Source organism: Primulina tabacum, chromosome 12 (assembly GCF_025594145.1).
Source record: "Primulina tabacum isolate GXHZ01 chromosome 12, ASM2559414v2, whole genome shotgun sequence".
NCBI classification, from domain to species: Eukaryota; Viridiplantae; Streptophyta; class Magnoliopsida; order Lamiales; family Gesneriaceae; genus Primulina; species Primulina tabacum.
Window position 1 is genome coordinate 39,090,809 of NC_134561.1, and position 72,089 is coordinate 39,162,897.

The 72,089-nt window shown below is 33.8% G+C and overlaps 3 protein-coding genes across 4 annotated transcripts; all 3 read right to left on the bottom strand.

The window, feature by feature from the left end:
- Positions 1 to 24,809: 24,809 nt before the first annotated feature.
- LOC142520706 (uncharacterized) lies at positions 24,810 to 28,463 on the bottom strand. Its single transcript, XM_075623810.1, has 5 exons — positions 28,117 to 28,463; positions 26,430 to 27,348; positions 26,073 to 26,168; positions 25,691 to 25,827; positions 24,810 to 25,276 (listed from the first exon to the last, which is right to left on the bottom strand). The coding sequence occupies exons 1-5, from the start codon at positions 28,323 to 28,325 to the stop codon at positions 25,108 to 25,110; spliced, it is 1,530 nt and encodes a 509-aa protein (XP_075479925.1). The 5' UTR covers positions 28,326 to 28,463; the 3' UTR covers positions 24,810 to 25,107.
- A 1,628-nt stretch (positions 28,464 to 30,091) lies between these two features.
- On the bottom strand, positions 30,092 to 32,743 carry LOC142521094 (sm-like protein LSM1B). 2 transcript variants are annotated; one of them, XM_075624285.1, is made up of 5 exons: positions 32,329 to 32,739; positions 31,258 to 31,326; positions 31,053 to 31,168; positions 30,907 to 30,969; positions 30,092 to 30,568 (listed from the first exon to the last, which is right to left on the bottom strand). In XM_075624285.1, exons 1-5 carry the CDS (start codon positions 32,387 to 32,389, stop codon positions 30,491 to 30,493), a joined length of 387 nt encoding a protein of 128 aa, XP_075480400.1. In that variant the 5' UTR covers positions 32,390 to 32,739; the 3' UTR covers positions 30,092 to 30,490. The 2 variants fall into 2 exon arrangements, with proteins under 2 accessions (XP_075480400.1, XP_075480401.1); XM_075624286.1 differs by lacking the exon at positions 31,258 to 31,326 and having other exon boundaries at positions 32,329 to 32,743.
- Positions 32,744 to 35,270: 2,527 nt separating this feature from the next.
- On the bottom strand, positions 35,271 to 39,815 carry LOC142520672 (uncharacterized). Its single transcript, XM_075623759.1, has 13 exons — positions 39,338 to 39,815; positions 38,971 to 39,114; positions 38,684 to 38,896; positions 38,526 to 38,615; positions 38,255 to 38,362; positions 37,656 to 37,925; positions 37,285 to 37,441; positions 37,102 to 37,179; positions 36,899 to 36,999; positions 36,437 to 36,607; positions 36,244 to 36,318; positions 35,926 to 36,033; positions 35,271 to 35,607 (listed from the first exon to the last, which is right to left on the bottom strand). The coding sequence occupies exons 1-13, from the start codon at positions 39,728 to 39,730 to the stop codon at positions 35,320 to 35,322; spliced, it is 2,196 nt and encodes a 731-aa protein (XP_075479874.1). The 5' UTR covers positions 39,731 to 39,815; the 3' UTR covers positions 35,271 to 35,319.
- Positions 39,816 to 72,089: the final 32,274 nt, after the last annotated feature.

Genomic DNA, 72,089 nt, shown 5'->3' on the forward strand with positions numbered 1-72,089 from the left:
ATAATAATAATAATAATTAAACAAGAACATGCATAATAATAATAATAGTTTAAATTATCGTATTTCAGTTATTGAAAATAATTATAACAATTTAATTAATTCTGAGAGTTTTGATAATATTCAAGATATTTCATTTCCTGATCTAAATCAAAAACATTTGCATTATAATACCTCAAAAATGTTATACCAACATTACTATATTAATTGAAAATTCTTATAAGAAAATTTTTATTGCTATGATAGATAGTCGTGCAGATTTAAATGTTATACATGAAGGATTAATTCCTACAAAATATTTTCATAAAACTACTAATTCTCTTTCTCATGCAGGTGGAGAACCTTTATAAATAAATTATAAATTACCAAAAACATATATTTGCAAAGTTAAAACTGTATTCAAACCAGTTTTTTATTAGCAAAGGATATTTCTAGCCAACTTATACTTGGTTTTCCTTTCATTTATCAAATTTATCCTTTAACTTATGTTGATGAAACATGTATTATAGGAACTTTTCAAGGTAACCCTATTTCTTTTCAGTTTATAACTAAACATGTTCATAAAATTTTAAATGAATTACAAGAAAAGATTGAAAGAAAAACTTTTCAAATAAATTCTTTATAAGAAGAAGTAAAAATTCTAACTATAGATGATAAATTACAAAATTCGAAATTACAGGAAAAAATTAAAATTATTTATAAATTTTCATTAGAAATATTTAATGATCTTCCAAATGCTTTTTGGAATCGTAAGAAGCATATTATTTCTCATCCATATGAAGAGAATTTTGATGAAAAGAATATTCCTACCAAGGCTCGTCCCTTTCAGATGAATTTTGAATATTTAGAATTATGTAAAAATGAAATTCATTCTTTACTAGATAAAAGTTTGATAAAGCCTTCTCAATCTCCTTGGTCATGTACTGTTTTTTATGTTAATAAACATTCTGAACAGGAAAGAGGAGTTCCTAGATTAGTAATAAATTATAAACCTCTTAATAAGGTATTAAAATAGATTAGGCATCATATTCCTAATAAAAAAGATTTATTAGATAGACTAGTTAATGCTATTATATTTTCAAATTTTGATTTAAGATCAGGATTTTGGCAAATTCAAATAGAAGAATCTGATAGATATAAAACTGCTTTCAATGTTCCAATAGGACATTATGAATTGACTGTAATGCCATTTGGATTAAAAATGCCCAAATTATGAATGATATTTTTTACAATTACATCAATTTTATAATTGTTTATATTGATGATATTTTAGTCTTTTCAAATGATATTGAAACACATTTTAAACATTTAGATATGTTTAAAAAGCTCAACTTTGCTCAGATCTTTGGATTATCGCATGCCTACAGTTTGACATCTCATTCTTTTGGTAGAACTCTCATCACTTAAAGTGCAACCTCTTTGTTGTTGTGTTCCTTTCCAAGAGCATCTAGCTCGATCGCTATGCTGCTGAATCTTTTATCGAACTCATTCATTGTTTTTTCAGCCTTCATTTTGATATTATGAACTTCTGAACGAACATCAACAGCTTGTTCTCCTTATTCTGGTCATTCACTCACAAAGTTGGGTTAGAAACAGTGAAAAATACCGTACTACAAATAATATTTCATGAACTTGAAAAGAAACATGCACTTCAACATTTCATATCATGGCATAGCGTGTCAAAACATCTCATCATCTCATCATATACTTGTTCATTTTCTTTAATCAAATTCAGTTCGTTAGTTGTGACTTTCGTAACAACTCTATCGTATCAGCTCAGTAACAACTCAATCGTATCAGCTCTATTCAATAGATCCATTTATATAACCGTGGTACCTGGCGGCGGAGACATCAGTGACAGTATTACCCATCCACTGAGACTTGGCCTCATCATCATCCTATACATATACATTGTCAGTCACAACCAACTCTCATCCTTCAAAACATCATCATTTTTCATCATTTAACAAAATCTTTCATATACGATTTTTTTCCTTAAAAACAAGCATGCAACGTATTTTCATATTTACGTAAAAAGTCAAAAACATGACACACAAACATTTAAAAAACATGTTGAATTTGAGATCAGGGCGCTGCTAGATCCACTAGCTTATTAGAGGCATCCCGAAACATAGCTATCATAATTTCCTAGACGTAATCTCGAGCCCACGTCTTAGGTTCTACAGTTCGTTTCAAACTTAGACCGGGGTCTCGCTTAACCCGAATCAACTCAGGACTTGACCTAACTTTATTCATAGTTTGATGGCTCTTAACCATAACACATATGACCCGCCTTATACCTCATATAATCTTGAAACAGACCTAACTTATTGGGAACGACCAAAACGAGACATAATCACAAAATCGCAAATCTCGAAGTTCGGTACCGGTGCCTAGGAGCTAGTAGTACACCAATGGTTAAGCACCAAGAATGGAGCACCGCAGCGGTGCCAGATTCGAAGCCTAAGCGTTGCGGTGCTCAATGAGCAGTGCCGCGGCGCTAACCCTGCGTTCAGAATTCCAATTTTTACCAACGAAGCTACAAGTCGCACCACCCTCAACCAGCCCAGACCACACTCGAACCAACTCTTCCTAGCCCACATTTGAGCCTTCCAGGACCAACCTAGCAACTCCCTCATCCCCATTCACGCGTGAACGTGCAAACTCGAGACTCACCGAAAACGCTCCACCCGCGACCACTCTTCCTTCCTCATGATCAATCGGCTTCATGGCAGGTTCCAGCAGTGGTCGAGCCTTCCTAGGCCATGTCTCAGACCCACCAAGGTCTGGTCCACGGCTTGGATCAGCCCTTGCACTGCCGGCTCAGCCCATCACTCGATCTACACCCAAACGAGCCATCCCTTCGAACATACACCCCTCGGCCCTCAAATTACATGACTAGCCCTAGCCTCCAGCCTCATGACACTACCTTACTGTCGTGTACAGCCCCTTAGCATCAAAACACAACAGCCTCTTGCAAAAATTCATGAAAGCGTGAGTTGCACACAAGATATAGGCATATACGTGTCAAAACCTTTGCAAAAACAATGCTAGAAAAGGGACCAAAAAAATTTCATGCCAAAACTTAAACAAAAGCATATAAAAATGGTGTAAATGATGACAAAAGAGATAAATGGCGTGCCTTAGCGACTAAATAATCAAAAGCTCAAAAATACGCGCGTGGGACGTGAAACAGAGGGGTGAGGGAGAAGCTTTCTTGAAAATATTGAGGGGCTGAAGCTTGTTGCTGCAAGGAGGGGGAAAAGCTCTTGTTTTCACTTGAAGGAGGCTTCTGAAAAATGAGGTGCGCGGCCACTAAGTGTTAAGTATGTTTAGGATTTAGTTTAGGTGATAATTAAATCACTAATGGGCCCAAAGTAAAAGTTTAAAGGGTTAAAAGAGTTTTGAGCCCATTAATCATTAGAATAAACCCATCAAGCCCAATAACACTCTTGAAAAATATTTTGTTTAGGTATGTTTCTGGAAATATTGTCTGAGCCCTCAAAAAGTCCCCCGATTCGCTAAACTTTTCGTATTGATTAAAAATACGACCCGACGAGTAAAAATACCCACCAACACCCAATTTTCGAAAATACACTTAAAAACACTTTATATTGATTAATTAAAATGAATCATTCGATAAAAAATATTTTTCCTGATTATCCCCTAACTCCGTTACTCGTTCGAGCGTGAAATGCAACTTAAAACCCTAATGTGAAACAACGCCTATCAGTGCTTAATAGTAAAATAAAATGCATAAAAATCATTACCCACATTTTTTTATCAAAATCCTGCACTGCATGCATTCAGGTTACATAGTTCGAATTTCCTAGACCTTACATATGACATACCACATGTCATCATCTTAAACTGACAGATGTGTCTGCATTCTGATTTTTCATTTATCATATTCTTCTTTTGAAAACATAGGAATTTTGTTGAAAGAAGCCATCAAAGTATATCAAATATTCAGTAATCGGAATAAACTGCTCTGATACTACTTGTTAAGATCGAAGATAATAGTTTAGAGTAAGGGTAACTATATTGTTATACAAATATGGCAAATAATGAAAATTTTAAATTTTGTTAACAACTCAAGTTAAAATTCTAATCAAACTGAGTAAAATGAGATACTAAAATATTAAGTATGGAAATATTTTAATGTACTAAGTGAATAAGATATACGCAAGTGCAACAAATTAGTTTTCGTGAATAGATGAGTAGTTAAATCAATAACAGATAAGGCACGTAAATTGACTGATATTAAAAAGAGGACAAGAATTTGTTTATGAAAGTTCGAAGACTAGCTTTTTATGCCTCCTCTTCTTTTGTTTCCAGAAAGATTTCACTAGAAGATTTGATCGGTACAACTCTTGTACAAACCCACTTCAGCTCGGTCCATCAATCCTATTGAGCTGAAACTCCTAGTAATTATCTCTTAACTCAATATATTCAGAAACTGGTTTCTGAAATTTTACAATAATTCTCATTAACAGCTAAGTATACACAAATGATAAGTGAGAACAAAGTGTGCAGAAGATGATCTTTAATCGATCTTATAGAACTTTGTGCATTTGCAAATCAGCTTATGAAAAATATGTTTGAGAGATGATGAGTATTTTGAGAATGCTTGATGATGAGTAATTTTTTAGGATCTTGATTTGATGGGTGAAAGTGTTTAGAAGGGAGAGTTGAATAAACACTTCAAGATTTTCAAATCTTTTTCAATGGGGTGAATTAGTTTAGTGATAAATTGAAATCAAGAATGTTGTTGTAAATGTCAATCAGTTAACTAATGTAGTGCGGAAATAAACTGACGGACATATTGAATACTCAAAGAATAATTTAAACAATGAACACGAAGATTTTATGGATGTTTGGAGACTTAAAATGCTCATATGTTACCCATTCTATCACAAGGATAGGATTTCACTAAAAGACTTTGATTGATTACAGAAACTGTAATAACTCACTTCAGTTTGTTTTAAACACTGTCGAACTGAAACTCTTAGTATCTTTACAAATTTATCAGTATACTACTGATTTTCTTATCTTAGCACAACTGATCTTAAAATTCGAATATAACAAAGTGATGTGCTAGTGCTAGTGCTAGTGCTTTTGCTCAGCTTTTGCTCAGATGATAGCCTGAAAGCTATGAATATTTCTATGAGCTTTTCTGTATGAATATCGAGATTTAATTTCTAAGCTTGAATTCAAAATTCACTCAAAAAATTGTGCAAAAGTTTTTGTCTCAGCTGACTCCATGTTTATTTATAAGCATTGCTTCCAACGGTAATTTGAAAAGCGTTTAAATGACTTATATATGTTGGTTTGTCTTTTCTGAACGTGTCAACATTCTTCTGACATTAGTACACTACGACGTTCTGATATGCCGCGTTCCCACTACAAGTTACAGTCTGCTTCTGTACAAATTGTCGGTTGTTGGCTACACTCTTAACTGATGATGTGTCAAACTGCTTATTAGTTGACTATATAACCGATCAATTGAGCTTAATGTATAACTAATCAGTCTTAACTGATAGTTCAGTTAACTATAAAAATTCAGTTAGCTTCGTTCAGTTCGATTGTCTTTGATTATTTAGTGCATTAATTATCAGTTCAGGAAATTTCAGTTAGAATAAGTTCAGTTGAACCAATCAGTTCTACAATCTTCAATCGCTTAATTTGTCAAACTCCGAAATTATGACTCCAAAAATTTTCTCCTTTTTAGTGTTTGACAAAACATAGAGTTCAAGAACTGATAAAATTCATTGTAGATAAAATGAGTTAAACTTCCGTAGGTAAAATAATCTTTCAATGTAGATAATATTTCATTGTACAGATTCGTACAAAAGAATGTAAGAATTGTTTTCTAACTGATCTTTTCTAAAATACTCTTCCACCGTACAGATTTGTACAAATCAAAGAATGAAAGAAGAAAGAATTGTCTTCTAACTGATATTGACTGTTCTTTATTGCTTTCCTCTTTTGTCAGCAGGTTCTTGATCAGTTTGTTGACTTGGTCTTTTCTTTGATTGTTGTTGTTGTTCTTATTCCCCTTTTTTGTCAACACCAGCAATAGCAGAGAGAAGGTGGACTTCCGAACTGACTTGAGATATAGCATTCAACATCTGTTCTTGCAAATCCATCCGCTTTGACATACTTGTGTGCACAAAATCAATTATGTTGATATGCATGTCTTGAGTCTGGAAGAGAGCTGGAACTGTCACTCTGTCCTTCTTCAGCTGATCTACGAGGAGAAATAGTGAAGTGTTATCCTTTGTAACCTGTTGAGGTTCTTCATCATGTTCTAAGATTGTAAGCACCGATGAATTAAATCGAGTTTGATGTTGAAACCAAGCGTAAAATACTCGAAATAGTCCTTCGTTAAGAAAGCTGATTTGTTTAAAATTTTTAGCTTGTGTAAACTGATTAACTGAAATAAGGGGGATCAGTTCTTGCTTGTATCAGTTCAGTTATGGTGAGAACTAAACTGATATTAGCTCGAACTGATCAAGTCAGTTTAAAAGACAAACGTTAAACAGTTAAATACACAATATACGTTTATGGATATTCGGAGACTTCAACTGCTCCTACGTCACCCCTTCTACCAACTCGGGTAGGATCCACTAGAAGACTTTGATTTATACAACACCTTATACAAACTCACTCAACTTAAGACTTACGCTATTGCCTGACTGAACTCCTAGCACTCAAGATTGTAGGTAGCACCTCACAATCAGTATATTGTTTAATGTCTCATATGCATAGAATACATATACAAGTTTATTGTCTTTGTGCAAGACTCACTCAGCTTTTCAATACGCTCTATTCTCTGTGTATATGTGAGTGATGGTGTGTGCGTGTGTGAGAACTGAACAATGAATATAACACGAAAGTGTTCTCACACACTGAGAATTTTGCTTCTAAACTAAGACGATGGCATGCCCTATTTTTCTCTTCTTTACTTATCTTCACACACATTTTGTTGATGATCTTGATCTTGTAGTTATAGAGACTACGTGACCATTCATCAAGACTCATCAAATATGTCTGTTGCATTTTGAATCAGTTCCTCTATATTTGTCTCTTGTCCTTTCTGACAGCCATTCTGAAACGTCTCGATTTAAGTTCTGCTTCAATGTTCATTATTGTCCTTTGATCGGGCATTTGCTTTTATACCTTTGTGCACAGCTGGATTCCACTTAGATAATATTGTCATGTTCTGCAATTTGATTGGCTCCTAACTGATGCTTTGAACTGGTCTTGAACTAATGTGGTGAAATCAGTTGACTCGTCAGCTGGACTGATTTCACTAATTCAGTTGAACTGGTCAGTTGGGCTCTTCATCAGTTGAACTGAGACGTCTGCTTATTCGTTTTCTTAAAAAGTACGAATTTTTTTTTCAAACCTCACATAGCATTCGGCCGAATCATAAAATACATTAGAACCATTTTAAAAGAAAATAACCAACTATTTTATCAACCCAAGAACATTATTTGAAAATTGTAACTCATACTAAACCTCTCAAAAATCTCTCAAAAGCATAAATAAAGTGTCGTAAAAATCTTTAATGAATAATCATAAACTTAAATGCGAAAAATAGAAGCGCTGGTCATCGAGTTATGTGGACCGACAGTCCATCAATCACCCATCAAGACCTCCAATATCATAGCTATTAATATCACCTGCATCATACACACCTAGTGAGTCGAAAGACTCAACACATCATATCTTTGATAAAAAGTAATACGTAATACAGTTAAGATATAACAGTGAAAAATACTTGTACTTAAAATATCGTTTTCATGAAGATGCATAAACTTAAAACATAACATTTTCGTAAACATTTTCGTGATGCATAAAACTTTAAATAAAAACGTTTTCATAATCTTATGCATAAACATCAAGACCTCCAATATCATAGCTATTAATATCACCTGCATCATACACACCTAGTGAGTCTAAAGACTCAACACATCATATCCTTGATAACAAGTGATACGTAATACAGTTAAGATATAACAGTGAAAAATACTTGTACTTAAAATATCATTTTCATGAAGATGCATAAACTTAAAACATAACATTTTCGTAAACATTTTCGTGATGCATAAAACTTTAAATAAAAACGTTTTCATAATCTTATGCATAAACATTTTCATACACATTTACATATAAATTTAAACATATTCATATTCGTATCCATATTCATATCAACATATCCATGTCATCATATTCATAATCATATTAACATATCCATATTCGTATCAACATATTCATATTAGTGTCAACATATTCATATTCATGTTCTTGTTTTGTTGAATTCAGATCGTGATTGTGACTCGTATTCTTGATCGTATTGGGTGATGGATCCATCTAGAGAAATCCACAGTACTGGGCGATGGAGGACACCAGCAACACTCTCACCGGTCAACTGGGCCCTGGCCAATGTATTAACATATTCGTATTGGTATTCGTATCAACGGAAACACGATCGTCGGGCTCCCACTGAGACCATAACCCTCACGATATTTCCAACATGTAGTAGTCACAATCCCTTCACGTCCATCAACATTTCGTATTTCCATCACTTAATAAAAACATGCATATAATATCATTTTATTTTGAAACCAAGCATGCAACATATCTTTTAAATGTCCAATTTAAAACTTAATAATTTATGAACATTTAAAAATCATGATTTAACATATAAAATCCATAAACATCCAAAATCATTGAACATAATCATATTAGCACAGAAAACAGCATTCAGGACACTGCCATGACCTTTACTAATTTCTAGGTGTAAAATGACCGTTTTACCCCTGGACGTAAAATTTCACTTTTTGACATTTTCTTAATTTCTTTGACTCTAACATGTCTCAAATAATTATTTAAGCTTACATAAACTTTCTCATATTTTTATTTAGCATAAAACGAGGACTTTTAATTTATTTTTTAAATAAGACGTATTACTGCGTTTTAATCCCGAATTAAACCAAACCTTAATATAAAATTTCCAAATTAAAAAATTAGACTTTTAATAATTATTTAAGCTTAAACCTAATTTTTCATAATTTTATAAAGCTTAAAACTAGGCTTTTCAATTAACTCGTTAATTAGCGTTTCATGCGGCGATTAAATCCCGAATAAAACTAAAACTCCATATTTTGACCCCAAATTTTAAACATAGCATTTATTAGATTTATTATACCCTTTCAAGTCATGAGCCACATCCGTGGACCCATGGATTCATTTTTAGCCTTTTAATTTTCGAAATAGACATCTTATCGAACACACCGAGCCATCTCCTAATTTACTCAAGCCACGCCCGAGCCACCTCAAGCCAAACCCAAACCAACCCACCTAGAGACCCTACTGTGCAAGCCCAGCCCAAAAAACCAGTCTTGGCCCGCACAAAACACTTCTGAAACTTGGCCCAAAAACCTGCATGTGTGCATGTGTGACTCCTACCCTTCACCAGGACTCCTAGCCAACTAGGACACCCCCAGCTGGTTAACCCTCGACCCAACCTGACCCTAACAACCCTGGAACATGTCCAGACCAAACCCAGGCCAACCCCAAGCCCCAAAACCGAAGCCACCTTTCAGCAGCTGGTCATGGCCGAGAAAACCCACATGCACAAGGACTCTTGTTTTCTTGCTTAGCCACCTAACCCACGGACCAGCCCTTGAACCAGCCCCTCAAGCACCCTTCTAGGAACCTAAAGAGTCGACCTAGCCCAGCCCATAGCCCCCTGACCGAGTTTTTCCTCCCTGCAAAAGCAGCAACGCCCTGCGTATGCTTTCCCTTGGGCTCTCGGGTGGAGTCTTTCTTGGCAAGGACTCCTCCCAGCCCCTGGTTTTCGAGTCCTAGCGTGGCTAGGACTCTTCCCTTGACTCAACCATGTCCGTAGCTAGCCCTGGTCCCAAGCCGAACCCAAGACAAGCCCTCATGACCAAAATCGAACTCCTCCAACCACCATGACAGCAACTTGGTCCCAGCTTTTATTCCCGATCATGTGCAGTGTTTAGTGTGTGTCTAGACCCTTTAAAATGTGTAAAATCATGCCACTTTTTAATCCTATACATGGCAGCCCCTTCAGCACACTTGTATCATGATTTTGGATCAAAACAACATGCTTTAAAATTCATGTTTGCATAAAAACGAAAATACATCCAAGTGCAACTTATTTTTCATGCAATCCAATTTTAAATAAATACTATGGTGTGAATGATGAGTAAAAAGGAGAATATGGCGTGCCTTTGCGTATTAAACGCACGATTTTACATTGACAAATCGAAGAACGACGACGAGGAACGACGGCTTGAAAAACTCTAGCAAACTTGATGCTCTTCCCTTTTAAATTTCGAAACCTTTACTATCAAATTGGGAGGTGTTGTGCCGTGTGAAAATTGTAAGGGAGAGTTTGATTTGTTGAGGTAAAGTGGGGCGTGTGAATCCATAGGTAATTAAACACTAACAAAAGTTTAGGCCCATTAGAAAAAATAATTAGGCCCAAAAATGTTTAATTAAAATGCTAGAAATTATTTTGTTTAGAAAAGTTTGTTAATTTATTCGCCGGGTTGCCAAACGTTCGTATTTTTGTTGAAAAACCAACATCGATAAAAATTATGTCCCGGCGTATAAAATCACATCAAAATCATTTATTTTCAAAAATAAGAAAAATTATTACCCTTAATTTAAATAATTAAAAAAAATTGCTTAATAAAAACATTTCCTATTTTTCAGCCATCGGTCTCCGTTCCTCGATCGCAACTCGAATAACCTTTTAAAAATACATTTTAATGCAACCATGTAGAAAATATATTTTAAACATGCAAATATGCACAACATAATTAATTCATGCAATTAAAATAATTAATTAAAATACAAGAGAATTTAATAAATCGTATGCATGTGGTTCACGTGGACCTTTAAATTTTCGGGACGTTACATGAACTCTTCATCAGTTGGCCGGGCTTCTGAAGCTCTTCTGCTGAACTACCTATCAACTGAACTGGTCTTTGATATTTCAGTTGGACTGGTATAGTTTGGGCAATCAGTTGGTTCTTTGAGTCTCAATACTTTCAGTTTTGGCTCAGTAACTGATCAGTTCGAAGCCTAATCAGTTTCAGCTTTCTGCACACTTAGATAAATTCATTAGAAACAAAATAATAAGTTTTGTTAACATCACAAGCAAGATTACGAACATTAAATGTTCCAACAATTTCTCATTTTTTATTATCACAATACTTGTTAAAATAAAATGATTTAAAAAAATTTAAACTTTTAATAATTCTCCCCCTTTGTGAGAATAAAAAATATTTAAAACATTTAAATGAATAAAAAGAAATTTCTTTAGTTCGAGGGATAAACGGTTAAAAAACAATTAAAAACTCCCCCTCAAGAACTGAATTAAAAATTCCCCCTTAAAAATATAATTGTTTACGCGTTTAATGAAGTTTTGGCATATTTTAACATTCAAGCAGTTTGGGCAACAAATATTAAGACACCAGTTCAGTTACATAGAAACTAACTGAATAAACATGATGATTATTTAATCAAATACGCGTCACTTGTATCATACATTTGACCACACCAAAATGTTTAAGGGAAATGACAAAAAAATTAAACAACGTCAAATATCAGTCAGTTTATACATAATAGAATTTGATATACCAATAACTGGTTACCTTGAATGCTTTGAAATGTTGCATCGATCTTGAGTTTCTTTTCCAGAAGAACAGCTAATTGCCTTGGACTTGATCTCTGTGCTGGCTAACTGGTCTAGCTGACGCAAACTGGACTCAACGGATGTTGAACCGCATTGATAATCTACTTTGATCCGATATAACAATGAAGCGGCGGTAAACTGCTGATGATTAAGCTCCTGGTCATCCAACATTTCAGCTGGTAGTTGGTTTTCGTCTATTGATCAGCTGAACTAGTAGGCTGGCAACTGAAATATTATCCACTGATCATTTTAGCTATTCTGCTGTCAGTCTTGAACTCAAAACCCTGCAAATTGCTAAAACAACAAAAGACGGAGTCGAGAGAATTTGCTACAACTGATATTTGCAGTTGAACATGTTTAGATGCCAAACTTCTTAAGAATTCCTTCGTGTATTTGGTTTGACTGATAAAAGTACTAGTTTCTAGTTGCTTCACTTGCAGACCAAGAAAAAATGTCAGTCCACGCAACATGATCATCTCGAATTATCTTGCATTAACTTAGCAAACTTCTCGCATAATTCGGGTTAGTTGACCCAAAAATAATATCATCAACATAAATTTGTACAAGTAAAATATGATTGTTCTTTGTAAATTTAAACAAGGTTTTATCAACTGTTCCAACGGTGAAATCGTGATCAGTTAAAAAATTTGATAAAGTCTCATACCTAGACATGTCAAAATGGGTTGGCGGGGCGAGCCAGCCCGCCACCCGCCGCAACCCACCATTAGGCGGAGCGTGGCGGGCCTCTAAATGGTCAACCCAGCCCAACCCACCTTGGGCCGCGGGTTAGGCGGACCGACCCGCTTATTTTTTTAAGAAAAAAATCATAAACTTATTTCAGTCAAATAGTTTTATAAAATAATTAAAAAGATTGAAATAAGAAATTAAGAAAGCATACAACATAATCCATAAAAAGTAAAGTGTTTAAATCAAACATGAAGATTGAGACATGGAAGAGAACATAAAGTCGAGGAAAGAGACGGTTGTAAATTTTAAAAAATATTATTTCTTCAACAATATACATAATTAGCAAACCTCCGTCGGGTCCACAAAATTTCACTGCAACTCGTCGGACTTCAAATGAAACCACTATTGGGTTCACAAACAATTGTTATGCTTAAAAATTATTTTAAGATTCTGAATAAAATTTACAGGAATTTCTTCCCTTTTGTTTTCTTTATGTATATCTGTAAATTTTTTTTATTTTCTTTATGTATATTTTTTGTAAGTGTAAATATCAATAAATTTGTTGTAAGAGTAAATTATCAATATATTTGTTCTAAGACATGGAGGCGCATGAAACTTATTTCAATTTTTATATAAAATATAAAATTTTATCCTAATTTGGCGGGCCAGCCCGCCCTGTTTGGGCTCGACCCGTCTTGGCCCGCAACCCAAGCGGGCTCAGCCCATTTGGCCCGCCTCCAAACGGACAGCTATTTTATCAACACAATCCGTTCAATTTTTATAGCGGGGCGGGCCGACCCGACGGGCTTAACCCAATTTGACAAGTCTACTCATACCAAGCTCTGGGAGATTGTTTGGGACCATACAATGCTTTGTTCAAATAATAAACATGATCAGGAAAAGAATGATTACAAAACCTGGTGTTTGTTCAACATAGACTTCTTCCCGCAACTGACCATTTAGGAATGCACTTTTGACATCCATCTGGCCTACATTGAAGTCTTTGAAGGAGGCATAAGCGAGGAATATTCTTATTGCTTCCAGTCGTGCAACTGGTGCGTAAGTTTCATCGTAATCAATTCATTTATCTTGCCTGTATCCTCGTGCCACCAACCTTGCTTTGTTGTGCACAACTGAACCATCTTCATTCAGTTTGTTTCTGTAAACCCATTTTGTATTTATAATTGTTTTTGAAAGTGGTTTTGGAACTAAAGTCCAGACATTATTATGGGTAAACTGATTCAGCTCTTCTTGAATAGCATTTATCCAGTTAGGATCAGCTAGAGCTTCATCAGTTTTCTTTGGTTCAAGTTGAGAAAAAATGCTGAGTGCACAAAAAATTTGAACATTTGATTCCTAGTTCTTATCGGATCAGATGGATTACCTATCACCAAATCTTGTGGATGTGATTTATTTCATCTGTAGTTGGATCAATTTCAGCAACTGTTTCAGTTTGTAACTGAACATTTCTTTCAGTTTCAATTGCAACAGTTTCAGTTGGTATTTGAATAGCATCGCGTTTTTCCACCAACAGATTGTTAGGAACAGCTTCCTGTTCAACTGTTTGATCCATGACTTTTGGTTCTGGTGTTTGAAGGATGTTTCGATTGATGTGAACCTCGTCTTCACATTCATCTTCCAAACTGATTTCTGTAAAGAGATTAGTTAGCTCAACTGAATCAGTTGGCTTATCAATTAGTGCAGATTCATCAAATACAACATGAATTGATTTTTATACATTTAAAAGTACACTTATTAAACACCTTATAAGCCTTGCTAACTGATGAATAACTTAGAAATATTCTTTCAGCAGATTTAGCATCAAATGTTTTCAGATAAATTTTACCACTATTATGAATAAAACATCTGCAGCCAAATATTCTATAGTAGGACACCACACTTTGATGTTAACAAAACTTGTTATTTTATTTTTAATAAATTTACCTAAGTGCCAGAAATTGGAACTGATCAGGATTCGAACTGATCAGTTATCGAGCCAAAAATGAAGCTATCGAAATGCAAATTGAAAGCTTCAACTGAACACCCAAATTGAATCAGTTCAACTGAAATATCATAAGACTAGTTCAACTGATCGTCCAGTTGATAGGTAGTTCAGCAGAAGACCTTCAGAAGCCCGGTCAGCTGATGAAGAGCTCAACTGATGAAGAGCTCAGCTGACCAGTTCAACTGAAGCAGTGAAATCAGTCCAGCTGATGAGCCAACTGATTTCACCAAACCAATTCAAGATCAGTTCAACTGACCAGCTCAAAACATCAGTTAGGAATCAATCAGTTTGCAGAACACGACCAGCTTATCCAATGGGATCTAGTTGTGCGCACTGAGGAAAAGCTTTCGTCCAGTCAAAGGACAATAATAGACGTTGCAGTAGTGCTTAAAGCCAAAACGTTACAGAATGGTTGTCGGAAAGTATAGATATATTTCGAGGAACGGATTCAAAAATGCAACGGATAAAATAATTGAGTCTCACTATACGATCAAGCTTCGCACCTATAAATAGAAGATGAAGATCAGTGAAGACAAATGAATAAGAAGTGTGTGAAGTTCAAAAGAGAAACAAGGCATGCCAACTACTTAGTATAGAAGAAAAATTCTCAGTGTGTGAAAACACCTTCGTGTTGTATTCATAGTTCAGTTCTCATACACGCACACACACCATCACTCACATTTACAGAGAGTTGAGCTTATTGACTAGCTAAGTGAGTCTTGCACAAAGATGTAAAACTTGTGTCTGTAGTCTTTGGCACATAGACGTTAAACAAGTGTTCGCTAAAGATGTTGCTTTCAGTCTAGACCAGGAGTTCAGTTAGGCAGTGGTGCAAATCCTAAGCTGAGTGAGTTTGTACAAGATGTTGTATAAATCAAAGTCTTTTAATGGAACCTACCCGAGGTGGTAAAAGAGGTGACGTAGAAGCAGTTGAAATCTTCGAACATCCATAAACATATCTTCTATATTTAACTGCCTAACTTTCATTTTAAAATTGATTTGATCAGTTCAAGCTGTTATCAGCTCAATTCTCACCATAACTGAACTGATATATGCAAGAACTGATCCCTTTATTTCAGTTATTCAGTTTACACAAGTTGAAAGCTTTAAATTGATTAGCTTTCTTAACGAATGATTATTTCGAGTATTTTCTGCTTGGTTTAAAACCAAACTCGATCTAATTTATCGGTGTTTACATTCTTAAAAAATGAGCTACTGCAGCTCATTGAGAATACTGTGTTTGAATAACCTTCAAAGGTGCCCGAACCTATCCATCATTATTGCTTCTGCCCAAAATCTCTGAGATATACCAGAATGAGTAAGCATTGTTCTAGCTGCTTCTTTAAGAACACGATTTCTTCTTTCAGCTACACCATTTTGCTGAGGTGTTACAGCTGCTGAGAACTCATGCTTAATTCCAGTATTTTCTAAAAATTGAGAGAGATTTTGATTGAAAAATTTAGTCCCTCGATCTGACCTTATTCTATCAATTCCAACTGATTTTTCATTTAATAATCTTTTGAAAAGCTTAATTTGTTGTGCAGTAGTTTGGTCTTTTGATTTGATAAAAATAACTCAAGTAAATCTTGAAAAATCATCAATAATTATCATGGTGTATTTCATTCCCCCTAAACTCATGACTGTTATAGGACCAAAAAGATCCATATGCCGCAGTTCTAAGCATCTGGAGGAAGATTTACTATCCTTGTTTTTGAACGAAGATCTTATTTGTTTACAAAACTTACATCATGAACAAATTTTGTCTTTTGAGAAATCAATTTAGGCATACCAGTTACAAGATCATGATTATTCAGATGAGCGATGGATAAGAAGTGTGTGAAGTTCAAAAAAGAAACAGGGCATGCCAACTGCTTAGTATAGAATCAAAATTCTCAGTGTGTGAGGACACCTTCGTGTTGTATTCATAGTTCAGTTCTCATACACGCACACATACCATCACTCACATTTACAGAGAGTTGAGCTTATTAACTAGCTGAGTGAGTCCTGCACAAAGATGTAAAACTTGTGTCTGTAGTCTTTGACACATAGACGTTAAACAAGTGTTGGCTGGAAGATGTTGCCTTCAGTCCAGACCAGGAGTTCAGTTAGGGAGTGGTGTAAGTCCTAAGCTGAGTGGTTTTGTACAAGATTTTGTATAAATCAAAGTTTTCTAATGGAACCTACCCGAGGTGGTAGAAAGAGTGATGTAGGAGCAGCTAAAGTCTTCGAACATTCATAAACATATCTTGTGTATTTAACTGCCTAACTTTCATTTTAAAACTTATTTGATCAGTTAAAGCTTTTATCAGCTTAGTTCACACCATAACTGAACTGATATATGCAAGAACTGATCTCATTATTTCAGTTATTCAGTTTACACAAGTTGAAAGCTTTAAATTGATTTGCTTTCTTAACGAAGGATTATTTCGAGTATTTTTCGCTTGGTTTAAAACTAAACTCGATCTAATTCATCGTTCTTTATAATCTTAAAAAAATGAGCTACTGCAGCTCATTGAGAATACTATGTTTGAATAACCTTCAAAGGTGCTCGAACCTATCCATCATTACTGCTTCTACCCAAAATCTCTGAGATATACCAGAATCAGCAACATTGTTCTAGTTGCTTCTTTAAGTGCACGATTTCTTCTTTCAGCTACACTAATTTGCTGAGGTGTTCCAGCTGCTGAGAACTCATGCTTAATTCCAGTATTTTCTAAAAATTGAGAGAGATTTTGATTGACAAATTCAGTCCATCGATCTGGCCTAATTCTGTCAATTCCAACTGATTTTTCATTTAATAATATTTTGAAAAGCTTAATATGTTGTGCAGTAGTTTGGTCTTTTGATTTGAGAAAAAAACTCAAATAAATCTTGAAAATTCATCAACAATTATCAAGGTGTATTTCATTCCTCCTAAACTCATGACTGGTGTAGGACTAAAAAGATCCATATCCAGCAGTTCTAAGCATCTAGAGGAAGATTTACTACCCTTGTTTTTGAACGAAGATCTTATTTTTATCAAACTGACATACTGAACAATTTTGTCTTTTGAGAAATCAATTTTAGACAGACCAGTTACAAGATCATGATTACTCAGATGAGCGATGGATAAGAAGTGTGTGAATTTCAAAAGAGAAACACGGCATTCCAACTGATTATTTTAGAAGCAAAATTCTCAGTATGTGAGAACACATTCGTGTTGTATTCATAGTTCAGTTCTCATATAAGCGCACACACCATCACTCACATTTACAGAGAGTTGAGCTTATTGACTAGCTGAGTGAGTCTTGCACAAAGATGTAAAACTTGTGTCTGTAGTCTTTGACACATAGACGTTAAACAAGTGTTGGCTGGAAGATGTTGCCTTCAGTCTAGACCAGGAGTTCGGTTAGGCAGTAATGTAAGTCCTAAGCTGAGTGGGTTTGTAAAAGGTTTTGTATAAATGAAAGTCTTCTAATGGAACCTACCCGAGGTGGTAGAAGAGGTGACGTCGGAGCAGCTGACGTCTTCGAACATCCATAAACATATCTTGTGTATTTAATTGCCTAACTTTCATTTTAAAATTGATTTGATCAGTTCAAGTTGTTATCAGCTTAGTTCTCGCCATACCTCAACTGATATATGCAAGAACTGATCCCTTTATTTCATTTTACACAAGTTAAAAGCTATAAACTGATTAGCTTTCTTAACGAATGATTATTTCGAGTATTTTTCGCTTGGTTTAAAAACCAAACTCAATCTAATTCATTGGTATTTACATTCTTAAAAAATGAGCTACTGCAGCTCATTCAGAATATTGTGTTTGAAGAACCTTCAAAGGTGCCTGAACCTATCCATCATTACTGCTGCTGCCCAAAATATCTGAGATATACCAGAATCAGCAAACATTGTTCTACCTGCCCCTTTAAGAGCACGATTTCTTCTTTCGGCTACACCATTTTGCTGAGGTGTTCCAGCTGCTGAGAACTCATGCTTAATTCCAGTATTTTCTAAAAATTGAGAGAGATTTTGATTGACAAATTCAATCCCTCGGTCTGACCTTATTCTATCAATTCCAACTGATTTTTCATTTAATAATCTTTTGAATAGCTTAATCTGTTGTGCAGTAGTTTGGTCTTTTGATTTGAGAAAAATAACAAGTAAATCTTGAAAATTCATCAACAATTATAAATGTGTATTTCATTCTCCCTAAACTCATGACTGGTATAGGACCAAAAAGATCCATATGCAGCAGTTCTAAGCATCTGGATGAAGATTTAATACCCCCTTTTTTTTTTGAACGAAGATCTTATTTGTCTATCAAACTGACATACTGAACAAATTTTGTCTTTTGAGAAATCAATTTTAGGTAGACCAGTTACAAGATCATGATTACTCAGATGAGCGATGGATTTGAAATTCAGGTGGTTCAATATTTTATGCCACAACCGGTTTTTAGAAGATTTTTATGCTATAAAATAAACTGGTGCATTAGGTTGATTAGTCCAACTTACCTTGTAAGTGTTACCAATCGATTTCCATTTATGATGATGTCATCAGTTTAGTTTTTAACTGTGCAGGTGTGTTTGTTGAACTGAACTAAAAAATTGTTGTCACATAACTGACTGATGATAATCAAGTTATATTTCAGATTGTCAACGAGTAAGATATCATTAATAATAATATTACAATGGATAAGCTTACACTTACTCACAGTTCTACCTTTTGAGTTGTCTCCAAAATTGATGTTTGGAAATGAGTATTTGATCACTTGGGATAGCAAATCAGCATCTCATGTCATATGTCATGAGCATCCACTGTCCAAATACCAAATTGATTTTTTCGTTGATGTTCATGTTATCTGCAATCACACAACGAATGATTTTGGTACTTACATCTATTTGGGTCCTAAACTCATTAGTCCTTTAGAAACCCAGACTTGGATCAGTCTGACTGACTTTTCAGTCGTTGTGTTCCAAATGATTTTCCTCGACTTGTGTATTTGATGTGTTGTGTGCAGATGAAACAATATATTTTTTAACATTTTTCAACTGGTTTTTCATCCGATATCTTTTCTGAAAAGGCTTAATGTTATAGTAATTGGAATACCTGCTTCTATAGTTCTGATTTTTATAGCTGAACCATTTAGGTGACCATCTTCATGAATCAGTTGAACTCGTAGGGCTATATCCAATTCCATACCTTTTAACCTTGTTCTTGTCTTCAATCGGTTGCACATCAAAGTTTACTTGGTTCTGAAAATTCATGTATCATAGTTGATTTTACAAAGTGAATATACTTTCCTTTGCACTCATTCAAATTTAGCATAATATCACTTACAGATGATTCATAATGGCTATTAAATCCTAAATCAGTTTTATCAGTAACTGATTTCTGTAAATCATGCATTGCAGCCTGCGTGACTGATGACTTATTCAGAGCTTGAATCAGATCAGTTTGTCTTGAATTTTCAAGCTTCAACCGCCAAATCATAGATTGGTTCTCAATCATTTCAGCTTTCTGCTTAACAATCTTCTTTTTTAGACTGAACAATTCAACTGATTCATCAGTTTTAGTTTTGTTGTCTTGGGGATCAATTTGCTTACCATCGGCTTTCTCAAATGAGAGAGCAAGCTTGTGATACTAATTAATCATGTCATGCAATGTGAAAATGATTTCTTCTCGTGTAAAATCAGTTGAATTGAAATCAAATACATGTTCACTGCTTGATTCCAGTTCTGCATCATTGACAATTAAGCACTTTATTTCATCTTTATCGCTAGAGCTGCTCGAGATCTCATAATCTAATTCATCAGTATTAGTTTCTGCCCATTTGGATTCGCTTTCTTCAACTAATAGGACTTCATGTTTCTTTGTGAATAATCTTTGATCATTCTTATCTCTTCTTCTGCGCTCATCTGACTTCTTTCCCTTTTCAGTTGAATATCGACTGTCTTTTTTTGGCTTAGGACAATCAGCGATGAAATGTCCTGTTTTGCCACAGTTGTAGCAAGAATTTGGCTCTTCCTTAGAAGTGTTCTTTTGATATTGTTTTTGGAAAGAACCTTGATTTCTTCTCATGAATCTTCCAAACTTTTTTATGAATAATGACATGACGTCATTACTAATCTGTTTTACAGTCTTTTCCGCTGAATCAGTTTGTTCCAGTTTCATGCCACAGAGATCAGATGTAACCGGTGGTGTTGAAGGTTCTCATTCTCTCGTCTGCGGTTCGAATTCATAGGCTTTAAGATCCGAAAACAAGTCGTGTAATTCCACCTTGTTCAAATCCTTGGATTCTCTCATTGCCATGGTTTTGACATCTCATTCTTTGAGAATACTCTCTTTTGTTTGCTTGTTGCCTTCGCATAACTGAATCAGTTTCTCCCAAATTTCTTTGGCTGTTCTGCACATCTTTATATTACTGAATGTGATCTTGTCCAGTTTTTTGTACAGAATATCATTTTCTACATTGTCCAAGTTGGCGTTCCTATTGTCTTCAGCTGTCCATTCTTCTCGTGGTTTTCAATGCGATGGGGTGCTCTAGTTGTACTTGCTTTTAATATTTTCATTGTTCCGTCAGATATGACGTATCACGTATCATCATCTTGTGTAGCTAAATGAGCCTACATTCTGATATTCCAAGCATCGAATTCTTCTCTAGAAAACATGAGAATTTTATTGAAAGACGACACGGTGATCAGATGTCTGAATAAAAATTATTCAGAAACAAGATTGAAAATTGCTCTGATACCACTTGTTAGGATCGATTTGACGGATGAAAGTGTTTAGAAGGGTGGGTTGAATAAACACTTCAAGATTTTCGAATATTTTTCAATTGGGTGAATAAGTTTAGTGATAAACTAAATTCAAGAATCTTGTTCTCAATGTCAATCAGTTAACTAATGTAGTGTAGAAATAAACTGACGGACATATTGAATACTCAAAGAATAATTTAAACAATGAACACGAAGATTTTATAGATGTTCAAATACTTCAAATGCTCCTATGTCACCCCTTCTATCACAAGGATATGATTTCAATAAAATACTTTGATTGATTACAGAAACTTAAATAACTCACTTCAATTTGGTATTAAACACTGTCAAACTGAAACTCTTAGTATCTTTACAAATTTATCAGTATACAACTGATTTTCTTATATTAGCACAACTGATCTTAAAGATTGAATATAACAAAGTGATGTGCTAGTGCTTTTGCTCATATGATAGCCTGAAAACTATGAATACTTCTGTTGAGGTTTTCTATATGGATATCGAGATTGAACTTGTAAGCTTGAATTCATAATTCACTCAGAAAATTGTGCAAAAGTTTTTGCCTCAGCTGATCTCCACGGTTATTTATTGGTTTTGTTCCAACAGTAACATTGAATGCGTTTAAATGACTTATATCTGTTGGTTTGCCCTTTCTGAACGTGTCAACATTCTTTTGACAATAATATAATGTGGCGTTCTGATATGAGGCTCTCCCACTACAAGTAAAAGTCTTATTCTGTACAAATTGTCCGTTATTGGCTACGCTATTAACTGATGATGTGTCAAACTGCTTATTAGTTGACTATATAGCCGATCAGTTGAGCTGACTGTATAACCGATAAGCCTTAACTGATAGTTCAGTTAACTATAAAGATTTAGTTAGATTCGATCAGTTCGATTGCCTTTGATTATTTAGCGCATTTATTATCAGTTCGGGCAATTTCAGTTAGAATAAGTTCAGTTGAACCAATCAGTTCTGCAATCTTCAATCACTTAATTTGTCAAACTCCAAAATTATGATTCCAATACAATTTAACAATATATTTTCTTCAATCTTGATGAATCCTTCTTTTATAGGTGTTGGTATCCAACATTAATAAATTAAGTCGGTACTTACAAATGTACTGAATACCCGAAAATTGTGTAGAAGGTGTCACTTGTCTTTGTCTTGTTTCCGAAACTAGTAATGGCCAATTTAATTTTGTTGGAAACTACCCGAAAGAGGTAATCAACGGATCCTTTATTCTTCCTTCTTGATGACAGTTCAATCTTTTACAGAGATAACTAATAATTTTCTTCAGAGAATATCATTAGATCAGTTTGTGGATTGGTCTGTTCTGAACATAATTAAGACCGACGTATAAGATAAATTTCATTAGACAACCCGGTTGTCTGTCTGTCTCATCTTGTATCATAGTAGTTGATCATCACATGTTTGATTTAGCTTGATGGTCTTTCAGCAATATTCTTGTCAGTTCAATTCAATATTTCCGCATTTATGAATTTCGACTAAATCATATCAATTTAGTTTGTGATCACCAAAACTGATATTCAAAATTTTATGTTAACAATTCTTTTTTGATGATTAATTATCTCGATACTCTTATGCCTTCCTTCATAAAAATGTCAAGATTCATCCCTAAATCCAAGAGTTTTATTTTTTAAAAAAAATCTATTAATCGTTTATATACCTAATTTTTATATCGTATAATTATGTCTTAATAATTTCGAATTTATTATTTACATCTATTTTAGTCACTCCATTTTTCAAGTGCTTTCCGTTTATTCATACTTTAAAATTAAGGCACACAATTTTTATCATTAAAATTAAATCATGTACTTAATGATATTCCTAATTATTTTTTCACATACATAGACAAACGAACGAGTAAAAATAACAATTAAGATGTAAGATGATTTTGGAAACTTTAAATTAGTTTACCATAGCATTATAATTTCATATTTAATTTAATATAAGTACATTTGAGAGGTGGAAATGAGTATAGTATCAAAAAACTAATTACAAATTAACTCACTTAATACACCTAGGTTACGTTTTGTACGAGGGATTAGGTGTGTTTATAGTTTTTAAACCCACCTAATCCCATGTTTGGTAAGATTTTTATTTAACCAAGTCAATCTCTACTATAAATAATTAGGTTATATTAACTGATATAAAATAATCACTGCTCACCCCCTAGGATTATTTATCCAACTCTTAATCCATCATATTTTTCCAATTTTACCATTATCCTATATCCAAACTCACCACCACTTACCGCCACCGACCAACGTCGCTGTCGGCCGACCACTGCCGCCGCCGCCGCCATCGAAGTAGATGGGCAATTTTGTCAATTCATCAAAAGATTCTTAATTATCACATTCTTAACCATTATACCAAACATAATATTATTTTATCATTATATATTATATTTTTATTTCTATCATTCTTTTTATCATTTCTCTCTTAATTATTTCATAATTTTATCCTTCAACCAAACGTAATCCTATTGATAAAACTTCTAATCAAATAATTTTTATTGAAAAAATCTATTGAGCTAGGTCATGGTGGTGGCCACTGGGTTGGACTTAGAGATAAGAGATGATTTTAGGGATTGAGATTGGATGGGAAGAATCATGTTTAATTATTTAGTTGAATTGATGACACATGTTATAAAATACTATAATATGTTATTTAAGTCAATCGTGGTTTTGTTGGGTTGGGATAATTTTTCATGTTAGGAAGAACTGTCCAAACATAGGTTTGATCTGCTATAGAGCTTAAAATATTGGAGTTGCACTGTTACGATCAATTATAACTTTTGATAAAGTGGCAAGCATTCGATCTTATAATTGATAACAGAGACAAGGTCATGAGTTTGATTCTCATTGATTGCAAGTAACGCAATTATTGTGAGAGAGATTGTTGAGGTGCAATAATTTTCTCTACTGGGTAGAGTAATCGAAATGTGACGCTTGAACTATTATATGATTTAAAATATTTGAATTTCTCTATTTCCACCAGCTATAACTTTTGATAATGCAACAATCGTTCGATCCGACAGATTTGACATGGTAAAATCCACTATTCTGTTAATTTATTTTTATTTTTTTTCTTTTATGATTATATTTGGGTGAAAAAAATATCTTTTCTGATTAGACATAGAGTTGTCATTATATCAAAATCAAAGAAAAATATATTTAAAAGTACCACATGGATAAGTGAGTGAACATATAATAGTTTTGATCATAATGTTTTCTATCTATTATATTTTGATTTGTTTAATTGATAAATACTCGTAAACATTATGATATTCAAACGGTTTTAAATTTTATAATCATGTTTTCAATCATTAATCACCCACCGTAACACACAAACGCTTTTCTAATAATTTTCAAATATACTAGAGAATACTAAATACATTGGACTAGTATCTTTATGTTTACGATTTCTTTACCACGACACAAAAAAGGGCGAAAATACCAGGATTAGGAATTATTTTATCAAAATATGATCTTGTAGAAAATGTATTACAAGTGTACTTATTTGTTGTATATTTGGCTTAGAAAGGAAGATAGATTTATGAGGGCAAAGTGGAAACAATACTAGAACACACACAAAAAAAAAAAAAAAAAAACCACATTTAATCTGCATAACTATAGAGTAATTGGTTGCGTTTTTATATCGTTATAGTTTTAAGATAAATAAAATTATAAAGAAGTAAATAAAATAATACAACACCTAATCGACCACAGGGTTATGCATACAACAGAGACGTATACTGATAGTGATTGAATTCAAAAGAAAAACAAAAGGGTTACAATTGAACCACTACTTGATTCTTACTCGCTCTCTTCCGCCCTCACAGGATTAGCAGCAAGCAACACACAGATTCAAGTACGTTTCACTTTGTAATTCTTACTCACTCAGTCTTCTCTTCAAGATCACCGTCTGATAAACCATTGCCAGTCTCGATGGATTTTGGTTCAGGACTCCTGATATCCTTCGAGATCAGAGAAGATGGCTTTATTAGCATCAAAACGTTGTCTTCGTCAAATACTTCATCCGCATCCTCAGAAGAGTAGGCATATCTACCAAGAAAACAAGCAATTAAAAATTGGTTCAGTCCCTTGACAATACTTGATGTTTCTTATGCTGCGCTCTTAAGGAGGTGTAGGTTGGAGAAGGATGACAACGATTACTAAGCCGTTCTGATTCTGAAATTTACAAACTAAAGATGAAAATTTTCAAGACATGCTTGATTGGGTTCACACTTCGCATTCCATTCAATTTGTAACGAAGGAACAAACATTTTCGTTTGTGTTTTTAGCACTGTAGATACCTAAAATGAAATAAATAGCACAGTGGCAACCATGGCACTATGGCAGGTATCATGGCTGAGCATTAAGATATATTCCACAAATGATGGCTACAAGAATGCAAGAGCTATAAATGCTTCATTATAGATTTAATCACCAATGAATAAATCAAAACAAAAAACATACCTCATTGAAGTCTGAGATGGCGCCCATAGAGCGCAGATGACACACAACAGAGAAAAAGACAAAACTTGCCAAAAAGCAGGAATGATCCATGCATTCTGCCACCGCTCATTGTATATATCATTGGACTTGAAATAAAGCTGCAAAAATTCGAGGCTTAAGCATGCAATAACATGGTAAAGCCATTCAATTTTACATGCGACATACAATTGTAAAAGTTCAAGCAATGTTTTCTCTCTCAATATTATTATTAAATTTTTAATAGTGATGTATCTCAAAAGAAAAAGATGAAGAGAGAATTCGGATTTGGATAAATTGCTGTGTCAAATCCTCAGCCTCATGGTGTGACAGAATCACCATTTGAAAAATATAGTACCAACAATACCTCATAGCATATCCAACCAACTGACACAATAACCGCAACTGCTAATGCATTTGTAAACTTTCTGTAAATATCTAATTTGGCATTCATCCTCCTAGCCTGTAACATTAAGCAACAAACAGAATGACAAAGTCAATATTAATATTCAATCCAGCTCTGTCGAAAAACGATTCTCTAAACATTGAATTTAATACAGGAAAGGAGGAGATGGGATGAGGACAGAGCTAAAAAAATTTGAACATTGGAATGTAAAAAGATGAACTACCAATAAAGCTAAAGAGTAAGAAAGGGCCAGACAACAAGATGTATCATTTATGCAAGGCAGTATACAATATATAAAAGCCACCTACACCCCAGTACCTGAAGCTTATTCAGAGTTGACGAGAGAGAGGTAAATACCCAAAGAATGAAAAAAGCATCCAAAATTGCCACGGGAAGGATAAAAAACAGGATAGCCTTTCCTGAATGATCACTCACAGCCCCAACGTTTTCAATCAATTCGAGAACTTCCGATGCCACGAAGAAAGTTCCTCCGAGCAAAAGAACTTTTGAAGTCAAACCACCTAAGGTTGGTCTGACAACACCATAACCCATAGAAACAATGAGGATGATCAATCGTGATATGGTACGCTTCACAGTTCCAAAGGTCACTGCCCAGACGGTTATCCCAGTAGGCCTGACTCCAGTTTCATTGAACTCAATATAATCAAAATACCAGAAGGCCATCTCAAACATTCCCAATGTAATCACAAGTGTGATACAGTTTTGCAATGGAAGAACTTCTCTCCAGAATCTGGCATACTGTAAAAACCAAAAGATGCCAAGCACCACAAAAGCAAGAGACATGAACCCATAGAAATCCATAAGAGGAGCCATTCTACCAGGTAGGTAACCAGTAGGATTTTTCCAGACAGTTTTCCCATCAACAACCACCTCTTTAAGTCTTGGATCACAATGAATAAAGTACAGGTTATACATTCCAGTTTTTGTAATCTGAATGGATCTGGGCTGCAGAGTAGTCTCTGTCTTATCGACATCAAATGATGCACCAAACACCTTAGGCCAACCTGGATTATTTGTCGATGGCCGGTTAATGATTTGGCCTTCTGTACAGACTCCAAGTTTTGCAAGATCTGCTGTGCAGCACACAGCTCTTTGACCTCCATAGGCAGAACCCCCTATGGTTTCCCTATCATCCACCTCAAATACAATTGTATGGACTGATCCTGAACTGAAATTAGAAAGCTCCAAAGACCTCCGGAATACGATGTTTTCAAAGCTGATTCAGAATAAAATTGATGTGATCAGATATTGACTGAGAGAAAAATGACTAGAATCTATAGGGGAAAATGGATTTTGGAGAAAGTAAATAACTCCAAGTAATAATAATGCTATTTCACAACATTGGTCGCAACACCAATGGCTTCCATTGCAGCAAGGAAGTTAAAAAGCAGTAAATCCAGAACAAGCTAAGTTCCAAGTTGGCGGTAAGTTAATCAATGTGACATAAAATCAATCGATCACTTCAATAGAGTTTATTTGGTAAAATTTCTCCCACTCTTAACTTTTTAAGATCGTTCCTATAATAATAGTCGCTGCTGTAAATAAAATAATAATTTCACCATTTTCGATTCAGTAGACTTGCAAATAATCTCTCTCTGAAGAGATTAATACCATTATCGACAACTGAGTGTCAATTACAACTCAGACTAACTAAAAATGATTAAACATTTTTAAAGTCATGGAACAAAAACGTAAACTAACTAAAGCGTCCATTCTGAAGAATATAATAATCCTACTCGCTCGATCTCATCATATATTTGAATAACCAGGAGTTTGGTTATTTCAAAGTCAAGTTTCTACAAAGATCTAAGAATAACAACACTGATTACCCAACCACAAGATCAAATGCCAGACACCCTTCCCATTGACTCCTCGATGCACCGCAACAATAAAAGGAAATAAGCAAATTCAGCAAGACATTTTTTTTTTTTGGCAAAAGAGGGAAAAAAAAAAAGAGTTCAAGTCAATCTGAAGCAATACTCACCGAATGAAAGAGACGCCGGGTGAGGATTCATTAAATTCAGGAGCAGAAGAGTAAATCCCCTCACTCCCACCGTGAACAACGAACGTATTGCCTTTGGCGACGAATATCTCCCCGGCGTACCCATGCACCGACGCTTCAATGCGCGGGATACGGAGCAGCAGCAACGCCGCCAAGGGTAGAATGGTGATGAAAGAGCTCAAATGCTGCATCGCAATTAACTTTCTGTGGATCTGCTGACACCTAGGAAAGAGATCTCCGGTGAAGGAATTCAGACTCAGAGGAGACACAATAGCGACTGCCCGACTAGCGTGGTCAGGTATCACGACTCTGGTTATATCTTACAGGTTAATTTCGGTGGGTATAATGTAAAGTATTATTTAAAAATGACTCAATTTGAATCCGATCCAACTTAAAAATTTTCAGCTCGAACACAACTCGATTAACTCGATTTTTTTTAAAATTTTAAAATTTAAATAATATTCAAAAAATAATAATAATATTTTAATTTAAATACAAAATAACAAAAACTTTCTTATATAAATGATTTAAATTTAAAAATCCAATAGTAAAAAAATAAAATATATTTACTAAATTAAATAAACAATTATTTAAAAACTAAAAATATATATAAAATGAATATTAAATTATGAAAATTTATGATATAAATATACAATAAATATTTTTCAGAAATACAATATATAAAAATGTAGGTAATATTTATTAATTATATTTTTAAAAAAATTTAGAATTTTCGGGTCAACCAAAACCCGACCCAACCCGTTGATTTTTTTCGGATCAGCTATCGAGTTCAACTCGATCTGACCCAAACCCGAAAACCTCAAACCCAAACCTGCTTTTTTCCGAGTTGGACCGTATCGAATTGGTGAGTCAAGTCAGATTTTGACATCTCTATTAAATATAACACTAAAACTTCCATTTTTTTTCTACAACTCCAATATAAAAACGAATAATTACAATTGCTTCAGAAAAAATAAATTAAAAAAATAAATTTTCAAAATATTTCATCTTATCTAACAATAAATTTTTTTATTCAAATAGAAAGATATGTTAGATATATGTGTCTAAAAACATATTATTAATGATTTGAAATTTGTATATTTATACAGAATTAAAATATCTCGAAAATTGAACATTACTCATAATTTCATAATAGAATTTGGGTCATTTTACAAGTTAAGTTTATTCAGCTTGTAAGAGCAAACAAAAACCTTTGTTCTTATCGATCACCATTTAGCAAGAAAGTGGCGAGGTCATGTTTCAAGTTTTATACTTAAATGAATTTAGTATAAAGTAATTTGAAAAACGTTTTTAGTTTATTATAATTTTAATTATATCATCTCAATTATTATATCGAAAAACACATAAATATACAAAATTAAAAAATAAATATTTAAATTTTTGAAATTTTTTACTATAAAAATAACCATTAAAAGACATGATCAGTTAAGATAACTAAAATATTTAGAAGAGATGTTAAATAAACACTTTGACTTTTTGAATTCTTTTCTGAAATGTGAATCAATTCTTTGAGGAAATGATCCTAGAATCTTGTATGTGGATATAGATCAGTCAACTAAAATAAGTGTGGAATTAGACTGAAATATAGATTGAATATTTAAAATAAACTGAACTGATAACTGAAATGAACACAGAAATTTTTCTGAATGATCGAAGACTTCAAATATTTCTACGTCGTCTTTTTTATCACGAGGATAAAATTTCACTATAAGATTTTGATATATTACAACAAATTATAATAAACAAATTGTAATAATCAACTTCAGTTGATCTTACACACTGTCAAACTAAAACTATTAGTCTAACCATTCTTAAATTGTTATAAAACTAAAAGAATGTAGCTGGAATGCTGCTGATAAATACAATGATTGTAGAGCTTAAAAATGCAACCTCTAAACTTGAAAATATGCTCGTGGAGTGTATGGCAATTGAAAAGTTACCATAAAATGGATAAGTTTCACCAGTTCACTTCTTATACACAATGAACAATTGAAAATCAGCCAAGCAGATAGATACCAAGCTCCATTCAGTCACAAACAAAATTTCAGTCCTTCCAAAACACCAAAAAAAAACCATGGAAGAGCAACCCCCATCCCAAAAAAAAAAAACCCCCACCACCATCGATCCAGATTATCAAGCTAAATTTCTTTCTTAGTTATATCAATCGATCGTTTAACTAAATTTTCTAAATCCATGCTACACACAACGCTGAATTCTGATAAAATAGAACACAAGCAAAATGATCCTCCATTCTGACTGATACTCCCATGCTGCGGCGAGCATCCGCGATAATATTTGCAGACGTCATGACATGGTACGGATGAAGCCTTGTAACTCAATCCATATCAAGAAAATCCATCCTTTGTTTCATCATCCCCTTGAGCTCTGAAGACTCCCTTTCTGCTTTCTTTGCCTGGTCCAACAGAGGAAAAGGACTTGAGCCATTACAATAGCACCTCAGAAGTGCACGATTAAAGAGGAGAAAAGCAAAATGATAGGTCAGGTCAAAGCACAAATATTTCCCTTTGAAACCTTAATCTCCGTCTGAATACCACATCTTACCCCAACACCACCGGACAGGAAAAAATGATGATATAAAAGAGAACCATTATTCTGATTAAAATCTACTTGAAGTTCCAACCTTTTCGAAACTAAAGGGACAAGAAAGTTGCAAGCTAAAAACTTATTCCATGTCTCACAAAGAAACACAGTTAAACAAGGAGAAGATAAACACCATGAGTGTATGCTTACCCTTCTTATCTCTGCAGGTGAAACACAAGTCATGTGTGAAGGAAGTTCCTCTTTGTCCAGGTCCTGACAAGTCATATCCCACCTTATGTCAGTGGGGAAAAAACAAAATGGTCTGAGAGTAAATTTCAGTATATCACATCACATACCAGCTCCCCAATTAACACAACATTTTCTCCACGAATCACATACAGACCTAATGGAATGTCACAATACAGATCGCCAACAATAACACGCTCACATGCGCCTTCCAAAACTGCATTAGCTACATATACGATATTAAAAAATTAGTTAGAGATATGATATTGGAATGTGATGGAAAACAAAAAAGTAAGAAGAATTCAAAATCAATACCAAATTGATCGAAGGAACGAAAAATCCCTAATAGTTTCCTCCCATCTCGAAGTAATACAAGAAGTTTCTCTGGAAAGAGGCAAGCATTTCAATTCAGGAGGTAAGAATCAGTTTGCAAGAGTGTTTAAACAGACCATATCCCATAATGAAGTAAAGAACTATAAACTGAATAGCTCTGAAACTGCTAAGTTTCAAGATTAATAAGCACAGCATCTCAATATATCCCATGAGGTTATGCATATATAATCTCGCTGGCCAGCAATTCAAATAATGTCTACATTTAAAGAGTAAAAAAAATGTCCAACCACCTCTATTGTAACAAGTATCTTTGAATTCTATGATGTCTAACAATGATTAAATTTTAACGCATAGTCTCATCATTTCCCAACAAAATACATTATTTATATTCGATAAGAATTGAGAACCCATTAGTATTTACGTAATTTTCATTTTTCCAACCACTAACTAGCTTAATTTCCTTTGGCATTCATCAAAGCAACAACCTATTCGTCGTATCATAGAAAAAGCCCGGCACTATAAGCTACAGAGACACAATTACATGTTGGCGCCTCAATCTAGAAACTAAGATTCTCCAGATAAGGTTGGAAGCCTCTAACTTTATTTTCTCCAGAAAAATTATGCTCGTAGCAGATTACAACTATCGAAAACCAAAACACAAAGCAATACTAAAAAATTCAGGACAACAAATGCCAACAATAGAACCATGCATAAAGTATATAGCTGGAAAAAAATGCAAGAATCAACAAAACATTCAATAAAATAAAGCGAAAAAAATCCAATTCTCAACACAATTATATCTCAAATACCAATCAAGAACGCAACCTTATCAAACCAGGCAAAAACAAAACAAAAGAAAACAAAAGTTTAATACATAACTCGAAAATACAAAACTACAACATGAACTCACGACACTAAAATCAAAGAAGAATGCAAGAATCAAAGCCCATAACAAAAGGAAAAACAAAAAGGGAAAAAACCCAAAAGGCATGTTATCTACCACTTCCAATTCCTATCATAAAAAATTAACTAATACTCGGAAGAAAAGCGTACTGTCAAGATAGCTGGCAAGAGATGTGGAGAGGTAAATATCTTCCGGGCCTGCCCAAGACATCGATGTGGTTCAAAACAAGATTTCAAATTTTTCGGTATTCTCCAATAATTAACCGAAAAATCGAACAAGTTCGATGAAACAAATTGCATTGGCAGCTCAGATTTGCCTTGTTTAATTGCACTCCACACCAGAAGAGGAAACAAAATACCGAAAAAGCGTCAACTTTGTAAACCTGCAACAACCCTACTACAAGAATATGAGTAAAACGGGAGAGGTTTGGTTGACTTTTGGTTGAAGAAATCAGATCTGAGAAACCCTAAAATCTATAAGAATATCTAGCATGTACCAAGCCAGAATACAAAGGGCTTATACCCAAAAAGTAGAGATGCGTAATCAGTCATCCATGATAATGGAAATTTATGATTAAATGGTTGCTTAAAATCATACCCTGCATTGTGAATATATTTGGTTTTTTTTTTAAATAATAATAATAATAACAAGGTTCTAAATAATATAATATAAAAAATATTTTTATTGTTGGTGTGAATTAATAAAATTTGGGTAAATCAAAATTTCGTACACCGAAATCTTTTTAGTATTTTATAAAAACAAAAATTGACCATAATTTTTCACATCTCTGTTAAAACTTAGGATAATATTAAATTTCAAAATCAAGATAGAAATATTTTTATTTTTATACTTTACTCATATATCATAAAAAATTATGAAATTTTTTGAAAACATAGTACAAAAGTATTTATTTTTTTATTTTAAATAAATCAAAATTTTATAAGGAAAACTGTTGTATATCTCATAATATAAAGTATAATTTTGTTTCACGTACAAAATACAATACATGAAATTTTTATTTTTAATCATTTAGCATACACGTTTTACTTCTCGGGGGAACTGAAAAAATTTAAGGGAAGACATATAAAAAAAAAAAAAAAAAACCTCCAGTTATTTCCAAGCACTCATCCGTAATTTACAAAATTAAACATTACATTCAATTTAGTATAGTCCAGTTTTGACCTAAATCCAAGAACAAAAATTGAAGGAAAGACGCATTAAAGTTACTAAACATTCATACTCCACTACTCACCAAGGCAGATATTGTGGCGCCCCAAAACTCGCCACGTAATCATACAACATGTGACGTCATGTACATAAAAAATTTCTTTTCGACGACGTAATAATATAATGCATATACGACAAAATAATGCAATCACCACACTATCTACGTCAGTGTAGCAGAAACAGTAAAATAAATACACACATATAACTCAAATAAAACAATAAGCTATACTGTATCTATCTACTATTATTTACAGGATTTTTTGACTAGACATATCTAGTCCTTCACCACTATCATGTCTCACGGCATAGTCCTGTAATCTGTCCAACAGAAACAGCCCCCAAAGAGTGAGCATATACAATAATCATCATCGCAATAAATAACAGTTATATTAACAACAACATAAGATATAACTGAAATGATAACAGAAATACCCCATTTGTCGTTTCTGGACAATCAGCAATCAACAACCTCAACAATATCATACTGCAACAATAACATCGACGATACGTCGCACCCCAACTCTGGCGACATCAATATCGTCGAACAAACAACAACATCGACGATACGTCGCACCCCAACACCGGCGACAGCAATATCGTCGAACGAATAACATCCACGATACGTCGTACCCCAACTTCGGCGACAACAATATCGTTGAACGAACAACATCAACGTGACGTCTCCCAACAACGACAGCCAACAACATCAACAATAATAAACAACAGCAAATATAATATCAAATCACTCAATTCCGGTGATTTACCATCGTTCAACACAATAGTATTTATCAATACTAAAAAATAACAACGTATGCTCGTACGTCAATACGTACCTGATAATCGAGTATATATAAAATATGGCTATTTCTTTGATCTTGAGGCTTGTAACGTATCTAAATAATTCAACAAGAATTATCAGATCATTGTCATCGTATCAACACAATCATAACAGCCTCAATATATAACATCAAATAGCCCAACAACAATTAATTCAACAAAATATAAAACTCGATTATAAACTCTTATCGTTCAACAATTTAATATTCTGGTGTATTTATTTCACAATACTACCATGAATTACACCCTAATTAATTAACTTCAAATAATATGCTATTTTACAACATCCGTTAAATTACGAAAACTTTATATCAACGCGTGTCCTATACTTCGTAGACTCCGAATATATAATCAGAATTAACAACAACTAACTAACAACGCTCCTATCTCAATCCAACTATTAAAAATCTCTAATTAAAATGAATTAGGAATAATTCAAAATAACACCACTATAATCTTCTCTATTTCGTTAAAATCATACACTATTCAACAATCTTCAATTTCAGTATGATTTAACAATTTATCAGATTTATTCTAGAAATCGACGGATTTCAAATATCACAAAAACTATAAAATTTATACCCAAATCGAAGACCTCGTGTCAACGATTCCAAAACTTGAGTCGGTTCATCGATTGTATAAACCGATTAATCGCACGATCGAAAAAAAAATCAAAACCCTCACCTCTCTCGTCTAACAGTGTGTTGCGGTGGAATTGAATTGAAAGTGTTGCGGTGGAATTGAATTTCAATTCAATCTACCGCCTCAATTTTCTTTTTTTTTTTAATATTTTTTTTATCTTTTAATATTATATTATATTATTATAATATAATATAATATCATATATAATATTTAACATTTTAACACCGATATATCTCTTTGGATCATTCAAATGACCAAATTTTCAAAAAACTTAAAACATGAAACTTCTATATCTTTGAGTTTTCTACGTTATATCCAAATTTCAAATCATTTGGACTTCATATGACCAAATTATGTCATATTCTACTATTTAAAAATCATTAATTATTTAGTAATCTTACGTTACTAAATCAACAAACTGTGATATTTACTTTTCATCCATTACATATATCATAACAAACTTCAATGCATCCGCAGCATGCAAGAATGGTGCACAGCTGAGTGAGAGTGATGGCACACTTGTCGTTAAGTCGATTATAGGATTGAATGAAACACATGCAGCAGCAGGAATGGACCATCCGTCCGCAGCAATCTGAAGCTCCCTTAAATATCATTTCTCGAGTTTCGTATAACTTGGGTTCAGCACTTTCAGGAGGCCGGTTCTCAGCTGTGGCCTCCAGATCACCGAAGCCAATGCCAAGGCTTCGCAAAAGTGTAATCTTCTGCAAAGTCACAGTTTGAAGGAACATTTTACCCCTTTCACTTCTTGTACTTCAAAGGAGTTGCTTTAGAACGAAATTAGCATATACTGATATGAGGCAGACAAGTGCAGAGGAAACGAAGCTAGCTGATCGTACAGACAAATGTAATTGATAAAATTAAATATAAATACTAAATAAGTGTATGAAGTGGTAGTGGTAAAAAGGTAGTGTGCTAGTTAAAAGAAGGGGTATAAATATACAGTGCTTTATTATCTATGATCAGTTCGAGGAATGTCTGGAGACCCAATCTCCAACTAGTATCAGCTTCTACATATATACCTTTTGTATTGTGTCTGACTTGGTAGATATCTTGTCACTGTTAGTCTCAACCAGAGTGATTCTCGTATACTCGGAAGGAACCCTGCTATGCAAGCTCAGTTTCGTAACCTACAAGTACAGTGTAATTCCAGTAAAAAAATCATTTAATTGGCAGAGATCGAGTGTTAATCAAGATTTGCAGCCGACAATAACAACCATTTAAAGAGCTTTCAACTAAGGGTTATTTTAAGCTCATGAGTACAAATAAAATTAGAACTCGATTCAGATTAGTTATACATTTAGATATCATAATTTTAGATTGAGAACATGAGAGCAAACCTTTTCCTCTAGAGCTTTGCTTCCTGTAAACCACGCATGAGATGTAAGGGCGTCGATTTGTCTCCTCGCAAATACCTGTTAGAAGTACATAGCCAAACGAAAATGGAATTAAAGTTGTATATATGTCATCAAAATATTTTCAATTTCATGAGTTTTACGAAGGTGACTCATTGTCAATAAATTGAAGACATACACTGTCAAGAGGTATATCTTTTGCCTGTTGAACTTTCGTTTGTATTACGAAACTGCTCGAATCGGCCAACGTCCCGCCAACTTCAACAAAGTCAGGAAAGTTCCCACAATATCTTCCTGATACAAACAATGGACATCCAGATGACAGGTCTGGCAAATGAAATGGATGAAACTGCAATGAGAAAAGCAGTTGGATGTCAGGGTTTTGTAGAGTACGTTGGATAGACGTGCTATATAATCAAATTCTGATTAATCAAGTGCATAACGCAATGATTCGAGATAATAAGATTAGAGTGTATAGTAAGTGTCGAAGCATTTTGTATACTGAAAATAGGGACATGATAGTATGCAATTTTGTTCTCTGCGATTTCAATTATGATATTCCGGTCTAATGAAACAGGAACAAACAAATGTTTGTTTACTCCCGACGATCGTAAGGTATCACTGTTATAATTAATCATACCTCAAGTGAATCGAGATCCTTCGAAGCATCAATGCTTATATCTGCAAGTATGACTTTTGACGCATTGCTTATTAGTCTTTCCAACAGCACGTTCACAGAATCTGGATAAAGTGAAATATTAGAATTTCCTTTAAAGAACTAGGATATGGTATGAAGAAACGAAGCTTGTACACAAGGCAACGGAATGGAACGTTGAAACCAACCTACATCAAAGGCAGCATCATAATAACCCCTTCCAATTTGTGCAAGCATTTGCAAGAAATAATGGTTGCAATATGAACCTGAATGCACAATGCTGACTCGATGTCAATAGTAATACAGTAAACAGTAAGAATAAGATCAAGTGCAAAGAAGACAAACAAACAAAGGGATGACTAACAAGTCACCTATGCCAAATGTCCAAATTCGTGGACTTGTCAAGCCTCCCTCCAAAAGGTGAGATTTCATGGTTTCACAAATATCTTTTTCGTCTTCAACCGATCCATCAGTAATGAGGAAAATGATGGGAAGAACACCACTGGTTTTGGAGAACATATTGATTGCCTAACATGAGAAAAGATAATAGAAATTAGCAGAGGTAAAACATAATTCATCATCCAATTTGTGCATTCCGACATGATTTTGCTTTTAATTAAACTTAATACATTAACAGCTATTACCCAAATTGTCTGGCATGCAGAAGGTCAAGATACGGGCAAATAAAAAATAAAATCAGAACTTCATGGATCACTGAATTATGTAATTTATAAAAAAAAACCTGGTTCAGAGGAGTCGAGATATTTGTGCTTCCCTCTGCAATAAAATTCACCCCAATCCAATCTGAAGCTTTTTCAATCACTTCCTTAGTTGCCGATACCATGGATGTGGAAAATGATGAAGAATTTCCATTAAAAGCTACAATGTTGAAAGTATCTACAGGGTTAAGTTTTAATAGAGCAGCTAAGACTGCTGTTTTAACATTCTCGAGTGGACTTCCCCGCATGCTAGCACTTATATCAACTACAAATACAACTTCTTTTCTGAAAACCTGTAAAAGTTGGCAACTGATGAGATTAGGGAAACATGAAACTTTCCTATCTAATTCTGAAATAACTGAAGCAGAGCCGCAATACAGAAAATAAAAGGAAACGTGACTTGAAATTTTTATAAAACTTATTTAACTTCCATTTCAGGATTGAACTTGACGATTAATAACTTCCGGTCTAAAGTCTTTAATTCTAGCAAAATGCAACGGTAGAAGGTAATTTATCATTTCCGTTAGTTGAAAGATATTTGATTTAGGCATCATACAAGGGGAAATTTTGCACTAGTAATAAGAGAAAAAAATTTATCAGCCTAAGGGGACTCCTTACCAACCTTCATTTCCCCTGGGTATAGATAAAAGCAAAACATCTCTCTCTGATCATAATCATGAAGAGATGGAGATTGCAACAGTACACCAGATACTATATCACTTGAAGAAACCTGAAAAGTACATGAAAAAGCTAGAAAACAAAAGATAGTAAATCGGATGCTTGGCTAAGCTCTTACTTTAGACACGAAGAACCATCCGGGGAAACGTTTTGTGTGCAAACATAACGAAATAGAGTATACAAGAAAAGTTCAAAGCGTGTAGCTCGTATCTTACATGGTATGAAAAACTGAAGTCATTCCTCGACCACGTTGAAACTTCCCTCTCACACGAAAATCCTATGTTCCTGGTTTCGTGTGTTATTCTCTGTGAGAGGTGAAGAAATTAGAATTTCGGTCCCCGGAATATAAAGTGACCTGCCTAATATGATGTACCTTCAGAGGATGTGTAGAACATTCACACGAGACTTCAGTTCCTACGCCGGAATTTACATTCACTAAAATACTTTCCATTTTAGGTAGTTTCTTCATCACAGGGACAACATAGGAAGGAAAAGTGAACGGCACAGTAAGGCTAAATTTCCCATCTTGATACAACAACTTCTGGGACCAACTGACTCTCACGGATAGCTCGGTTCCGCCCTCCACCTAGGAAGAAAAATTCAGTGACACGTGCAAAGTGGGAAAAATAATTCGAAATGTTTAGAGAAACTGGCAATCACCTGGGGTATTTTTAGTGTGTATATCCGGCCTTTTATCAGGACTCCATCTTTATAGTCTGCTACCTTTTCTAACTCTATAGTACTAACCAATTCGGTATAGTATGACTTAAGAGGAGTTTCAACCTCTACACCTAGAACTGATCCCTGTTAGCCAATTAATGCTTAATAAAAAGTGAAGTTAAGACAAAATTAGATCAAGTAGCTTCGTCTAAAGAAATCACTGGACTTCAATATCAATGGAAAGCCAACCGATAAAATTCGGCACTGATGATGAAAATCATGGTTCATATTCAATATGTCAACGAAAATGGATCTGCGGAAACACACCACACACACGAAGTCAAGAAAATATGCGCACCAGTATTACCTGTTCACCCACCGGTACGGCAACGAGACAGTTACAGTTCGTACTCGCGGCGACACAATGCACGTGCCACGCGCCGCTAATTGTAACGAAGGCCATATCCAAGTGGCAATCAACCTTCATCGACATCCCATGCATGTGCAACGGAATTAAGGCCGGCGGCTCGCACCTGCCGTAAACGTAGGGTTGGTAGCTGGGAACATTCGGATTGTCAACAACAGAAGGGTCATAAATCTCGGCGTACAGCATGACTGCCTTCGGGAGGTAAGTCTCCGGCTCCGCCATCATCGACAGCGTGCGTGGCGGTGATGAAACGGTTGATACGTCGTTGCCGTAGTAGATTCTTTTGGACAGCTTGAGGCCGAGTTCGATCGCCTTGGAGAATTCGTCAGTCATTGTTTCGTTTGAGCAGATGAGGATGAAATGGGTTTTGCGAGGAAGGAAGCTAGGAATGAATAGTTTTTGGAAGACGAATGCGATGAATCAAGCAGAGTATCCTATTGCTATATTAATATTAATTTTGCAAAAAAACAAAATTAACCTGAGTGTTGTAAAAATTTACGATAAAAAATTTTAAATTCATAAAATATATTAAACTATAAACTCTATAAAATTTTGTCTATCTAATTGTGTTTTTTTCATAAATTGAAAGACCTATTTATAAATTTTTTTGAAAATAATTCAAAAATAAATAAATCATTAAATACATTATCACACACATTAATTTTCAATATTTATAACTCTAATTTTGAACGTTGAATAATATCAATTCTTTATTTACAACAATGAGATGATTTTACACACGAATATAGATATTGTCTCTCAAAAAAATATGGTCTTTTACAAAAAAATATAAATAAAAACATCTAAAAGTTGTGGATATTAATTCTCTTACTTTATCTATGGTATTTTTGACCTAACTCTCTCTCACTGCCCGACTTCTGTTGGTGCTAATTTGAAATTGAAAACCAATATCTTCACTTTCATAAAATTCTACTTGTATTATTTACAAGGGAATAATTGGCCTTAAGCAACTCTTTTTTTTTATATCTTTAATTAATTGGTCAAAGGATGCAGGTGGGGAGTAACTTTCAAGTTGTAATAATATAATATAATATAATATAATCATAAAAAGGAACATGCGTGTTACAAAATTAGATTAAAAAGATTTGCATGCATTTGGATTGAGATTCTGTTTCCTCTATTTTAATTTGTGCTATATGAATATATATAATATATATATGGTATATATTACTGATTTTTAATTTTCATTATCTATCTTAAAGGCATCTTTCACACTATTTTGGTGTTGGGTTTCCTCCAACGGAATAAAATAGCTCAGCTTCATTTTTCTCTGCGTCAAATTTAGCGTAGAGGAGTTTTCTTTTTTAATTTTTTTTAGTTTTTTAAATTATAAATATTTATAAAAAAAATTATAAATATTAATTTTTATTAATATTATTCATATAATAATATATGAATAATATGATATTATTATATTAATTTAATATATAGAAATATTTAAAAAAAAGATGAAAAGTGGGTCGAGCTATTCGATTCAGGTGGGTTGAGCCCTTCAGCTTTGGGTCGAGCTGCTCGACTCACTTCGAGTACTCGCTCAATTTTTTAAGACCGCACCGTAGTCTGAAACCATAAATTTTTTTATCCCATACAACTCTTTTTCCTCTATTTAAAAAAGTCAAAATCCCTTTTATTTAATTAAATTTTAAATGGGTCATATATTTTTATATTTGAACGACCATATTCATCCCATAAATAATACCATGTGTCATATTTTTTTGTTCAATTAGTATAAACATTCAAGGACACAACTAAAATAAAAATACGAATTCGAATTCAGATAATTTCAATGCAAATATAATAAAATATAAACAAACTAAATCATCAATAATTTGGAAAATCGAATCCGGATCCAGATCCTCCAAAATACCAAAATATTTTCCAAATGAGCTGCTCTCATGTTGACGACGTTCTGCATCTCTTTTTTGCATAATTCTTGCTCGTTTATTTTGAACAATTTGACGCATTTTTGGATCGTCAATTTTGCTTAAATTCATGTACAAAACTTTATTCTCCTCCTGAATTTTAGCCAATTCTATTTGTTGTTGTCGAATTTCTAGTTTTTTTTTTTTGCTCATTTTGCAATGCTAACAGCTTAATATCATAATTTTGTTGCACATCGGTAGATCCCTTTTGCAATACATTGATAAGCTCGTGATGTCCTTCCTTCATCGTGGAAATTAATTCCGATATATTTTCTTCTCTTTTTTTTCTTTAATTTGGATTTTTTCACTCCAAGAGGTCGTTGAGATAGAGTTCTACCTGCATTTTCACCACTGCTTAAATTAATTGAAAATGAATTTACTGCGGGAGAACCTGATATTGGAGATTCTGGTTCTTGAGTATCCGACTGTGATGAATTCAAATTTGTGATATTCATGGTTTCTCAAGTAATGATGATCATGTGGGCTTATACATACATACATATATATATATATATATTATATAGTAAAAGATCATTGTGATATTTATTTTTTAGAGTTTATAATTTTATAATTTCTTTATTTTAGTTGTGGCTATTAACAAAAAATTATATGTTTAAATAAAAATTATATGACTTTTACTTTTATAAATCACTTGAATAAAATATGATAAAAATCATTGTGATATACTTTTTTAGAGTTTATAATTTTCTACTCTCTTTATTTTACTTGTGGCCACTAGCCAGAAATTATATGTTTACATAAAAGTTATATGCCTTTTTGTAGAGATAATTTTTAAACTCATTAATCTAATTGTGGTCATTAGATAGAAATTATATGTTTAAATAAAATTATGTCTTTTTTCAGAGTTTTAATTTTCTAATCTCTTTATTCTACTTGTGGCAAAGCTAGAAATTATATGTTTAAATTAAGAGTAGGTATCTTGTGAGACTGTTTCACGGGTATTTATTCGTGAGATGAGTCAATCATGCTCATATTTACAATAAAAAATAATATTTTTATGGATGACCCAAATAATAGATTTGTCTTATAAAATTGACCTGTGAGAATATCTCATATGAGTTTTGCTGTTAAATTATATGTTTTTAAAAAATATTAACTATATCACGTAGTTTTGTTTCGATATTTAATTCGTTTTTTTTAAATGTTTATAGTTTATGTTTATAAATTACTTTAATAAAATATGCTCAAAAAAATTATTGTGATATAATTTTTTAAAAAAAGTTTCTAATTTTTAAATATCTTTACTTCTGCTCGTTGACTAAAATTTATGTGTTAAAATAAAAAAAATTGCGTCCAACATTTTGTTGTGGTTTACATTTATAAGTTACATGAATAAAAAACGTTGAAAGATCATTGTGATTAGAGCCGTAAATTTGGATTGAGTCCATCGGGTTGGCCCATTCCGCCAAACAATTAGAGTGAGTTGGGTTGAAATTTTTTCAACTCATTTAAAATTGGCCTAAATGAGCCTGTTAAGATTGGTTGGGAGTGAAAAAGTGTTTAAAAGGGAGGTTGAATAAACACTTGACAATTTTCACAATCTTTTCGAATAATGAATCGGTTTAGTGATAAATTGAATTCAGGAATCTTGTTGTCAATGCCAATCAGTTAACTAATGAAAGTGCGGAAATAAACTGAATGACAGATAGAATAAAACTGAAATTGAAGGACTCAAGATTTGTGGATGTTCGGAGACTTTTCAAACACTCCTACGTCACATCTTCTATCTCGAAGATAGGATATTCACTAAAAATACTTTCATCTATACAAAGATTTGTACAAACCCACTTCAGTTTGGACTTAACAATACCAAAATTAAAACTCTTATTTCCAATATAATTTATCAGTACTCAATTGGTGTATAACTTTTTAGCACAACTGATCTCTACAAGATCGAATAATAATAAGCGTGAGCTTTTGAGAGATTTTGAACTAAAAGAATATACACAGAGTTCTGCTTGATAACTTGAATAGTTTCGTAGCTTGATTACCCTTCTTCAGCTGATCTTCTCGACTATTTATAGGCTTTGCTTCAAACGGTAACAATGAATGCATTTGAATCTTTATATATGTTGTATAGTCATGTCAATATTTTTCTGACAATCGTACACTGCAGCTTTTCTGAAATGTGGCGTTCCTACTACATGTTGCAGTCTGCTCTTGTACAGTTGTTGGTTGATAGCATCGTTCCTTAACTGATAATGTGTCAAACTGATATAGTCGATATGATTAACTGATTGCTCTCAACTGATTGTAGTGTAACTGATCAATTCCAACTGATCATCCAATTGATTACTTAGTTCAGTTAGCTTAGTTCAGTTGCCTTCGATTATATGCGCACTAATCTTCAGTTCGGGTAGCTAACAATTTACGAATTTTTTTGTTCAGTTACTCTCAGTCTTCTTGATCAGTTGTTCAATCTTTTCACGCTCAATTTATCAAACTCCAAAATTAAGCTTCCAACAATTTCTCCCTTTTAGGTGTTTGACAAAACTTACAATATGTGAACTGATCAAACTGAACTCTTCGTAGATAAAATAATCTTTTATTGACAACTATTTCAATGTACAAATTCGTACAAAGAATGAAAGAATAAAAGAATCTTCTATTGTCTAAAAATCCTCAAAATCTACCAAATTTCTCAACTGAATATAAAGACTTTCTTCTAACTGATCTGGATTTCTTTAATGTTTTGCTATTTTATCGGCTAGTCTTTGATCAGTCAGTTGACTAGGTCTCTTCTTGGATAGTTTCTGCTGTTCTCCTACCTCTTCCCCTTTTGTGTCAAACTCACCAACCCTGCTGGATAATGCACGAACTTCCGAGATGACATTAGATATGATATTCATTATTTGTTCTTGCATCAGATCCATTCTCTTTGTCACCACAGTTTCCAAAAATTCAATGCGATTTTTGAACATGTCTTGAGTCTGGAAATGTGCTTGAACTGTCACTCGATCTTTCTTTAATTTATCTATTTGGAGAAATAAGGAAGTAATATCCTTTGTAACCTGGTGTAGGTTCTTCATTGTATTCTCCTTCATAGAATCAATCTTCAAAGTGTGCAGCAGTTGGATTGACTTGATATCATAAATAGATGAAATCAAATGGAGAAGGTTGGACTGAATGTCTTCTATCATGGAATCAGTAGCCATTGGTATCTCAGGAGAAATAACTTCAGAGAATTCTGGTTAATGCTCCTTGTCTTCTTCATTAAAGATTACCAAGGCCTTATCAGTTGATTCAGTCACAACGGTAACCATTTCTGTAACTACTTCCCGTTGAAGTTCTGGAGGAGGAATGGAAGTCTGAACAGCAGTTGAGCTGGTAGTGTGAAGTCCCGAAAATTTTAAGTCCATATGAACCACGTGCGTGCAAGTTATTAAATTCCTTATGTATTTTATGATTTTAATGCATACTTTCATTTAATTTATGAAATTTATTATTTTAATTATTTATGTTTATTTAATGTACGTTAAAATGTTTTCTTGAGTTTATGTTCAGATGTTTATTCGAGGCGGAATCAAGGAAAGGAGACCGGGACGATTTTAGTAAATATTATTGTGGTATTTTATTTTAAGTTAGGCTTGAGGCATTTTTAAATAATTTATGAAGTTTAAAGCCTAATTTGAATATTAAGTTATTTTAGAATTTTAAACTTTTAAAGTTTATTAATTTAAGGATGTATTATTTTTAGTAGAGAATCATCATTTTTATTTAGTATACTAATTGATTAATTAGTATTTTTATTATATTAATTTAAAATCCTTAAAATGATCATTTACTAAATGATTTATTTAAACATGCAAGCACACACAATTTGACTCACACTCACACCTTTACACATACATATACACGTATATTACATATACACACAAAACAAAACACATGTTATTCAACCTATTTGACTAAGGAGAAAAGAAAGTTTTTAAAAAACTCTTCTCTCCATTATTATTTTTGGTTCCTCTCCACTTTTCTTTATCAAATTGTCTTTCCAAGAGCACGTCCATCTTTTTTTTTCTTTGCAATATTCCAGCATCTTTTGGTTGAGGTTATTCAAGAAAAATTCGAGCAAAGTTAGTCCCGGATCGTCTTCCGTATCGTCTCCGCTTCGGTATCGTCGTTACGGTATTTTTAAATATCAAAAGGCACGTATAATCTGTTCTTGCTGCATCGATCATGTCATATTATGTATTAAGTTGTTTTTAAGCATAAAAATGTATGTATGATGTAGAAGTTTGAGCAGAAAAATCTACCGAATGTATTTGGAAGTATTTTTGGAGTTGAAATTTCGTGTTATGATGGTCTTTCGAAAACTGCAATTTTTCTGTACATATTTTGAGAAAACTTTCAACAACAAAAACGTAGATCTTTTTCGATACATTCGATTTGATATAAAATTCGAGTTATTTGGATTAAAAACGAGTGAGTTATGATGTTTTTCGTATGACTGCTCAAATCGTGTTTCAAGAAAGTTATGAATTTTAATGTGTTCTTGAAGTTTTTATGTTGCAGGCTTTGTTGGGGATCGATGGGTGATCGTTGCTGCATATAAGAAAGTTAGTAATGATGTTTAGAGTATTTTTGAGGTTTCGATTCATGTCGTTAAAAGCTTGAATTATTAAGAAGTCGTAAGAAATAAACTTTAATATAAATGACAGTATTTTTGGGTCGTATAAATTGTAGGGTGATTATAAAAGTTTAGTTCATTGTTATGGTGTCCTAGAATGGTCTCATAGTGTGGAATCTTGATGCATTATGTGTTAATTGGGAGAATAGACATGTCATAAAATTTTCATCAAATAATTCGTTGGGCAGACGGACACGGACCCGGAGACGGAGGTTAGCACGGGGTTCGTGCCTTTTCATTTCTTCGACACATATTTAAACGCACAGACACGGACCCGTACACGGACCTAGGGACGGGGTCCGTGCTCCTTCTTTTACATGACACATATGAGGCAGTACCTACACGGACCCGGGGCCTGACCTTGGTACGGGGTCCGTGTAGCTTCAGTTTTTGGGATAAATATTTTATCACTTAAGGTTTGGTTTGAGGTGTTATGGTATTATTTAACATTAATGTTTTACAAGGTCAAGTGGTGAGAAATTATAGAATGTTCTAAGAAATTATTTAGCTTGAGATTAAGCATGACTTTTACGTTTAAGTTGTACGCGTTAAGCTTATGAATTCATGTTAGTATGTTGCAGCAACGACACGATTGACATCCAATGAATCCCTCAGCGCTAAGTAAGTATGTATGACGTGCAAAGAAAATATTTGAAGTTTTTGAGGTATGCTAAATGTCTTGTGACCAAAAGTAAATGGGTTTGGAAGTCGGTGAACGTGGCCGAGGACCTCTCCACCCCGTTAAATTATGAACGGGTTTGAAGTTAGGATTGGAAAGCGTTAAATTATGAACGGGGACCAATCCGCCCGTTAAATTATGAACGGGTTAGATCGTGGTTGTGAAGCGTTAAATTATGAACGTGGATCAACTGGCCTGTTAAATTATGAACAGGGATCTCATGTATGTGGCAGTGGATACGTCTCTGTCAGCCCAGTACTGTGGTTTGTCTTATCAGATATTTATTATGTTAAGGGTCACTTGCTTTGAAACATCCTCTACGAAAATGATGAAGTTACGTATGTTCAATTATGTTCAAGTATGCAGTATGTTTATGAAAGTTTATGATGATGGCACGTCAGAGTATGTATGTACGTATGTTCAAAGTCATTATGCAAAATTCAAAGTTATTATGCAAAGTTCAAGCTATTATTCAAGTTCAAGTTTCAAAGTATGTATGTTCAAGTTTTAAGGTTATTATGAAAGTTTTAAATTTATTATGCAAGTTTCAAGTTTATTATGCAAGTTCAAGTTTGAATTTATGTATGTTCTATTTTTAAGTTGCATGCGATTTTATTATGTAGTACTCGTTATTCCAGTTTATACGTGTTGAGTCTTTAGACTCACTAGACTTGATCGATGCAGGTGAGTATGTTGATGAGGAGACAGGAGGTGGCGACCAAGGGGCAGGCTTGGACTGAGCGGAAGGCTAAACCCGAGGACCACTATGTTTATGTTTTATGAAAACTTTAAAATATTATGTTTTTATGTTGGTTGTGAGATAATTTGGAATAAGTACTTTGTTGGAAAATTTGAGTATGGGATGTTGATTTTAAATATTATTATGTTGAATGATAAGTAACGACTGTATGAATTTTATGTTTAAGAAAATTTTTAATTTTTCCGCAAATTTTGAAGTAGTAAAAGTACGGTACGTTTCAGGTAGGCTCTTCAGTTGGTTGATCAGCTGATACTTCAGTCAACTCTCCAATTGGCACTTTTTCAGTTGGTTCCGCGTTCAACTGAGCCACTTCAGTTTCAGCTTGAACTGCCTGTTCAGTCGTGGCAGGTGACTGAACTGGTTCTTAAATTTGTAAAATAGCCTCTGAGGCTAGTTCTTCAGTTTTGCTCGAATCTTCAACGGATTCTCTAGTTAAATAAGTCAGTTGGATATCAGTGGCAACTGATTGTTTGGCTTCATCGATATTTGCCAGAGAAAACTCAGTATTGGTATATAGTTGAAGACCTTTGGGAGGAGATTGAAGAGTAGAAGATGATTGTTGAGCATCCTTTGAAGAAGGAACAGTTACTTGCTCAGTTAGCTCAACATCTGCTTCCGGGGATGGCTCTAGCTGTTGAGATGATGGTTCAGCCTGCTCTTCTGAGGATGAATTTTGGGAATTTGTAGGAATAGTTAACTGTTGACCCAATTCCCAATCTTTAATCTTCATTTGCAGTGATAATAGACCCGTGTCCAACTGGTCATAAATTGCTGTGTCATTGAAGGCAATTGGACCGGTAGGATCATAGTTCTTGCGTAGCTGAGCGATGACTCGGCTAGCTTCTTGGCACGCATCAGATCAAAGAAATTACGTCCTCCTCGCCAACGCTTGAGCAATGGTGGCAGCTTTGACTACCCTTAGGACGATGGTTTCCAAAGCGATGAAGTTATTCAAAATAGATGTCTTTTGCAATCGCTTGGCAAACACTTCAGTCCTAAATCTGACCCATTCGTTATAAGTTTTCAACTTCGATTCAGAAAACTCATTTATCTCTTCCCAAATTAATTCGATATGAGTCTGAATCGGATTGGTCGGTTGGGGCTCTTCTATCATCTTGCCCTTTCCTTTCGGGTCAGTGAGGACATGAGAAATACTCAGTCCTGACATTGTTGCATCCACCTTGTCACGCATCACCACTCCCTTGGGCCTGGCAAAATGTAGAGTAGTTGGGCCGGTAATTGTGATCAGTGGTGCTTTCAACCTAGATTGTTTTTGTTTATCACAAGATTCAGTGATAATCTCCTTTGATGGAGCAGTTGGAAGCGGTAACTAACTGTCAATTGATGAAGAAACTGGAACTGCCCTGATAGGTATGGCACTGATAAGATGTTCAGCTCCAGCTGGCCTCAATATTTCAGCTGGGATTGTTTCCAGAATAGCTGTTGGCTTGGTTTTCTAGGTTCTTGGCTTCTTCAAAATTTTTTAAGAAGGGGTTTTCTCCGATTCAGTCTCACTGACAATCAGTTTCCTCTTGATTGTCTTTTTCTGAGACAAGTTCTTGGTCTTCTTGACTGATTTGGGAGTTGTCTGTGTCCCAATCTCCTTCTTGATTTGACAAACTGCTCAAGAGACATGTCCAGCTTGGTCTTCGGTGACTGAACATTCTTATCGGTGAAGACTTTCTATTTGGATGACTTCTCAGAAGAATCATCCTCCAAACCTTTGTTCTTCAGAATAAAGCTGATCGGCACAGCAAAGCCTTTGGACTGTTTTGTCGATTGAACCATGTTTTTCAAAAGGATGAACAATATGGTTGACCAGTTCAGCTTGCGTCCATTCACCAGAGTAGCCATTATCTGAAATTTCTCGAGGGTGAGGGCAGCAAAAGAACCCGCTTTGGCTAGAACACCTTTTGCCACTATATCTGCCAGCAATTGATATTCATATTTTAGCTCTTTCTTGGGATCAGAAACTTTTATCTTCCTCCCATCAGCAGATAAAAGTGTGAGCATCTCCTCCACATCGGCGACTTTCACTTCAGAGTAGTGATAAAGGCCATCAGACAATAGGTGGAAGATGGAACTAAACGTTTCTTCGTCAATAGTCAGCAATTTTCCATTGACAGTGGTTGTAATCTTTCCTTCAGCTGAGAGAAAGCCGTTGTTATAGAAATCCTAACTTTCTTTGGAATAAATTTCTTGAGTAGATGACCCAAAAAATTTCCTCAAACCAGCCGCTTCCAGCTTCAGAAAGATACTTTGAACGACTTTGTCCTTAACAGAGAGGACGAAGTCGAAATCAATTGCCATAGCATTTTTAGCATGTAGACCGGAACTTGGCTTGACATTTCTAATTTGAATATATGCGAAGAAGAAAGAATTTTGTATGTTTGATAAGTTCCAGAAATTGAAATGCTCGTGAAGAAACTGAAATGAGGCGGTACAATTACTTATGTTTGTGACTGTTCAAATTTTTGGACACGTGTCAGTCCAAGATAAATTGAATAAGATTGTGTGTACGTGCGGTGAAAACGTGAATAGAAGTCTAATGGACTACGTGGGGCCACATATCATATTACTATTCAATGAATGACATAAATTAAATGCGTAATTTTAACAATCACATCACTTAATATGGAATACTTATCAAATAATCAGTTAACTTATATGATAAGATCATTTAAGTCAATAACTGAGTGATCAATTGAGAACTGGATCAGTTCAGTTGAAGACCAACTGACGAATGTCTTATCAGTTAACTAATCGATGTTCCCCCTAAATAAATATGTATAAGTAATAGAGAGTAAGAAAATCTCATTCTGGATAAATTAAATGCATTCTGTTGACTGATGTATCTTCGTCTTCTTTTGTTTCTTCAGTTAGAGTCTTTCTATAAATAAGATCAACTTCATTAGATATTAATAATAACAATTAAGCACAGATGGATAGACCAAGAAGTTCCAACAATCCTAATCCTGCAGCAAGACTTCCACGCATGGAGAGGTGGAAAAGAGACATTGAAGATTATGTCTTTTAAAGAGTCATGTACACCTGGACTAAGATACATGACCTCCAAACCATCCAGCAAGATAGATTAGTTGCTATCGATAAACAGAAAGCAAATGAGATCAAATATAAGAAGCGTCTTAATGTCATTCACTTCATACCTTGTAACTGACGAAGCTCTTTACTACTTGATTCTTAGGAAGGAGCAGATGGTGCTGGAAAGAATTGCTATATCAGAAGGCTTCGAAAGAATTGCCTGCAATGAGATGTCTAGTTGGATGTCCCTTTGGCTAGACGCTGTTGAAAGAGAACTGAATCGTGTAATAGATAGAAAGATATTATCAATAAAATTGTTATTCCGATTCATTGCTATTTTCTTTCTTCATACTAACTGATAATCAGTTGACTAACGAACAATTGACTAACTGAATAATAATTACAAAAACTGACATAAATAGATTTAAGTTAAGTTAACGATTTCCCACTAACTATATTGCATAAAAGTAAGAAGATTCTTATCCTTGGAAGATGAATCCTCGGAGATTACAAACATGTCTCTTCAGATGACTTCGAAGCTAATCTATAAATAAGAATGAAGAGATTAGTCACAATATCACTTGGTTATTTCAGCAAATAGTAAAAATTAACACAACAAAAAATGGACGCCATAGGTAGTTCACGACAACCAGATTTGGTTGAGGAATTTAAGCAGTCCATTGAAGCTGCTCGAAAGCTGAAAATAGAATACCCCGTCTTTGAGAAGACTTTGTCAATCTGACAAAAATCCAGGAGCTGCAGTCCTCCCGAGAGGAAGAACTGGAGGTCACTAGAAAACGAGTGTCAACTGAAGCTAAATATATGAGTCGACTCGGTGTTGCTCAAGCTTCAGAAATTTTTACAGAGGAAGTCCTTCATCTGATGCTACTCAAAGAGCAGAAGGTTCTGAAAGAGATTGCTTTTTCAGATGAGTTTACGAAGTCTGCCACTGGCAAATTGTACGCATGGATGAATTTCTGGTTAGATGCAATAGAGAGATATATAAACAATGTAATAGATACTCGTTCCAATCAATAAAAAATTTATTTCAGTCAATGTTTGTTTAATCTTTATTACTTTAATTACTTTTGCATCCTAACTGATACTATCTTAAAAGATAATTAGTGACAGTTAAACAATCTATTAACTGACATAACAAAGCAACTAATATTAAGACAAATCAGTTAAACCAGGAATATTTCGAAAGTAAGAAAAATTAGTCTCGGGTAATGGCTTTGTGAATATGTCAGCTGCTTGTTGTTCAATTGAATTGCACTACAACATAATTGCCTTATTTAGACCATGATCTCTGATGAAGTGATGTCTGACGTCAATGTGCTTGACCCTGGAGAGAAGAACTAGATTATAGGTAATCGCAATTGTGCTTGTATTGTCACAGAAGATTGGTGATTCTTCTGCAATGACTCCATAATCCTTCAGTTGTTGCTGAATCCATAGTGGTTGAGCGTAACAACTTCCAGCAGCTAGATATTCTGCTTCAGTTGTCGCAGTTGCTATGGATGTTTGCTTCTTGCTAAACCATGAAATCTGTCTGTCTCATAGAAACTGAAATGATCCACTGGTACTTTTACGATCAAGCTTACATCCTGCATAATCTTCATCTGAATAGCAAACTAAATTGAAAGATGAGTCCTTAGCATACCATAAGCCCACATTTTGCGTGCCTTTAAGATATTTCAATATGCGTTTGACACCTGAAAAATGTGATTGCTTAGGATTTTCCTGAAATCTAGCACACATGAAAACAACAAATACAATATCAGGACGACTAGTAGTTAGGTATAACAAAAAACCTATTAAACCTCTGTAGATTGTCATCTCAACTGATATTCCCTCTTCATCTTTATCTAATTTAATCGATATGCTCATGGGAGTACTTGCAGCTGAACATGTCTCCATGCCAAATTTCTTAAACAGTTCTTTCGTGTATTTGGTCTGACTGATAAAAGTACTCCTTTCCAATTGCTTCACTTGCAGATCGAGAAAGAACGTCAGTTCACCCATCATACTCATTTCAAATTTTTCCTTCATTAACTTGGAAAATTTCTCACATAATTTGGGGTTAGTTGACCCAAAAATAATATCATCAACTTATATTTGCACAAGTAAAATATGATCATTCTTTGAAAATTTGAACAGAGTCTTATCAACTGATCCAACAGTAAAGTCATGATCAATTAGAAATTTTAAAGTGTTTCATACCAAGCTTTTGGAGCTTGTTTAAGACCATATAGATCTTTGTTCAAATGATAAACATTATCAAGAAGAGAGTGATTAACAAAACTTGGTGGTTGTTCAACTTATACTTCTTCATGCAACTGACCATTTAGAAATGCACTCTTGACATCCATTTGGTAGACTTTAAAGTTTTTGAATGAGGCATAAGCAAGGAATATTCTGATTGCTTCCAGTCATGCAATTGGTACATATGTATTGTCGTAATTTATCTCTTTTTCTTGTCTATATCCTTGTGCTACAAGCCTCGCTTTGTTGCACACAACTGAACCTTCTTCGTTCAATTTGTTCCTGTAGATCCACTTTGTAACAATAATAGTTTTAGAAATTGGTCTTAAAACTAAGTTCCAGACATTGTAATGGGTACAATGATTTAACTCTTCTTGCATAGAATTTATCCAGTTAGGGTCAGCAAGAGTTTCATCGATTTTCTTTGGTTCCAGTTGGGAAACAAAAGCTGAATGAATAAATAAATTGATCATTTGATTCCGAGTTCTTACCGGATCAGACAGATTACCTATCACCACTTCTGGTGGGTGTGATTTCTTCCATCTGTATTCAGCATTGGTTGGATCGATTTCAGCAACTGGTTCAGTTGGTAACTGAACGTTTTCTTCAGTTTCAGTTGCTGCTACTTCAGTTGGTATTTGAATTCATCATTTTGCTCCACCAGCTGATGATCAGGAACAATTTCTTGTTCAACTGATTGATCTAGTATCTCTGGTTCAGGTGTTTGAAGGATATTTTGATTGATATGAACTTCTTCTTCACTATCATCCTCCAAACTTATATATGTAAAGCGATCAACTAGATCAACTGGATCAGTTGACTTATCAGTTAGTATAGATTCATCAAATATAACATGAATTGACTCTTCTACATTCAAAGTGCAATTGTTAGATACTCTATATGCTTTACTAACTTATTAATAATCTAGAAATATTCCTTATAGATTCATCAAATATAACATGAATTGACTCTTCTACATTCAAAGTGCAATTGTTAGATACTCTATATGCTTTACTAACTTATTAATAATCTAGAAATATTCCTTCTGCAGATTTTGCATCAAATGTTTTTAAATGATTTTTGACATTATCGTGAATAAAACATCTGCAGCCGAATATTCTGAAGTAAGATACCACACTTTTATGTCCATGCCAGATCTCATATGGAGTTTTTAAATGATTTTTGTTAATCATTGATCTGTTCTGAGTGTAACATGCAGTGTTTACTGCTTCTGCTCAAAACCTTTGAGAAATACCAGAATCAGCAAGCATTGTTCTAGCAACTTCTTTAAGGGTTCGATTTCTTCTCTCAGCCACACCATTTTGCTGAGGAGTTCTTGCTGCTGAGAGCTCATGCTTAATCCCAGTATTTTTTAAAAATTGTGAAAGATTTTGATTGATCAATTCAGTCACTCGATCATACCTTATTCTGCCAATACCAACTGATTTTTCATTTAATGATCTTTTGAAAAATTTAATCAGTTGTGCAGCAGTTTGGTCTTTTGATTGAACAATTACCAAGTTGTATTTAATTCTCCCTAAACTTATGACTAGTATTGGACCAAAAAGATCCATATGCAGCAGTTCTAAGCATCTGGAGGAAGACTTACTACCCTTATTTTTAAATGAAGATCTTACTTGCTTACCAAACTGACATGTTGAACAAATTTTATCTTTAGAAATAACTTTTTTTGGGCAGACCAGTTACAAGATCATGGTTACTCAGATGAGCAATATACTTAAAATTTAAGTGGTTCAACCTTTTATGCCATAACCAGTTTTTAGAAGATTTTGAAGCTATAAAAAAAGTGGTGCATTAGGTTGATCAGTCCAACTGACTTTGTAAGTATTTCGACAACGATTGCCAATTAAAATGATCTCATCAGTTGAGTCTTTAACTGTGCAAGTGTGTTTGTTGAACTGAACTGAGAAATTATTGTCGCATAACTGACTAATGCTAATCAAGTTATAATTCAAATTCTCAACTAGTAAAACATCTTTAATAGTAAAGTTACCATGGATAAGCTTACCATTACCCACAGTTCTACCTTTAGAGTTGTCTCCAAAACTGATGTTTGGACCAGTGTATTTGATCAATTGGGATAAAAAATTTGCATTCCCTGTCATATGTCGCGAGCAACCACTATCCAAGTACCAAATTGATTCTTTTGTTGTACCTGTCACCTGAAATCACACACAATATATAATCTTGGTACTCATATTTATTTGGGTCCTAAACTGATTGGTCCTTTAGGAACCCAGACTTGGATCAGTCTAACTGACTTACTAGTTGTTGTGTTCCAAATTTTTTTCCCGGCTTGTGTGTGTTAGCTGTGTGATGCGTGGACGAAACAATATGATTGTTAACCTTCTTCAACTTCTTGTTTACTCGATAACTCTGTTGAACTGGCTTACAGTTGTAGTAATTGTAATAGCCAATCCTGGAGTGCTGAATTTTGTAGCTGGACCGTTTAGATAACCAGCTTTGTGAATAAGCTGGACTCTCAGGGCTATATTCAATTTCAAACCGCTTAGCTTTGTTCTTTTGTTCAATCGGTTGAACAACGGGTTTACATGGTTCAAAAATTTCATGTGCCACAGTTGATTTCACAAAAGTAATGTACTTTCTTTTGTGCTGATTCAACTTGGGCATTGTATCACTTGCAGAGGTTTCTTCAATGCTATTGAAGCCTAAACCAGTTTTATCAGTAACTGATTTTTGCAGAATCTGCATTTCAGTCAGAGTGACTGAACGCTTATTCCAATCATGAATCAAGTAAGTTTTCTTCGAAATATCATTTCTCAACTGATGAATCAAGGATAGACTCTCGATCATTCAACTTTTTGCTTTGCAATATCCCTTTTTGGACTCAACAGTTCAACTGACTGATCAGTTTCTGTTTTATTGTCCTTGGGATCAGTTTGCTCAGCTTTGGCTTTCTCAAATGAGCGAGCAAGTTTGTGATACTCATTCACCATGTAATGCAGAGTGGTAATGAGTTCTTCTCGTGTAAAATCAATAGAGCTGAAGTCAAATACCTGCTCACTTGTTGACTCCAGTTCTGCATCGTTTGCAATTAAGCGCTTAACCTCTTCTTCATCATCACTGGAGCTGTTGAGCTCTCTGATTCGGACATTTCACTATCAGTCTCTGCCCATTTTGCTACGCTCTTTTCAGCTAGCAGGACTTCGTGTTTCTTCTTGAATGATCTCTTATCATTCTTGTCTCTTCTTCTGTATTCAACTGATTTCTTCCCTTTTTCAGTTGAATGTTTACTGTCCCTTTTTGGTTTAGGACAGTCAGCAATAAAGTGTCCTGGCTTGCCACAATTGTAACATGAATTTGGTTCTTCCTTGGAGTTGTTTCTTTGATATTGTCTTTGGAATGAACCTTGGTTTCTTCTCATGAATTTGTTAAACTTCTTCACAAATAATGACATTGTTTCATTACTTAACTGATCTGCAGTTTTCTCAACTGAACCAGTTGGTTCCAGTTTGAAAACACTAAGAGCAGTTGTAGCTGCTGGTGTAGACGGTTCTCCTTCTCTTGTTTGCAACTCAAACTCATAGGCCTTTAGATCAGCAAATAAATCGTGTAGTTTGACCTATTCAGGCCCTTTGATTCTCTCATGGCCATGGTCTTAACATCCCACTCCTTGGGAAGACCTCAGACCACCTTCAGCGCGACTTCTTTGTTTGAATACACTTTTCCAAGTGCATTCAGTTCATTTATGATGATGCTGACTCTCTCATCATATTCATTCATAGATTCTCCAATCTTCATTTTAATATTATCGAACTTCTGAACAGCAACTGATAGATCATTTTCTTTGGTTTGCTCATTTCCTTCGCAGAGCTGAATTAACTTCTCACATATTTCTTTTGCAGTCTTGCACATTTTATCTTGCTGAAAGTAATTTGATCCAGCGTTTTGTACAAGCTTTATTTATCCATATTGTCCAAATTGGCTTTTCAATGTGGTGTGGTGCACCATCAGTTATGACAACAATAATATTTGCTTTCATTATTCTAATGGGTCCGTCAGTAATAACGTACCACATATTATCATCTTGTGCAGCTAGATGAGCCTGCATTCTAATCTTCCAATTGTCAAATTCTCTCCGGAAAACATTGGAATTTTGTTGAAGGAAGACATGATAATTAGTTTTGTAGATAGGAATATTCAGGAACAATATTCAACTGCTCTGATACCATTTGTTAGGATCAGTTGGGAGTAAAAATGTTTTTAGAAGGGGGTTGAATAAACAATTGAAAATTTTCACAATCTTTACGAATAATGAATCAGTTTAGTGACAAACTGAATTCAGGAATCTTGTTGTCAATGTCAATCGGTTAACTAATAAAAATGCGAAAATAAACTGAATGACAAATATAATAAAACTGAAATTAAAGAACTCAAGATTTCTGGATGTTTGAAGATTTCAAACACTCCTATGTCACCCATTCTATCTATAAGATATGATATTTACTAAAAGACTTTGATTTATACAAAGATTTGTACAAATCCACTTCAATTTGGACTTAACAATGCCAAAACTGAAATTCTTAGTTCCAATACAATTTATCAGCACTCAACTGACGTGTAACTTTTTAGCATAACTGATCTCTACAAGATCGAATAATACAATAATAAGTCTTTGTGCTTTTAAGCTCAATGTATAGCCTGAAGACTATGAATGTGTATACTAAGCGTGAGCTTTTGAGAGATTTTTGACCGAAAGAATATGCACATAGTTCTGCTTGATAACTTGAACAGTTTCGTAGCTATATTACCCTTCTTCAGCTGATCTTCTCGGCTATTTATAGGCTTTGCTTCCAACGGTAACAATGAATGCATTGGAATCTTTATATCTGTTGTATTGTCATGTCAACATTCTTCTGACAATCGTACACTGTAGCTTTTCTAAAATGCGGCTTTACCACTACATGTTGCAATCTGCTCTTATACAATTGTCGGTTGATAGCTTCGTTCCTTAACTGATGACATGTCAAACTGATATAGCCGATATGATTAACTGATTGCTCTCAACTGATTGTAGTGTAACTAACAGTTTACGAATTTTTTAGTTCAGTTACTCTCAGTCCTCTTGATCAGTTGTTCAATTTTTCACACTCAATTTGTCAAACTCCGAAATTAAGTTTCTAACAGAGCTTGCGTGGGCCTGGTAGCGAATTTGTTTTATGCATTATGGATTTATGGTGATGTGTGAATTTTTCAGTGAAATTTGTAAATTTTTTCTATCAAATACGGTCTAAAATTTACAAGTGTGAAATCAATAATTATAATTTTTGTTGAGATTTTTTATAAATATTTATTTATGAAATTATAAATTTAATTAATTATAAGGATGTTTTATATTTATTTTTTTGTGAGTCGGCTCCCTAACCCACAACCCACCTTGGGTTAGGTTGAGTTGGAGATTTTCATCCTGCTGAGATGGATATCGACCCAACCTACCCAGCCAAATGGTGGGTTTTCGACGATCTAGCTCGTCTCACCATGAGTTGACCAGTCTGACAACTCTAATTGTGATACGTCTTTTTTTTAGTTTCTAATTTATAATCCATTTGCTTGTGATGTTGAGTAAAACTTATGTATATAAATAAAAGGTTTTTTGCTTATATATTTTTGTGGTTTACATTTATAAATTATTTGAATAAAACATGGTAAAAAATCATTGTGATACATCTTTTTTTACTTATAATTATAAACAAGTAATGATGATCTTGTGGGCTAATATATATTGTTGGAAACTTAATTTCGGTGGTTTGAAAAACTAAGAAATTAAATCTATTGAACTAACTGATCATGAACTGACAGTTGCCTAACTGAAAATTAATGCGCAGGTATAAAAGGCAACTGAAACCAGCGAACTGAATCTACAAAGTCAACTGACTGATGAGTTGGAAACTGATCAATTGTGATATTCAGTTGTGAGCTTACCAGCGTCTACATATCAGCTGATCACTCAGCTGAACACGTCATCAGTTGAAAAGAACATTCAACCAACAACAGTACAAAGCAGGCTGCAACTCGTAGTGGAACGCCGCATTTCAGAACTTGCAGTGTACAAATGTCAGAAGCATATTGACGTGGAAATCAACGGATATAAAGATTCAAATATTATTTAATGTTACCGTTGAAGAAGAAGCCTATAAATAGGTGAGAAGAGCAGTTGAGAAACTAACTTATCAATACGATTCATCTATTCTTTCAAAGCTTGTTGTTACCCTGCTGAATTTATTACTCTCATTTGAGATCCAAAAAGCTCACACTTATCAGAATTATTCGTAGCATTTGGGGCTACTTTTCGAGCTTACTAGCACAAACCATTGTATTATTTATTTGATCTGAGCTAGATCAGTTGTGCTAAGTCCAGTCGAAGAACTGTGAAAATTGTTGTTAACTAAGAGTTTCAGTTTTGACAATGTTAAGTCTAAACTGAAGTGGGTCTGTACAAGTTTTGTATTGATCAAAGTCTTTTAGTGCATATCCTATCCTTGTGATAGAAGGGGTATGAGTTATTCAATCTCCGAACATCCATAAATCTTCGTGTTATTACTTCAGTCATTTATTCTATCTTTCAGTCAGTTTATTTCCGCAACTATATTTAGTTAAACTGATTTTCATCGACTGACAAGATTCCTAAGTTTCAGTTTATCACAAAACTGACACTTCATTTGAAAATGTTATAAAAATCGTGAGTGTTTATTCAACCCGCCTTTCTAAACACCTTTCAACCAATCAACCGATCCTAACATATATGTATATGTGTGTGTGTGTGTGATTTTATATGTGAATTTTCATTTGTGACCTTATTAATTACTTGCTTTAAATGTGTTCATTTATCTTTTTATTTATGCTTTAAAAATGTGTTATTATTAGTATTTGGTTTTTTTTTTATGTCTACCATCATTACAATATATTACTTTTTATTTAATGTTTTATAATTTTTTTTATGTATCTTTTCATTATGTAAATTAATTAAATTAAAATTTAGAAATAATTCATTGTTAAATTGTGAATTTTCTTTCGTGTCTTAATAAATTTTTTTATTTCCTCATTAATTAATTTGTACATTTTTTATTTGATTTTTCATCACACTTTATATTAATTTCCTTTGATTATTTTTAAATAAGGCTAGAACTTATGTGTTAAAAAAAATTATTTGCAACCAATAATTTTTTGTGGTTTACATTTATAAATTACTTGAATTAAATATAACAAAGGAACATTGTTATATGCATTTTTTTAGTTTCCAATTTTTTATTTTTAATTCATTTGTTTGCGACGTTGGCTAGAACTTATGCATTAAAAAAAATGTTTTCTACAACCAACAATTTTTGGATATGCATTTATGAATTACTTGAATAAAACAGTAAATATCATTGTGATATTTTTTTTGTAGTTTATAATTTTCTAATATCTTTATTCTAATTGTGGCGCTATTAACAAAAAATTATATGTTTAAATAAAAATTATATGACTTTTACTTTTATAAATTAATTGAATAAAATATGATAAAAATCATTGTGATATACTTTTTTAGAGTTTATAATTTTCTACTATCTTTATTTTACTTGTGGCCATTAGCCAGAAATTATATGTTTAAATAAAAGTTAAATGCATTTTTTAGAGCTAATTTTTTAATCTCGTTATTCTACTTATGGTCATTAGATAGAAATTATGTCTTTTTTTATAGTTTTAAATTTTCTAATATCTTTATTCTACTTGTGGCAATTAGCTAGAAATTATAGGTTTAAATTAAGAGTATGTCTCTTGTGAGAGAGTTTCACGGATCTTTATTCGTGAGACGGGTCAACCCTGCCTATATTTACAATATAAATTAATATTTTTAATAGATGACCCAAATAATATATTTGTCTTATAAAATAGACCTGTGAGATTGTCTCATTTGAGTTTTTGGTGTTAAATTATATATTTTAAAAAAAGTATTAACTATATCATGTGGTTTTGTTTCGATATTTAATTCATTTTTTATTCTTTTTAAATATTTATAGATCATGCTTATAAATTACTTTAATAAAATATGCTCAAAAAATTATTGTGATATACTTTTTTTTAAAAAAAAGTTTCTAATTTTTATATATTTTTACTTTTGACTATGACTAGAATTTATGTGTTTTTTAAAAAAATCGGCGACCACATTTTGTTGCGGTTTACATTGATAAGTTACGTGAATAAAAAACAGTAAAAGATCATTGTGATTAGAGCTGTCAATTTGGATTGAGTCCATCATGTTGGCCCATATTAGGATCGGGAAAGAGTTTCGCGAGGGGGGGGGGGGGGTGTTAATAGACTCTTTAAAAAAAATTGTATTAAAAGCTACAATAGCCTGTTCTTGAACATTTGAACACCGATGAATTAAATCGAGTTTGATTTTCAAACCAAGCTGAAGACACTAGAAATAATCCTTCGTAGAAATCGATTAAAGATTTTGTAAATCATTTAAAATATATTCAAGTTGATGAGTAAAAATATTTTATTTGAAGCATTTTATCAAACACTTGGTATGCAATATTTTGATATTTGAAGAACACATAAAATCCTTCAACAATGCATCTTTAAAACAATGAAAATGATAAGTAAATGCAATAAATAAATAAAAACGAATTTGTTTATGGATGTTCGGAGATTAACAACTCCTACGTCACCCTTTCTTCCCCTTGGGAAGGATCCACTAGAAGACTTTGATTTATACAACACCTTGTACAAACCCATTTTAACTTAGGACTTATCTCTTGCTAATTGAAACTCCTAGCACACTCTCGATTGCAGGCCACAACCTCACAATCCGCATAATGTTTAACGTCTCTTATGCCAAGACTACAAACACAATCTTTAATGTCTTTGTGCAAAGACTCACTCAACTAAACTTTGAAGTTCAATTCTCTTGATATGTGTGAGTGATTGTGTTTGAAGAATTTATCCTTTAAAGTGTACATCTCAAATGTATCCTCACACAATAGCTTGTGCTCTCAACTAGCAGACATGCTAACTGCTCATGCTTTGAATCCCCTTCAAAAGCTCTTGTTTGATCTTCAAGTTGTTGTATTTATGTAACGCCCCGAAAATTTTAAGGTCCACGCAAACCACGTGCATGCAATTATTAAATTATCTTGTATTTTAATTAAATGATTTAATTGCATTAATTAATTATGTGGTGCATTTTTACATGTTTAAAATATATTTTTCTACATGGTTGCATTAAAATTTATTTTTAAAAGGTTATTCGAGTTGCGATCGAGGAACGAAGACCGATGGCTAAAAAATGGAAAATGATTTTATTAAATAAATGTTTTTAATTATTTAAAATATGGGTGATGCTTTTTTATTAATTTTGAAAATATGTGGTTTTGAGGTGATTTTATACGCCGGAACGTAATTTTTATTGTTGTTGGATTTTTAACAAAAATGCGAGCGTTTTGGCAACCCGGCTAATAAATTCACAAACTTAGTTAAATTAAATTATTTTTAATATATTAATTAAGTACTAATGGGCCTAATTAACCTCTTAGTGGGCCAAGGCTTGATTAGTGTTTAATTAAACTATATATTATACAATTAAATCCCATAACCCACCCCCTAATCCCTAAAGCACACGTCCCACTTCCCCCAACAAATCAAACTCTCCCTTGCAAAGTTTTACACGGCACACACCAGATTTTTGGAAGAGAAAGTTTTCGAAAAGCTTGAAAAGAAATCAAGTATAGGCCCTCGTCGTCGTCGTTCTTCGTCGTCAACGGTCATATTTCTTCTTTTACTCATCTATCACACCATAGTATTTATTTAATTGAGTTTTGAATGAAAAACAAGTTGCACCCTTGAATATTTTCGTTCATGCATCTTCATGAACTTTTTAAAAGCTTGATTGTGTTCCAAAACATGATTTATATGTGCTAGAAGGGGCTGCCATGATTAGGATATGTTATAGGAATGTTTTACACGAGTCTAAGGGGTCTTAGAACTACACAACATGACACAAACAATAATAGAAACAAGTCGGGACCGAAATCGGAACGTATTGATCATGGGGCTCGGTTTAAGGGATTATCGATGCATGGCCTAGCTTGGGTCACAGCTGGGTCTCGGTTAGGGGCTGGGGAGGAGTCCTAGCAAGCTAGGACTCCACCTGTGAGTTTTAGGGGGAAGCATGCGCAGGGTTGCAGGTTTGTGCAGGGAGGAGATGGCTCGGCCTGGGGGCTTTGAGCTGGGCTAGGTCGAGTCATAAGGGTCCTAGGGAGAGCCTAGATGGGGTGGTGCAAGGTTTGGTATGGTTTGGTTTAGGGAAAGGCATGAGCGAAACCTGTAAACATGAGAGGGGCATGAGTCGCGCGCTGCTGCCTTCTGATCCAGGTGGCTCACACGAGAGTTCCAGGGGCTGGGTTGGTCTGGGCTTGGTTTAGGCGTGGTCTAGGGAAGGTTAGGGACGTGTGGGCTCGGTGGTGGCTCGGCTGGGAGAGTCCTAGTTGGGTTAGGAGTCCTAGACATACAAGGAAGCACACACACAACACAACAGAATATTGGGTTGAGTTTCTAGCAAGTTTTGGTCGGGCTAGGGCTTATTTTACGGGCTGGGCTTGCACAGTAGGGTCCCTAGATGGGTTGGCTAGGTTTTGGTTCAAGGTGGCTCGGGCGTGGCTCGGGTAAATTAGGAGATGGCTCGGTGTGTTCGTCGAAGGGTCAAAAACGAGATTTTAAAGACAAAAATTGAATCCATGGGTCCATGGGGATGGCTCATGACTTGGAAGGGTAGAATAAATCTTAAAAATGCTATGTTTAAAATTTGGGATCAAAATAATGAGTTTTGGATTTATTCGGGATTTAATCGCCACATGAAATGCTAATTAAATAACTAATTGAAACACCTAGTTTATGCCTTATAAAATTATGAAAAATTAGAGTTAAGCTTAAATAATTATTATGAGTCTAAGTTTTTAATTTGGGAATTTTATATTAAGGTTTGGTTTAATTCGGGATTAAAACGCATTAATACGTTATATTTAAAGATTAATTTAAAAGTCGTCGAATTAAGCTAAATAAAAATATGAGAAAATTCATGTAAGCTTAAATAATTATTTAGGACATGTTAGAGTCAATAAACTTAAGAAAATATCAAAAGCGTGAAATTTTACGTCTAGGGGTAAAACGGTCTTTTTACACCTAAAAATTAGTAAACGTCATGGCAGTGCCCTATTTGCTGTTTTATATGTTAATATGATTATGTAACATATTTATGAATTTTTATATGTTGAAATATGATTTTTAAATGTCCATGGATTATTAAGGGTTAAATTGGTCATTTAAAAGATATGTTGCATGCTTGGTTTCAAAATAAAAATGATATTATATGCATATTTTTATAAGTGATGGAAATACGACATGTTGAAGGATGTGAAGGGATTGTGACTACTGAATATGTTGGAAATATCGTGAGGGTTATGGTCCCAGTGGGAGCCCGACGATCGTGTTTCCTTGGATACGGATACGAATACGAATACGAATATGATGAATATGATTGGAGATGTCGTGAGAGGAGAAGGCCCCAGAGGGAGCACATTTATGGGAAAAGGCCCCAGAGGGAGCCCCGACGATCGTATTTCCAATGCCATGATATGTTAATACGTAGGCCAGGGCCCAGTTGACCGGTGAGAGTGTTGCTGTTGTCCCCCGCCGCCCAGTACTATGGTTACATGTAGATGGATCCATCGCCCAATACGATCAAGAATACGAGTCACAATCACGATCTGAATTCAACAAACACGAACATGAACATGAATACGAATATGAATATGGATACGAATATGGATATGCATATGAATATGAATACGAATATGAATATGAATATGTTTATATTTTTATGAAAATGTTTTTATGCATCATGAAAATGTTTACGAAAATGTTTAAGATTATGCATCTTCATGAAAACGATATTTTAAGTACAAATATTTTTCACCGTTATATGTTGACTGTATTACGTATTACTCGTTATAAAGATTATGGTGTGTTGAGTCTTTAGACTCACTAGGTGTGATGGAAGCAGGTGGTATTGAGGGAGGACTTGATGAGTGATTTGACTGAACTGAAGGCGCACACAACCCGAGGACCAGCGCTTCTACTTTTTTCGCATTATGACTTTTGACTCATGCTTTACGATTAAAGATTTTTAAGTTTATTTATTTATGCATTTGAGAGATTTTTGAGAGGTTTAGTATGGGCGATTCTTTTCAAATTATTGCTTTTTAGGTTTGGTAAAATGTTTGACGATTTTATGCTTTAAAATATTTTCCTTTGGATTTTTAAATGTGAGTTGGTTGATTTATTTTTAAAATGATGTCAAAAATATTTTATGAATCGGCCGAATACTACGTGAGGTTTAAAAAAAAAAATTCTAGTACATTTTAAGAAAACGAATAAGCAGACGTTTCAATTTATATGCTCCAGCAGTGATATATACGTTAGACACATGAATATGACCGTTTGTAAAGTTTCTTTATTGTTTCTGAAATTGTAACGGTCAAATTCGTCTTGCTGGACATTTTCCCGAGCTTAAACGGGTCATTCAGCGTTTGGTCAATGGTTCAAACCGGTCAATAGTTGAAAACTGGTCAGCGGTTGAAAAAAGTTCAGCGGTTGAAACTGGTCAGCATTTCAATCTGGTCGGTATCTCAACCGCAGCTCAATTGGTGTGTTGCGCAAAACTAGTAGCTTCATCGCCATTTATCAGCATCTTAAGCTTCGATTCTGACTTTGACTTCTGAAGATGATTTGTAGATCATCGTCTTATCTTTCCAACGCATACCGAATCGGTTCATTCCAATAAGCGAGCTGAGATATATGGTCAACTTGAGTAAATATGTTAGAAACACAATAATAAGTTTAGTTATCATCAAAATTAAGATTGCTAGTGTTTCTGCAACCAACACTCCACCAAACAATTTAAGTAAGCTGGGTTGAAATTTTGCCAACTCATTTAAAGGTTGGCCAAAATGAGCCTGCGCGGGCCTGGTAAGGATTTTTTTTTATGCATTATGGATTTATGGTGATATGTGCTTTTTTTTAGTGAAATTTGTGAATTTTTCCGTCAAATAATTTGTCTAAAATGTACAAGTGTGAAATCAATAATTAGAATTCTTGTTGAGAATTTTTTATAAATATTGTAGAACCCGTAAATTAGACTACGTACGAGACATGCATAATTCTAATATTTTGAATTTAATTGACTTTATTGCATGATTATTTAAATGTTTTTCTTTGAAGTTAATTATTTTAGCCAGCAGTTTAATTTTATTCTTTCAGTTATTTAAGTGAGCCCGGACTGGAGTTGGAGTTTAGAAATAAATTTAAGATTTAGAAAATATTTCCAGGATTTATTTTAGCTAGCAAGTAAGTTAATTTAAGTTAATAAAGAAGTTTAAGGAATTATTTAAGCTACTTGAGGTGAGTAGAAAATAAATTCATTTAAGTTCCATAATTAAGGGGTTAGTTCACTAAATTAATTAAGGGATAGGTAAGGCTCTTAAGGTATTAAAATTTATCAACTAAACAACATTCCCCCTTCATTTTTATTGTGTAATTTCGGCCACCCTTAGTGGATTAAGCATTGATATGCCAACTCACCCTTTGAACCCATTCTTTGTTATTTTAGCATGCTAACCCTTTTAATTATTAATCAACCTTAATTAATTAATTATTAAGCATTATCCTAGTCTAGATTAACATGAGGAATCGGCCACTCATTCTAGATCCATCCAAGAAGATTTGATAGCAAACCAAATTCAAATTTCAAAAGAGGAGACTTGGTCATACCTTGGTATCCCTTTATTTTTGGATCTCCATCACACTCCTAACCATTTCCCCTCCCCCCACCACCGAAATCTTGAGAGAGTTCAGAGCATTTTCGTGGGTTTAAAGAGGAAAATCGATAGCTCATTAAGGAAAAATCGAGTGAAGAACGAGGTAGCAAGAACGCTCCACCTCCTCCGCGCCGAGTCGTCGTATTCTTTCGTTTTTCATTCAAACGAAAACCAAGGCATGTCTAGTTTTCTTTCAAACCTCAATCAAGTCCTACTATTATTTTAAACATCACTTTTACATGATTTTTACACAAGAAAACCGAAATTTACATCAAGCATTTTCGAAATGCATGTGCAGAATTTTTTTTTTTTTTGACTTTCATGATGCTCTTCACGGTTTTCTTTTGTTTCAGTTGCTACAGGTTATGGTTCGACTCCAGGCTCACTAGGCTACATCTAGACACATACTAGGGTGTGTCAAGACCATGATGGTCCATTCAAACAAGCCCCATGCATGAAAGAAACCGAAATTGACAGCAGCTTCTCATTCATAGCCATTTGTGTTTTTCGAAAATTCTGTTTTGAGGTCAAGGGAAAGGATCTGATCTTGGCTGCCCTAAGGGCCTATAGCCATGGTTGGATCACTCCCCTAGCATGTCTAAGATGAGACTAAGTCACCCTTTTGGTGGCGTGGTCCATGGCTCATCGGTTTTCAATTTTAAAACAAGAACAACCCCCTCCCCTCTCGGCCCCCTTCGGTTTTGACAGCATATGAGTTCGGCTTTGGTTGGGTTGGTATGGATCTTGGTTGGCCTATGGCCCTTAGCCATGGTTCATACCATGTCCCTAGATGTCTAGATCGTGCCATGGTCAATCAATGGCCACTGGAACGAGTCGAGACAGCAAGCGAAGCACAACACCACACACGCACGCATGAGGGCCCTCGGTAAGAGCTTTTGGTTGGTTGCTGGAATGGTGAGGATTGTGGCTGGCCTAGGGCCCTTACCCATGATTCAAATCATTCCTTGGGATGTTGGTAAGAGTCTCTGGTTGGTGGTTCACGCCCCAATAACCGGTAGTCTCGAAAACAACACAAGACACGCGATTGCACAGCTGCTGGAATTTGACAGCAACTTGCTGTGACGGTTCGGAGGCTCGTTTGAGTTCTTGGTTGGCTTTTAGCCTATGGTCTTGGACTGAACAGTGCCTCATCGAGTTAGGAAGGTTGTGTTTTTGACCGTTTGTGATTCGGATCATTTTTGAGGTCGTACGAGAATTTACGGTGCGATGTGCCAAATTGACTCTCGAAAGAGCGTTTCTTGTTTTGGCCTCCATTTCACCTAGATTTCGACCCTCATCATTTTAGGAGCATTAGTTCATAATTTTAAGCGTATTTTAATCATGACTATACGTCGGTTCAGTGTTGGTTCGGGTTGGTTCGGAGTCATGATTAAATACGAAGTCGTTAGACGTAATTGTCGCATTTTCAAACTTAATTGCATAATTTGGTCAAGTATAAACTATTGCATATTTTTCATGGCATATTTAGGTTGCAGCGAGCCTGGGAACGATCCAATCCAGTTGGTAAAATATTCAGGATATTTTCATTATGCCATTTAATTATATTACGTGCATGAAAATAGAAAATACTTATTTTTGAGATTTATGCGATATTGCTTGTGGTCAATTCACTATTATGGGAGCATTATTTTATATGGTCGCCAGTGACCGATCAGTTCAGTTTGGTACCACCCGGTCGCCAGTGACCGGTCAGCTCAGTTCAGTTTGATACTCCCCGGTAGCCAGTTACCGATCAGTTCAGTTCAGTGCAGGGGCCACAGGCGTAGACCATAATCTCAACAGAAAATTTTTATCAGTTATTTCAGTACAGGGCTCCAAGGAGCAAACATTCTATTTACTATGACTTTCAGTTCAGTTATGCACGTATTATAATTGCTCAGTACAAGTTATTTTAAGTATGCCTCATGACATGATATTTTATCTATGCAAATTACATTTTCTCGTTACCTACGATATTTGCATGCTGAGTCTTTAGGCTCACTAGACTTGATTGTTGTAGGTACTGATGAGGCCAGGGCCGAGGGCGGGGAACAGTGAGCCAGCTTGGGTCGGCAGTAGTGGCACCCGAGGACCTCAGTTTCAGCACATGTCATTTTATGCTCAAACATTTTTACCAGTCGTTGGACATTCTTTGAATTGTTATTTTTGGCAAACTTTATTTTCTTCCACTGCTATATATTTTTTTTAAACATTGAACTTGATTCATCAGTTGATTTTATGGATGAGGCACTCCATTTATTTTAAAAGAAAAATTTTTAATTTTCCGCAAATTTTCAAAGTAAGAATTTTCGGGCCTTCACAAATATTTATTTATTGTATTGATGTTTTATATTTATTTTTTTGTGAGTTGGCCCCGTAACCCACAACGTACCTTGGATTAGGTTGAGTTGGGGATTTTCAGCATGCTGAGATAGATGTTGGCCCAACCTGCCCAACCAAATGGTGGATTTTCGACGGTCTAGCTCGTCTCACCATGAGTTGACTAGTCTGACAGCTCTAATTTTGATATGATTTTTTTAGTTTCTAATATTCCAATCTATAATCCATTTGCTAGTGATGTTGAGTAAAACTTATATATTTAAATAAAAAAATTTGCACCCTGTGTATTTGTGTGGTTTACATTTATAAATTATTTGAATAAAACAAGGCAAAAAATCATTGTGATACTTTATTTACTAATGGTCATTAGCCAAAAATTATATGCTTAAATAAAAATTAAAAGCATGCTTTTTTTTAAAGTTTCTAATTTTTTAATCTATTTATTCTACTTGTGGCCATTAGTCATATATTATATGTTTAAAATATATATTTAAATAAAAGTATAAACAATATCATGTGGCTTGGTTTTTGATATTTAAATTTTTATTCTTTTTTAATAAAACCTATAATTTTTTTTAAAAAAAAGTTTTGCTGATGTCATATATGATATTATCGATTTTCAATCATTGATATAAAAAGGAGAATGTCGTCTTGATTTTAAAATTGTGATGTTACTGTTTTGTCCACAAAATATTGGTTATTGAGATATTTTGGTAGTCATTGAAAATTGAGTGTCAAAGTTGACATTAAAATTTTTTTTAATGGATTCCTGACAATATGTTTGTCATCATATTATTTTTAAGTTATTTGTATCAGTGTCATAGTTATATTTTTTATGTATCCTTTGTCGTTTTGCGTTTTTGTAGTAGATATATTTGATGTGTTATGGGACCAGGATTATGTGATAGCGAGATCTAAAATATAAATCAATAAATTTTTAGTAATTTTATCGATGTTAAGACGCATAAAAAATATTATATCATAATATATAAAATTTCAACCTTATAAATAAAATAAATCAAACATATATTAAATAATTTCATCACAAATAGAATCAAGTAGTTTATTGTAATTGTGTTTTATTCTACAAGAATTCTTGTCAAACTCATCGATTGTTGATTTATCATCTATTAAATCAACAAACTAAAGAACATGTCAGTCAAACTAATTGAATAATTATATATTCTTGAATTTATTGATTAGTTTTTTATTTTGATAATTTGTTTCATTTAGTATTTTAACTTATGAGACACCGTAACTAAAACTAAAGAGACAAAAAAATGTCAAAAAATGCTCATAAGGCCTTAATCATTATCTCACACGTGAAAACAATGTTCAACATACCATATTAAAAACTTTCTAATTAATTAGCCAGATAAGTTGAAAATTTTCTAATTAATTAAGAAAATATATAATCATATTTAATATTTTTGGACTAATATAATTTGTTTCTTAAGATACTCATCACAATTCTTTATTAGTATGTTAATCTTTAAATCTGAATTATGATATATATTTTTTTTCTAAATGTTCTTAAATAATGATTCAATACATTTATTTGAAACTTCAATATTAATATTTTAAAATATATTAAGTTTATATGTCTATTACATGTGTGCAACACTTCTAATCATTATTAAAAAAATTCTAAAACATGAATTATGCCGAACATAAAAATTACATAATTAAACAAAAGACAATAAAAATAACTATAAGTTACCTATGAATTACTAATCTCGACTTTTAAATATTGAAGTTGGTGAAAGTGAATGCCACTATTTAGTAAAAAAAATAATCAAAAGCTAATGTTTGAATGAACCACAGTGGTTGACAGCCTCACTGCAAAGTTAGTGGAGTACAAATGAAGGAAAAATTGAGTTAATAAAAATATTTTAATGGACTAAGCTTAATGAAACTCATATGTATAAGTATCTCTCCTGGTATAAGTAGTGAATTTACCATACATTTTGTCATTGCACAAAGTCTAAGTGTAAATTTATACACTATAGTGTTCTACATTTTTTTTTATTTTGCTTTCAAATTCAATTCTATCATCCATCCATCTTTAAATTATCTTAGAATTTTTTCAAAACACCTACTCTTAGATGTGCAATTTAACAAAATAATTATTATATGTTGTATATAACAATAAGTGGATTAATAAATTTGAATATAGAAAAAATAATGTATTGATAACAATAAAAAACGAATTTTAGAATTAATACTATGATTATTTAATGTAAATATTAAATTTAACTTCCTAAATTCGAAAAGGTATTTATTGAAATAAAGTAAAATGAATAATTAATCTTTTGTAAAATATTAGTAAATGTTTCAATGGTGGAGAAAATATTGTCTCAATGTTATATAATTGAACTTATGGAATGCATAAAAAATTTAAAGTATGTAGAATTTTATTTTTTAGTGTATTGATTTTATGTCATATGATAACTGTTAGGTCAAAGAATAATGTATTAATTTTTCTAATAAAATTTTTTTACTTCAACTTTCAACTTGAGTTTCAGGATTTTGTCAACAATAATGTATTTTTATTTATTTTTCTTTTATCTTTAAAATATAAATTATTAAATAGATGAATTTTTTTCTTTATTACTTATGTGGAATATTAAATATATACTCTACTCAAATATCTTATAAATTCATATGATAACGTAACGGTCATTTGCATAAACTTATTTGTTGGATACAATAATTGTTCCTGTTAGATAGGACATGAGCTGATCTGCTGTTTAAAAATTTTGAGTTGCATAGTCACCACAATTTATAGATTTTGGTAAGACAGTATGTCCTATAATTGGTATAAGAGTCAAGATCACGAGTTTGATTCTCATTGATTGCAATGAATGCATTATTATGAGAGAAATCGGAGGGCACAATAAGTGTCCCTGCTCGGTCAAATAATTGAAACGTGGAGCTTGAGCTGTAGTATGATTTAAAAGATTTGAATTTTATCATTACCACTAGCTATAAATTTTGGTAAAACGACAAATGTTCGGTCCTACATTATTTGATTGTAAACTAGAAGAAACAAGTTGCATCAACTTTTAGTTTTTTAATTGGTCCCTTACATGTTAGTCGATTTTTTAAATTTGG

Excerpts from the sequence above, each read along its gene's own strand:
- LOC142520706 (XM_075623810.1), bottom strand. The coding sequence starts at position 28,325 with ATGCAGCATTTGAGCTCTTTCATCACCATTCTACCCTTGGCGGCGTTG. Across the intron at positions 26,169-26,429 it reads CAACTCTGAATAAGCTTCAG|GCTAGGAGGATGAATGCCAA; the intron begins GTACTGGGGTGT and ends TTAATGTTACAG. Across the intron at positions 25,277-25,690 it reads CCATCTCAGACTTCAATGAG|ATATGCCTACTCTTCTGAGG; the intron begins GTATGTTTTTTG and ends TTTTCTTGGTAG.
- LOC142521094 (XM_075624285.1), bottom strand. The coding sequence starts at position 32,389 with ATGTCTTGGGCAGGCCCGGAAGATATTTACCTCTCCACATCTCTTGCC. Across the intron at positions 31,327-32,328 it reads TCTTGCCAGCTATCTTGACA|AGAAACTTCTTGTATTACTT; the intron begins GTACGCTTTTCT and ends GCCTCTTTCCAG. Across the intron at positions 30,569-30,906 it reads CACCTGCAGAGATAAGAAGG|GCAAAGAAAGCAGAAAGGGA; the intron begins GTAAGCATACAC and ends CTGTTGGACCAG.
- LOC142520672 (XM_075623759.1), bottom strand. The coding sequence starts at position 39,730 with ATGACTGACGAATTCTCCAAGGCGATCGAACTCGGCCTCAAGCTGTCC. Across the intron at positions 39,115-39,337 it reads CCGTACCGGTGGGTGAACAG|GGATCAGTTCTAGGTGTAGA; the intron begins GTAATACTGGTG and ends ATTGGCTAACAG. Across the intron at positions 35,608-35,925 it reads AGTCAGACACAATACAAAAG|AAGATTACACTTTTGCGAAG; the intron begins GTATATATGTAG and ends GTGACTTTGCAG.